The sequence below is a fragment of the Miniopterus natalensis genome, chromosome 1, assembly GCF_054644295.1.
Source record: "Miniopterus natalensis isolate mMinNat1 chromosome 1, mMinNat1.hap1, whole genome shotgun sequence".
In the NCBI taxonomy this organism is placed as follows: Eukaryota; Metazoa; Chordata; class Mammalia; order Chiroptera; family Miniopteridae; genus Miniopterus; species Miniopterus natalensis.
Genome location: NC_142081.1, coordinates 115,275,736 through 115,347,824, shown reverse-complemented (window position 1 = coordinate 115,347,824; position 72,089 = coordinate 115,275,736). Strand labels below are relative to the sequence as shown.

At 36.6% G+C, this 72,089-nt stretch overlaps 2 protein-coding genes across 3 annotated transcripts in view; both read left to right on the top strand.

Moving 5' to 3' along the window:
- The window catches only part of HSPA14 (heat shock protein family A (Hsp70) member 14), a 41,343-nt gene extending 16,312 nt beyond the window's left edge, over window positions 1-25,031 (top strand). The window contains exons 8-13 of one of the 2 annotated variants that reach the window (XM_016210049.2): window positions 776-931; window positions 3,561-3,663; window positions 20,360-20,572; window positions 21,212-21,385; window positions 23,302-23,372; window positions 24,575-25,031. In XM_016210049.2, coding sequence (XP_016065535.1) covers window positions 776-931; window positions 3,561-3,663; window positions 20,360-20,572; window positions 21,212-21,385; window positions 23,302-23,372; window positions 24,575-24,653 — 796 coding nt within the window. In that variant the 3' untranslated portion in view covers window positions 24,654-25,031. The remainder of the gene's footprint in view (window positions 1-775; window positions 932-3,560; window positions 3,664-20,359; window positions 20,573-21,211; window positions 21,386-23,301; window positions 23,373-24,574) is intronic. The other variant, XM_016210048.2, reaches the window with a different exon arrangement.
- A 10,645-nt stretch (window positions 25,032-35,676) lies between these two features.
- On the top strand, window positions 35,677-71,827 carry SUV39H2 (SUV39H2 histone lysine methyltransferase). Its single transcript, XM_016210051.2, has 5 exons — window positions 35,677-35,765; window positions 63,754-64,422; window positions 66,304-66,450; window positions 67,931-68,060; window positions 68,849-71,827. Exons 2-5 carry the CDS (start codon window positions 63,757-63,759, stop codon window positions 68,953-68,955), a joined length of 1,050 nt encoding a protein of 349 aa, XP_016065537.2. The 5' UTR covers window positions 35,677-35,765; window positions 63,754-63,756; the 3' UTR covers window positions 68,956-71,827.
- The last annotated feature ends 262 nt before the right edge of the window (window positions 71,828-72,089 follow it).

Below are 72,089 nucleotides of genomic sequence, written 5' to 3'. Positions count from 1 at the left end.
GGCATATCAAGAGCCAAATATACAAAGGTTATATTTTGGACATTACTGCTCTAAAAAAATGTAGCTGAAACAGTGTTTTCATCAGTTTGACTAAACTGGGTAAAAAAAGTCTTGAAAAAGTGGTTATTTCTCATTTATGAAATAAAGACTTATACCACTTTTTGTTGTAAAGGTGTTCAGACTCAAGGTAGAGGATTATTAATTTTACTCCCAATTCCAATTATGATACATGTTTAGAAACAAGGCCATTGATCACTGCCTATCAAGGAGTGTTAATAATTCAGCTTGGAGGAAGGGGAACTATAACTCTACATATTTTGTATGTGTCAAATTTCTTTGAAGAAGCACTTTTAGTTTATTTTTTTAATGCTGGACAGATAATTTTATACCACTGAACAATGATTGTGCTGCAGTTGTAAAGGGTGAGATATGAGACTTGACCTACTTACATTAATCTTCAACCTCCATTTGTCTCATCTGCAAAAAAAAAAATGACAGCTACTCTAATTTCTTCAAAGTATATTAAGGGTACAGAATGCAGCAATTCAGAGTATTAAGTATATTGGTTATTGATTTTTCTTGAAGAGATTCTTTCAGTTGCAGAGAATTTTCTTCAGAAATTATGGAGGGTTGGAAACCAGATGCTAAAATCTGGTATTAATATTGCTTTCATGAGATGCTTATTATCCTAATAGGGATTACCCAGGTTTTAGTTATAATAAATTCTAAATGACCTAGCAGTTTTTAAACTTCAGAGACTATATTTTTAATTTAGATCCTTCAAACATGATGTGAGAGGAAATGCCCGAGCCATGGTGAAATTGATGAACAGTGCTGACATTGCAAAACATTCTTTGTCAACCTTGGGAAGTGCCAATTGTTTCCTTGACTCCTTATATGAAGGTCAAGATTTTGACTGCAATGTGTCCAGGTAAAACTGAAGTTCAAAAAACCTTCAGAAAATCTCAAGTGCATTCATGTTTAGGTGTAATTTTCTCATTTTGGGTTTTTTGTTTGTTCATTTGAGATTTATTTGCCATCTATAAACGGAGAGCTTTTCTGTCTTTACTTCTGGAATCCAGTTTTTTTGTCAGAACAAGTAACTGTTCTCAAAGTAATTACGTCAGTTGTGATTGCTTGTTATGTGCAAATAGCAGTGTCTGAAAAAGTCGTTCTACATCTTTTAAAGAAAGGTGGGAGGAAACTTAAGTTTGAGGTTTTCAGATTTCTCTTACTAAATGGCAGCCCCACCTATATGGCCCCTACTTCTTTATTGCTTTAATTTTATGTGGGGCTTGAACATGTTTCAATGGTTAGCACTGTAACTTAATGGTTAACACTGTGTGGTAGCTGTATTCTAAGTATTAACTCATCGAATTCTCACAACCTAAAGAGGTAAGTATTATTGTCCTTATTTTACACAGAATGTTTCATTACTTGCCCAAGGTTACACACCTAGTAAGGGACGGACCTGGGATTTAAACCCAGCCAGTTTGACCCCAAAGTTCATTCTTTTTAATTATTACACTATGCTAAAGATTGATAATTATCTTGGTTTTGTGTGTTCTGTCATCCATCATCAACGTTTTAAATTTTAATAGATTTTATGACTTTCAGTAAACACAGGTATAATGTGCATTAAATTGTTTTTAATACCCATGCCTTTAACATAATCCAAAACATTGGTTACAAGTGATTGCACTTTTACCCACAAAGTCCAAAGGGAGGGTGTTGCCTTATCATTTTACATTGCATATTACTAACAATAGTAATAGCTACCACTAGTTAAACTACTTAAACCTCTCCAAATCCTAATAGGTGACTTGGAAACAGTAAAAACTTCCAGAATTACAGCATTGTATTATTTTTAGTATTCTACTGACTATATTTGGTTAAATTCTCTCTTCGTCTGGCCATTATAGTTTAGCTTCCTCACTCTTCCTAGGCTTTTCTGAAGACTTTGGATCTGCATTGCCAATACGATATCCACTAGCCACCTATTGGCCATTTAAATTTAAATTAATTACAAACAAGTAACAAAAAATTCCATTTCTCAGTAGTATTAGCCACAGTTCCAGTGCTCAATGCAGTTAACCCTCAATTTTGTGGACCTCAATTTAATGGATTTCGGATTTAATGGACAAAATTTCCTGTCCTTATAGTGTATGTGAAAATTAACACCCTGTTGATTTTAAAATGCTTTTAACAAAGATTTGCTTATAATTAACAGGTTATTTTTTTTGTTATTAATTCATTATTTTTAACAAATTTTAGCAAATAGGCCATATGTTGAAAAAAACACTAGTAATTTTGCCAACATAATTAAATATTACATATCTATAAGTATAGTTTACATATTTAAATTCAAGAGTCACCGCTCGGGCAAATGATTAGCACACAGCATCCCATGCTGTAATTGGTTCTGTTGGTGTGTGGCATAACTTTCTGCAGCAGTTTTAATGCATGTGGCTGATGTTCCATGTACATTAAGCCACGCCCCAGCCATGTGCATTTGTTTGCTGGCAGTGACATGAATGCACACATTTACTAGACCTATTCAGTATAATTTTAAAATTACTGTAGTACATATAGAAAACTTTTCTGTGAAATTAAACTTTTCATACATAATTTTAATTACACAAAGGTGTCCACATAAGTAAAAACAAGTAAATTAACTAATTTGTTAAATTTTTAACATATGTATTTGGAAAACCTACTTTATTATATAACGGACTTTCTGCTTTAACAGATACCCCCTCACCCAAATTAGTCCATTATATCAAGATTTTACTGTAGTCTCATATGGCTGGTTCTCAAAGACAATTCTGTTAAACAGTACTGCTCTAGATCTTTTAAGAGAGATGTCAAGCTATTGGCTTATTAATATCAATTAATAAGAATGAAATAGAATTTGTCATTTTTTGGTTAGGAAATATTGCCTTTATCATTAATATTGCAACCATATCTAGAGATAGCACAAAGAAATTTATAAATCAGTTGTTTGCATATAGAAGTTCAGTATAAAATTAGGGAGTACATTTTTCCTAAATAAAGATTGTTCTTAAAATTCCATGCTAGCATTCAAGTTTCTCCAACAGTGCCAAAGAGCTAAATTTAGGTACAATATAGTCTCAGATTATAAAGAAAAATAGTGATAAATAATTTTTAAAACTTCCTAACACATAAAAATAGCAAACACTTCCAAATGATGGTTTGATTTGGATCAAAAGATTTATTGTTGGGACTGCCACACATTAAGTTTTCATTTTCAGATTATTGAAAACCTGTAAGTAGGTCATGGGTAAGAATCTCCAAATGAATTTGATCTTAAATGTCTTCATACATTTGTAGATGAGTAACTTAGATGCCTGCCATCCCCCTAACCCCCACCCATGGTATTGCATTGCTAGGTGCTATATAATCCTGTTCTGATCATAAACCTATTCTTAAGAGAACTGTCACGTTAGGTTTTGGCATTATTCTTTGTAAGAAAAAGATGTCTTGTTTGATTGTATGAGCCTTTTTTTCTTTGTCTTTATCTTCTGTGTATGTGTGTACAGAGCAAGATTTGAACTTCTCTGTTCTCCACTTTTTAATAAGTGTATAGAAGCAATCAGAGCACTCTTAGAACAAAGTGGATTTACAGCAGATGATATCAACAAGGTAATACTTTTATATTTTTCTTACTTATTTTAGAAGTAATTCCAGACTTGGAATTTAAGAAATATCCCCTTGGTACTGAAAGAATATTTTTATGAATTTAAATATTTTCTCAGCTTGTGTTAATGAGTAAGGAAAATTGACTACATTTTGATTAACTACTCTAGTGATAATATATAACAGTTTCCTAGCAAAAAAGAATAATTTCTTTCCAGTGTATTTTTTAATATGTAAGCAATGACTGACAGGTATTTGAATGTTTGCCATGTGTCAAGCACTATTTCTAAGAGTTTTATATGGATTAACTCATTGAATACTCACCAATAACTTTGTGAAGTAGGTGCTGTTATTTGTTCCCATTTTATAAGTGAAGGCACCAAGATACAAAGAGAGAAGTAATTTCCTGGTGAGCATGTGGTTAGTGGTAGAGCCAGGATTTAACTCTGTATTCCTGAGTCTTCCCATAACCAGTACACCATACTGCTCCTCTCTACTGGCATAAGAAAATATTCTGAAACTTTCATTTTCACATTCAGATTTTTAATATTTTCCTTTTTCCCCAAGAATATTTATACACATTTAAAATGTATATAAGTTTTTTTTATTTTCATTATTAAAATAGTAAGTTTTCATATAAGAAAATTCAGAAAATACCAAAAGGCAAACTGTTGTATTTTAGAATATTTCTAATTTAATTTGTATGTACAATTTTGAATTTCATTCTCTTCATTTAATATTATAACCGATTTCTTTCCCCATATTTTTGTAGTCTTTGACTCAATTTTTTTTTTTTTTTGACTCAATTTTAAATAGATTCTTAATATCTTAGAAAAGAAAAGGCATGATGATTTTGTTGTTCTGTTGTGGACACCTAAATTGGGTCTCACTTTCCCTGAGATCAGTGATGCCCACCTTTGGACCTCGGCTTTTACCATATTTAGGATTATTCCTTAGGGTAGACTCTCATATAAAATTTTTGGGTCAAAGAGTTTAAATAGCTTAAGAATATTTTTACCTTCAGTTACTTTCCAAAAATGTTGAATTAACTAACATTCCTATCAACAATACCTAAGAATATACACTGAACCTTGCTGGCTTTCAGTTTTATCATTTAAAGAAAACTTTCCATTGAATAGTTGAAAAAAAGATAGATTTTTACTTAATATTTTATTGATTATTAAAGGATTGTTTTTAATGTTTATTTAATTTTCTATTTCCTTGTGTGTAAATATTTCATATTCTTTGCCTATTTAATTATTTAAATCTATATTTTTAACATTTATTTGTGCAGGTTCTTTATATAATCTGAATATTAAATGTCATTTGCTGCAGTCTAAGATACGAGTATATAAGGGTAGCAAGGTGGTGGTGGGAAATGAATGGGCTTCAAGACACAGTCACCTGAATCAGAAAGCTCACAGTTTTAATAGTTCCAGACTGGGCAAATCACTTATTTCCTGAGTCTTGTCACTTTTTATTAGGAGAGCTGTAACACTTACCGGTAAGTATTATAACTTATTCTACAGGGTTGTTATGAGGACTAAATGAAATGTTATGGGGCATGTTATAGGTGACCAATTAATGTAAGTTATCTTCCTTCATTTAGATATCACAAATGGTACAATTTTCATTTGCTCAAATAGAAGGTGAATGTATTTTTAGGATTAAAAATGTTGTTAAAGATTCATTCTCCAGATAGATATCTCTAAACTATAGGCTTTTGAGAACTTAAAAATATAGTTGTCTCTTTATTGCTTTGACAGTAATAACAAACAATCCCAAATCTCAGTGGTTTTCTACAGTAAATAGTTTTTTCTCACTTATGTTTCCTGTGGGCAGCTGAAGGTGGCTGTAGGTCTACTGATATGGTTCTTCTTATTCTGTGACTCAGGCTAAAGGACCAGCTAACTGGGACATGCAGTTCCCATGGTGAGGGAAGAGGAAGAAAGCTTGCAGAACATGCACAGATTTTAAAGCCTCTGCTTAGCTATGGTGTACTTGAGTGTATTCACATTAAATTGTCCAAAGCTAGACAAGTGGCTGGGCGTGACAGTAGGGCTGGGAAACCTACTCCACTAACAGAGAGGGGTTGCAAAGTTAGGGTAATGGCATTGGGCGGGGATATCTAATCCTCTTACAGAGGAGGAAGGAGTGATTGAGCTTAATTTGCATTAAAACATTTAATCCTCAGATTAGCACAAGGAGGTAGGTACTATAATCTACATTTTCAGATGAGGAAACTAAGAGGTTTCCAAAGAGGTTAAGTATTTTGCTTCAAGTCCTAATACTGGCATGTAAGTGATGGAGCTAAGGTTGAAACAGACAGTGTGCATCCTTAACCCATGCTCTTTCTCTGCTCTTATACCCATTGCCTTTTTTTTTCATTTTAGTATTTGGAAGTCTAGTCTTAGGAGTATTTGGTTTTTCCATAAGGAATCTCTGATCTTTTGCTTGAAAGAACATATCTGGTGTCTGGCCTTCTGAGAGCAGGGAGCTTCAGGGTTCCTCCTCTTTAATATGCAGACTTTCCCTTGTTCCCCTCATTTTCAGCACCATGACCCCTTTGTACCCAAAGCCCATAATTCTATGGTGCAAACCTCCATCCCTGAGTGGAAGAAGGTGCTGGTGGCTACCTGTCTATGTTAGGGGAGGAATCTTGGGGGTTTAGTAACTCTATACCAGGCTTTCCTGTTTTCACTTTCATGCTTCACCCTTGCATTCTGTGTGCTTGCTTCCAAGTACTCAACCGCTCTGGGATTCTATAAGTCAAACCACTTTGCTTTCTCTTTGGTTATCTCAGATTTCCTCTCCCTTAAAACAATTACCTCTCTCCTTTCTAGCTTCCAAAATTTGTTAAAATTTCAAACTCAGGATCTCTCTTCCATTTGTATCTTCTTAAATCTCTTTACTGTCAGTTTAATGTACTTGTGGAAGGGCACATAGATAAATCGATAGTCAATCCCTCTGTTTTAACCAAGCTCCCAAGCTCTACAACTGCTGTTTTAATAATGCATAGTATTTCATTGCATTGCTGTACTATAATTTATAAAACCAATTCTCGATGTTGCTTGTGTAAGTTATTTTGGTTTGTAAACAGCAGTCTTTGTGGCTTTGTGAACATCCTTGATTTCCTGAGAATTAAATTTGGGAGTTAGCCCAGCCAGGCGTGGCTCAGTGGTTGAGCATTGACCTAGGATCCCAGAGATCAAGGATCGATTCCAGATTAGGGCACATGCCCAGGTTGTGGGCTCTATCCCCAGTCGAGGGCATGCAGGAGGCAGCCGATCAATGACGACTCTCTCATCATTGATGTTTCTGTCTCTCTCTCTCCCTCTTCCTTCCTCTCTCTGAAATCAATAAAAAAAATTTTTTTTTTTTAAATTGGGGAGTTAATTCAATTTTAAGACTTTAAAACCTTTTTACTTTCTGAGTAGGTGTTAACTTTCATTATTAGCATTGCAGCTTTTAAAAATTCTCTTTATTCATACTGATTTGTCAGAGAACGTTAGAATTATTTTTCAAGTTCTTAAATAAAAATCTCTAGGAATGAGCAAATCAGTCCTTTATAGGGACAGAAGTATTGGTAGTGTTTATATGGAATATAATGTCAGAAAGACAGCATTTGAATCATCATATCTGATGCACTGATGCTCAGTTATTCCTACAGATGATGTGAAAAAAGTCAATTTCTTTTCATGCATAGAAAAATACCTGTATATCTCAAGCAGTACACCACAATTAAGCTGGCCAGCAGCCATGTAGTACAGCTTATTCACTGTACCATTCCGTTCTTCAAAAAAGAAATATGTTCCCTACTGTTTTTCTTGAAATACACATTCCTCTTGGTCTTTCATTCTTCTGCTAGATTGAGAGATGGGCTTAGAGAGTTTTAAAAGTTTCACTCTGAACTTGCTGTAAAAATAGCAAGAGCACAAGTATGATTATAAATGGCAAATACCCACTAGCTGGTGTGAGTGCCACAATAGGTCATGTTGGACCTGCACCTGCAGATAGGAACTGTCGTAGTCCAACAGGGGCAGCTGTTGCCCACCTGCCAATTACTACCTTCCAGGAATGCACACCAGAGCTTTTGACACCTTTGACTTTTTTTTTTTTTTTGTAAATATATCTTTATTGACTTCAGAGAGAGGAAAGGAGAGGGAGAGAGAGAGATAGAAACATCAGTGATGAGAGAGTCATTGATCAGCTGCAGCCTGCAACCCGGGCATGTGCCTTGACCGGGAATCGAACCCCGATCGCCTGGATCCTAGGTTGACGCTCAACCGCTGAGCCATGCCCGGCCGGGCAGCACCTTTGACTTTTTAAGAGACTCAAAATAGGGACTCTTAATAACATTTTTAAATGTTTAAATATTAATAACTAATACAGAACTTTAAAAAACATCATGTAGAGTTAAAACATATCTTGTCTGATGTAATTTACAAGTTGCTACTTTGCGTCCTCTGGTCCAGATGTTTTGTTTTTCCATGTTTGTTTTTAGTTTGGTTCCTGGGCTACAGGTGCTTATAAAATGAATTGAATACTTTTTCATCTTTTTAAGTATTCCAGATTAGTACATAATGCATGGATATTCTCTGTTCCTCAAGAATTCTAAAGAATTTACCTATAAACAGATTTTGTCTGAAACTAATTTTTCCCCCTTAAATATATCTTTATTGATTTCAGAGAGAGGAAGGGAGAGGGAGAGACAGAGATAGAAACATCAATGCTGAGAGAGTCATTGATCAGCTGCCTCCTGCACGCCCCCCATTGGTGATCAAGCCTAAAACCCAGGCACATGCCCTGACCAGGAATCGAACCTCAATCTCTGGGATCATAGGTTGATGCTCAACTGCTGAGCCATGCTGGCTGAGCTGAAACTAACTTCTGAAGTATTTTTATAATTTTCAGTTCTCTTTGTTGCTTCAGTTTTGAATTTGAGTACGTCATAGACCGATTTCATAATGCTTTCTTCAATTTTTAACATATAACTTTGCGTAATGTTATTATAATTTTTAATTTTATATATCTTTTGATACTAAAATGTGAAAGTATAAAGAAGTTATTTAAATTAAAATGGGCCAACTTTTCTCCTTCCCCCCACCCCTTCTCGTTTTTCTGTCTTTTCCTTCCCTAGGAAGGACAGATAATTGTTTTATTATTTTTTTCCCACTTCTGCCACTACCACCCCAAAAACACTTTCTTAGATTTTTTTTCAAGGTGTGATTTTCTCTTTTCTAATTAGTCATGTCTGCCTTTCTTTTTATTTTTTCCAGCCTTTCCAGGACACTTTTATTATTTTTCTAAATTCTTATAATGAGTGCTAACTCATTTATTTTATTTTATTTTTTTCATAATAAAAAATTAACTACAATTTTACTTAATAATAGCTTTGGTTTTACTCCACAAGCTTTGATAGATTTTATTTTCTTTATTTTCAGAATAATCTGTAATATTTTTTATTTTCCTCTTTGGTTTAGATTTGTGTTTTTAAATACCCAAATAGTTCAGGTGGTTAGATTTTTTAAAAAATAGTGGTTTATTTTATTAAATTACTGTGAAAATTGTAGTTGGCAAGCCCTTAAAATAGTTTTTTTTTTTAATTTAATTTAATTTTTATTCTTTTTACTTTACCTTTATTGTTGAGACCATTACAGATGTCTTCCTTTTAACTCTACTGACCCCCTCACCCCACATCCATCCCACCCCCAGGCCCTACCCACAGCAGTGTCCACATCCATGGGCCATGCCCATAAACATACAAGTTCCCTGATTAATCTCTCCCACCCACACCCCCCTCCCTGCCTTCCCTCTGACATCCCTCAGTTTGTTCCAAGCTTCTATGTTACTGGATCCACTTTGTTCATCAGTTTATTTTGTTTATTATATTCCACATATAAGCGAGATCATTTGGTATTTGTCCTTCTCCGACTGCCTCTTTTCAATTCGCATAATACACTCTAGTTCCCTCCATGCTGTGCCAAAGGCCAAAAGGTCCTTCCTCTTCACAGCCGCATAGTACTCCATGGTGTAAATGTGCTACAGCTTTTTTATCCACTCATCTACTGATGGGAACTTGGGCTGTTTCCAAATCTTAGCTAATGTGAATTGCACTGCTATGAACATAGGGGTGCATCAGTTCTTTGCGATTGGTGTTTGGGGTTCCTTAGGATATATTCCTAGAAGTGGTATCACTGGTCAAATGGCAGGTCAATTTTTAATCTTTTGAGGAAACTCCATACTGCTTTCCATAGTGGGTGCACCAATCTGCATTCCCACCAGCAGTATACTAGGGTTCCCTTTTCTCTATACCCTCGCCAGCACTTGTAGTTCGTTGACTTGTTGATGGTAGGCATTCTGACAGATGTGAAGTGATACCTCATTGTGGTTTTAATTTACATCTCTCTGATGATTATCGACATTAAGCATTTTTTCATGTCTCTTAGTCATTTGTATGTCCTCTTTGGAGAAGTGTCTATTTAGGTCGACTGCCCATTTTTTAATTGGATTGTTTGTCTTCTTTTTATTAAGTTGTATAAGTTCCTTATATATTTTGGATATTAACCCCTTATCCGATGTACCACTGGCAAATATGTTCTCCCATACATTGGGCTCCCTTTTCGTTTTGTTAATGGTTTCCTTTGCTGTGCTGAAGATTTTGTTTTGATGAAGTCCCATCTGTTTATTTTCTCCTTAGTTTCTCTTCCCCTAGGAGATGTATCAGCAAATGAGAGATGTCTAAGATTTTACTGCCTATGTTTTCCTCTAGGATTTTTATGGTTTCATGCCTTACATTTAAGTCTTTTATCCATTTTGAATTTAGTTTTGTGTATGGTGTAAGTTGGTGTTCCACTTTGATTTTTTTGCACGTATCTGTCCAATTTTTCCAACACCATTTGTTGAAGAGACTGTCTTTAGTCCATTGTATGTTCTTGCCTCCTTTGTCAAATATTAATTGAGCATAACGGCTTTGGTCGATTTCTGGGTTCTCTGTTCTGTTCCACTGATCAACATGTCTGTTCTTGTGCCAGTACCAGGCTGTTTTGATTACAGTGACTTTGTAGTATAACTTGATATCTGGTATTGTGAACCCTCCAACTTTGTTCTTTCTCAAGATTGACGTGGCTATTCAGGGTGTTCTTTGGTTCCAGATAAATTTTTGAAGTGTTTTTTCTAGATCTGTGAAAAATGCTGTTGGTATTATAATAGGGATTGCATTGAATTTATAGATTGCTTTGGGTAATATGGACATTTTAATGATGTTAACTCTTCTAATCCATGAACATGGTATATTTTCCCATTTGTTTATATCTTCCTCTATTTCTTTTTTCAGTGTCCTTTAGTTTTCTGAGTAAAGGTCTTTTACATCTTTGGTTAAGTTTATTACTAGTTATCTTATTTTTTTAGTTGCAATGGTAAATTGGATTGTTTTTTTAGTTTTTCTTTCTGAGAGTTCTTTATTGGAGTATAAAAATGCCATTGATTTCTGGGTGTTAATTTTATATCCTGCTACCTTGCTGAATTCATTTATTAAATCTAGTAGTTTTCAGGTGGAGTCTTTAGGATTTTCTATGTACAATATCATGTCATCTGCAAATAATGTCAGTTTTGTTTCCTCCTTTCCAATTTGGATGCCTTTTATGTTTTCTTCTTGTCTAATCGCTGTGGCTAGGACTTCCAGTATTAAGTTGAATAAGAGTGGTGAAAGTGGACGCCCCTGTCTTGTTCCTGTTCTTAGGGGAAATGGTTTTAGTTTTTGCCCATTGAGTATGATGTTGGCTGTAGGTTTGTCATATGTGGCCTTACTATGTTGAGGTATGATCCCTCTATTCCCACTGCGGAGAATTTTTATCAAAAATGGGTGTTGAATTTTATGGAATGCTTTTTCTGCGTCTATTGATATGATCATGTGATTTTTATCTTTCAGTTTGTTTATGTGATTTATCACGTTTATTGATTTGTGAATATTGTACCAGCCTTGCATCCCTGGAATAAATCCCACTTGGTCATGTTGCATGATCTTTTTAATATATTGCTGGACCCGATTTGCTAAAATTTGTTGAGGATTTTTGCATCTGTGTTAATTAGGGATATCAGCCTATAATGCCCTTTCTTTGTAATGTCTTTATCTGGTTTTGGAATTAGGCTAATGCTGGCCTTGTAAAAAGAGCTTGGAAGCGTTCCTTCCACTTGGATTTTTTGAAATAGTTTGAGGAGGGTCGGTGTTAATTGTTCTTTGAATGTTTGGTAAAACTCCCCTGTGAAGCTATCCAGGCCAGGGCTTTTGTGTGGTAGGAGCCCGTGGATTACTGCTTCAACTTCATCAGCAGTTATTGGCCTATTTAAACTCTCTGACTCTTCCTGATTGAGTTTTGAAAGGTTGTATTTTTCTAGGAATTCATCCATTTTATCCAGGCTGTCCAGCTTGGTGGCATATAGTTGTTCATAGTATTTTCTTACAATCCTTTGTATTTCTGTTGGGTCAGTTGTTATTTCACCTCTTTCGTCTCCGATTTTGTTTATTTGGGTCCTCTGTCTTTGTTTCTTGATGAGTCTGGCTAAAGGTTCATCAATCTTGATTATCTTTTCAAAGAACCAGCTCTTGGTTTCATTGATCTTTTGTATTGTTTTTTTAGTCTCTATGTCATTTATTTCTGCTCTAATCTTTATTATTTCTTTCCTTCTTCTTTCTCTGGGCTTTTCTTGTTGTTCCCTTTCTAAGTTTTTGAGTTGAAAGGTTAAAGAGTCTATTAGAAGTTTTTCCTCTTTTTTGAGGTAGGCTTGTAGAGCTCTAGACTTCCCTCTCAGGACTGCTTTCATTGGGTCCCATAGATTTGGAGTTGTCTTTTCATTTTCATTTGTTTCCAGGAAGGTTTTTATTTTTTTCTTAATCTCTTTGGTAACCCATTCATTGTTTAATAAAAACATGCTTTTCATTCTCCATGTGTTTAAATGTCTTAGTGTTTTTATTGTAGTTGATTTCTAGTTTTATGCCATCATGATCCGAGAAGATGCTTGATATCATTTCAGTCTTCTTGATCTTATAGAGACTTCTTTTGTGTCCTAACATGTAGTCTATCTTTGAGAATTTCCCGTGTGCACTTGAGAAGAATGTATATTCTGCAGCTTTGGGGTAGAATGTTCTCTAAATGTCAATTAAATCCATTGATCTTGTCTGTCATTTAGGGTCGCTGTTTCCTTGTTGATTTTTTGTCTGGAAGACCTATCCAGTAAAGTCAGTGGGGTGTTAAAGTCCCCGAATATGACTGTATTTGTGTCAGTCTCTCCCTTAAAGTCCTCTAGAAGTTTTTTAATAAATTTAGGTGCTTCTATATTGGGCGCATATATGTTTATCAGGGTTATATCTTCTTGCTGGATTGATCCCTTTAGTATTATGTAATGATCTTTCTTGTCTCTTGTTATGGTCTTCATTTTGAAGTCTATTTTGTCTGATATGAGTATCACTACCCCAGCTTTTTTTTCATTTCCATTTGAATGGAAAATATTTTTCCATCCCTTCACTCTCATCCTGTATGAGTCTTTTGTTCTGAGGTGGGTCTCTTCTAGACAGCATATAGTTGGGTAATGTTTTCTTGTCCATTCATCCACCCTATAATCTCTTTATTGGGGCATTTAACCCATTTACATTTAAGTTTATTATAGAAAGATACTTATCTACTGACATTTTGTTTCTTTATAGCTGTTTCTCATTCTCTTTATTTCTATGTCTAGTTATAGCAGTTCCTTTAACATTTCCTATAATGCTGGTTTTGTAGTGATAAATTCTTTTAACCTTTTTTTGTCTTGGAAGCTCTTTATTTCACCATCCAGCTTGATTGATAATCTTGCTGGATAGAGTAGTCTTGGTCTGAGATCCTTTTTTTTTGCATTACCTTGAATACTTCATGCCATTCCCTTCTGGCCTGTAGAGTTTCCAAGGAGAAGTCAGATGACAGCCTTATGGGAGCTCCTTTGTAGGTAGCAGTTTGCTCTTCTCTAGCTTCCTTTAATATTCTCTCTTTGTTTTGGATTTTTGACATTTTAATTATGACATGTCTGGTCGTGGGCCTCTTTGGATTCTTCTTGCTTGGAACTCTCTGTGCCTCCTGAACTTGTGTGACTTTTTCCTTGACCAGGTTAGGGAAGTTTTCTGCCATTATTTCGTCAAATAGGTTCTCTAACCCCTGCTTACTTTCAAACTCTTCTGGCACTCCTATATTACGAATATTGTTATGTTTTATGCTGTCCCACAGCTCCCTTAGACTGTCCTCCTGTTTTTTGTTTTCTGTTTTGGGGTCTGTGATTGAGTGATTTTTTTCTACCCTGTCTTCTAATTCACTGATCCGATCCTCAGCTTCTTCTAATCTGTTGTTTATTCCTTCTAATGTAGTCTTTATTTCTGCTATGTCATTCTTCATTTCTGACTGGTCATTTTTTATAGTTTCCAAATCTTTTTTCATGCTGTTGAACATCCTTACAATCAGTATTCTAAACTCTATATCTCAGAGGTTGCTTATCTCTGTTTCATTTGACTCTTTCTCTGGAGATTTCTTTTGTTCTTTCATTTAGGGCTTGTTTTTTGGTCTCCTCATTTTGGCTAAATGTTAGGTAGATCTGCTAGGATTCTCAATCTTTTTGGTGGGTCTCTGGTACAGGCCAACGTCATACGCAGTGTGTGACTGACCCTTAGTACCCTGTTTGGTGCTATCAACAACCCCAGGCTTGAGGTCTCCACTGCTGGGGCTGGATGCGTTTGAACAGGACCGAGATGCACACCGAACTCTGCTTTTCTAAGACCTAGGTCCCAAAACAGATCAGGCAAAAACTCAAAGCACCCTGAGGTCTGCCTCAGTCTGCAGATTTGTTAATCTGATCCTCTTAATGAGCCTCAGGCTATAGAAGCTCCACAGGGTGGGGCGGCTAGTTGTTATCAGTCTCTTAACAAGCCTCAGGCTGTAGAAACTCCTCTGGGCAGGATGAGAGGCTCTCCAGCAGGGTGGGGCAGTTGTTTCCCCCCTCAGGCAAAAGCCAAAAGTTTGCCTCCCAAGAAAGATGTCCCCCACTGTCTGGGGGAATGACTCTCCCCAGTCTCTCCCCACACAGCTCCAGTCCACTACACTCCCAATCTGCCGGAGCCCAAGGTGAGTGGCTGCACATGAAGTGTGCAATGGCTCTTTAAGAGGGTTCCTGCAGTTCCAGCTGCCTCTCCCTGGCAGACAGAAACCCAGCTGTTTTTCACAGCCAGATGTTATGTGGGCACCTTTCTCAGTTCTGGTGCTCTTGGCTGGGAAGCCCAGCCTGGGGTTTAGGCCCCAGAGTCCTCAGTGGGAACCCCCCACAGCTGAGATATCTCTCTGGACCTTCAGCTGCTCCCACACCCTCTCCCGTCCGCACTTTCTACCAGTCTCTGTGCTGTCTCCACTTTTCTTCTTTGGTTATGAGGGTGCTCTCCAGCTTGTCTTCAGTTGCTTTTCAGGATGGTGTTCAGGATGTTTTTTCTGTTTTAGTTGTAAATCTAGATTAGTCCCGGGAGGGTGTCAGTGTAGCTTCCTCTTGGTCTGCCACAATCTTGGATCTCCTCTTTTTATGTTTGAAATATGTATTTTCTGTTAAAATTTAAGTTTTCATAAAAAATCTCATACTACAGACTAGAGATGCTTAAAGAATTTATTTAAAACTTGCTGGTTATTGTCAGCATTAATAGTAACACATTCTTCATACTTTTTTTGAAAATGCCAAAAGCTAAGCGTTATTTTATAATACTTATAATGAAGGGTTATAAGTATTTATAGTGTTATTTTTTGGTTATTTTTTTTTTTTTTTTTTGGCGTACTACCACTTATTGCTTATTAATAAAGCTTTTTAATGTCAAATATAAGAAATTTGAAAAGACATTCTACATTTTTATACTCATGGTATTTATGTCAGATCGCAAGATTTTAGAGAAGACTTCTTTTTACTAAACTCCAAAACAGACCTTTTGGGGAACTTTGCCGAGGCAAACATGGCTTTTCTTTTTTTCTTTGACTCCCTCACCTGATGTTCCTCATACCCTGACCTGAGATTAATATATCCCTTGTCATTTTACACCTTGTTAAAGAGGCCTAGTTTGCATCAGTTGATCCTCTTCCCTGCCATACTGAGCTTTGAGAACATTCATAAAAGCATTACCAAAAGACTGAAATAAGAAGTGATTATTAATGATTTTCCTCCTTGAGCTACCTACTTATTCAATATTCAGAATACCTGTCGAGTTATGATTGTCAAATATATGGATTAATGAGGAAATTAAAGTATTTTTAAAGGAGCAGTTTTATTTTATTCAGCTTTATTGAGGTATAATTGACAAATAAATTTATAAGATATTCAAAATGTACATGAGATTTGATATACATATACGTTGTGAAAGGAGCCCCCATCAAGTTAATTAACACATCTATCCCCTCACATAATTTACCTGGGAGGGGGGAGATGAAAATACTTAAATTCTATTCTCTTAGTAAATCTCAATTGTACAATACAGTGTTGTCAACTGTAGTCACCATGTTACACATTAGATCCTCAGACCTTATTCATCTTATAACTGTAAGTTTGTACACTTGTACCAGCCTCTCCCTGTACCTCCACTCCTCAGCCCCATTCACTGTTCTTCTATCTGTGCCTATGAGTCTGACTTTTTTATTAGATTCCACGTATAAGAGATAAGGGTTGTCTTTCTCTGTCTGACTTATTTCACATAATACTGAATTGTATATGTATATATACCAAATTTTCTTAATCCATTCATCCAAGAGACACTTAGGATGTTTCCATACTGAATAATGCTGCAGTGAACATGAGAGTACAAACATCTTTTTGAGATAGTAATTTTGTTTCCTTTGGCTTTACCCAGAAGTGGGATTGCTGGATCATATGGTAATTCTATTTTTAAAGTCTTGAGGAATTTCCATACTGTTTTCCATAGTGACTATACCACTTTACATTCCCAGTAGTGTACAAGGGTTCCCTTTGCTCTATATCCTTGCCAACATTCATTATCTCATTTTTTTAATAATAGACATCTTAACAGGTATGAGGTTTTGATTTGCATTTGCCTTATGATTAGTGATGTGGAGCACTTTTTCATGTACCTGCAGGCCACTTATATGTCTTCCTGAAAATGTTTATTCAGGTCCATTGCCCATTTTTTAATTTGTTTTTGGGTTGTGTTTTTTACTATTGAGTTTATAGGTTTCTTGTGCATTTTGGATAATAACGCTTTTTTTGGATATGTGGTTTGCAAATATTTTCTCCCATTACCAGGTGGCTTTTTCATTTTGTTATGATTTCCTTTTCTCTGCAGAAGCTTTTTAGTTTGATGTACTCCCACTTGTTGATTTTTGCTTTGGGTGTGAAATCCAAACAATCATTGCCAAGACCAATGTCAAAGAATTACCCCTATGTTTTCTTCTAGGAGTTTTATGGTGTCTTAATTCAAATCTTTAATCCATCTTTCACTGGTTTTTGTGTATTGTGTAAGATAGTGGTACAATTTTATTCTTTTGCATGTGGTTGTCCAATTTTTTTAACACAATTTCTTAAAGAGACTTTTTTTCTCATTGTGTATTCCTGGCTCCTTTGTTGACAACTGACAATGTATACATGGATTTCTTTCTTGGTGCTCTATTTCTGTTGCATTGATTTATGTGTTTGTGTTTATGCCAATACCATACTGTTTTGTTTTGTTTTTAATATATCTTTATTGATTTCAGAGAGAGGAAAGGAGAGGGGGAGAGAGAGATAGAAACATCAATGATGAGTCATTGATCGGCTGCCTCCTGCATGCCCCCCACTGGAGATGGAGCCCTCAACCCGGGTATGTGCCCTGACCGGGAATCGAATTCCAGTTGCCTGGATCCTAGGTCGATGCTCAACCGCTGAGCCATGCCCGGCTGGGCCCATACTGTTTTGATTACTATGGTTTGTAGTAATATAGTTTGAAATCAGGAAGTGTGATGCCTCCAGCTTTGTTCTTTCTCAGGATTGCTTGGGTTATTTGGGATCTTTTGTGTTCCATATGAATTTTAAGGTTGTTTTTCTATTTCTGTGAATAATGGCCATTGGAATTTTGATAGAGATTGCATTGAACCTGTAGATCACTTTGGGTAGTATGGACATTTTAACAGTATAAATTCTTCTAATCTGTAAACATGGGATGTCTTTCCATTTATCTGTGTCTTAATTTTCTTTTATCAATGTCTTACAGTTTTTAGTGTACAGATCTTTCACCTCCTTGGTTAAATTTATTCCTAAGTGTTTTATTCTTTTAGATGCTATAGTAAATGAGATTGTCTTCTTAATTTCTCTTTCCATTAATTCATTATTAGTGAATAGAAATAATTTAAAGTAATTTTTTATAGGTATAAACTTACTATTGCCATTTTGTTCATTATTTTCTGCCTGGTTTTTTTAGTTCCTTTGTTTCTTTCATGCCCTCTTCTTTTGTGATTTCATGGTTTTTCTGTGTGTTTTGTGTGTGATAATGATGTGTGTTTTGATTCCTTTATCTTTTATGTACCTGCTATAAGTTTTTGGTTTGTGGTTACCACAAGCTTAAATAAAACACCTTAAAATTATAATAGCCTATTTTTAGCTGATAACTTCAAACATACCAAATCTCTATATTTTTCACTCCCCCTGCCACATTTTATGTTTTTGATGTCACAATTTATATCTTTTTTATATTGTATTTCCATTAACAAATTATTGTAGTTATTTGTAATGCCCTTGTCTTTTAACCTTTATACTAGAGTTGTAAATTATTTACTCACCACCATTACAATATTAAAGTACTCTGAATTTAACTATATGTTTACCTTTATCAGTTAGTTTTGTACTTATATTACTAATTAGCCTTTTTGTTTCAACTTGAAAAACTCCCTTTAACACTTTTTGTAAGGTGAGTCTAGTGGTGAGGAACTCCTCCAGCTTTTATTTTAATGTAGAACACATTCTCTCCAATTCTAAAGGACAACTGCTGGGTTAAGTATTCTTGACTGACAGTTTTTTTCTTGCATCACTTTGAATATTCTCTCATCTGGCTAGGAAGATTTCTGTTGACATACCTACTTACAGTCTTATGGGAGTTCCCTTATATGTAAGAAGTTGCTTTTCTCTTGGTGCTTTTAAGATTTTCTCTTCTTCTTTAACTTTTGATAGTGTCACAAAATGTGCCTTGGCGTGGGTCTGTTTAGATTCATCTTATTTTGGTACTTTTGGGAATTGCTGGATCTAGATGTCTGTTTCATTCCCCAGTTTATGGAAGTTTTCAGTCATTATTTCTTTGAAACAGCTTTGTGCCCTTTTCTGTCTTTCTCTCCTTTTTTAATTATCCTCACCCGAGGATGTTTTCACTGATTTTAGAGGGAGAGTGGGGGTGGGGGGGGAGAGAGAGAAATATTGATCAGTTGCCTCCCATATGGGCCCTGACCAGGCATTGAACTCACAACCTAGGTATGTGCCTTGACTGAGAATTGAACCAACCCACGACCTTTCAGTGTATGGGACGACACTCCAAATGAGCCACCTGGCCAGAGCTCTCCTCCTTTTGAGATCCCTGTAATGTATATATTTGTTATTTATTATTGTCCCATAAGTCCCTTAAAGCTATCTTAATTCTTTTTTATTCTTTTTTGCTCCTCTGAATGGATGAATTCCCCTACCCTGTCTTTGAGTTTACTGATCCTTTCTTTTGCTTGATCTGTGTACTGTTGAACCTCTCTGTTGAATTTTTCAGTTCAAGTATTAAAACCTTTAGCTCTATGATTTCTGTTTGATATTCCTTTATATTTTCTATCTGCTGAAATTCTCGTTTTGTGCATGCATTACTCTTTTGACTTTAGTGAACATCTTTATTACTGTTATTTTGAACTCTGTCAGGTAAATCACTTATCTTTGTTTCATTAAGATCAGTTTCTGGAGATATATCCTGTTATTTTGTTTGGAACATATTCTCCTGTGTCTTCATTTTTCTTGATTCTCTGTGTTGGTTTCTATGCATTACGGAGAACTGCCACCTCTTCCAGTCTTGACAGACTGGTTCTTGTGTAGAAGATGAACCTTGTCAGTCAGTCCGACCTGAACTGCTTCTTGCCTCTCAAACCTTTGTGTATGTCCAAGCTGCTATCTTTGTTCTCAGTGGCTCTTGGTAGTTGACCGTGTGCCAAGACCATACCAAAGATGAGTATTGCAGTTAGCACCTAGATACTGGCTGATTAGAAGCCAGGCCCTCAGGCAGCAGCTGTGAAAGTATGTAGTCAAATCCCTTCCTGGGAGAACCTCGGAAATGAATCTTTTTGCCTGCTCCCTCTGTAGCTGAACCCAAGTGGATAGCCATGGGGTATGAGATGCTCCTTACCTGATTTAAAAAGTGTTTGCTATAGTCCTATGGGACTTGTGAATGCAAGCCTATTGGCTATCAGAACCAGGTGATTTAGGGGACAAGCTCATAAAGGAACAATTTTATATAGAGTTTTTGAGAGACAGTGATTTATATATATGTTTATATGGTAAGTATAACATAAAATAATGCTAAAATATAGTTTCTTATATTTACCATTACATGTGATAAAGATGGGTCAGCCTGTAACACTCAATTTTAAGAAAGAAAACAAAATATTGTTCTATAAGTAAAAAACTGAAAATGATTTTTATTTTTTAGGTTGTCCTTTGCGGAGGGTCTTCTCGAATCCCAAGGCTACAGCAACTGATTAGAGATCTTTTTCCAACTGTTGAGCTTCTAAATTCTATCCCTCCTGATGAAGTTATCCCAATTGGTGCAGCTATAGAGGCAGGAATTCTTATTGGGAAAGAAAATCTTTTAGTGGAAGACTCTCTCAAGATAGAGTGTTCAGCCAAAGATATTTTAGTTAAGGTATGTTTAGCTTTTCTTTTCCGTAAAAGTGGTATAAATTTGATGCCATAAGTTTTCATGCATACCATTTTTTACAGTAAAACTTTGTATACTGGTAAAATTTTTTAATTAATATTAATTTTACTTTTAATGAGTTTTATATATTCTTTTTTTTTATTATTGATTTTAGAGAGAGAGGAAAGGAGAGAGAAAGAGAGAAAAAAAAACACATTGATGTGAAAGAGATACATTGATCAGTTGCCTCCCATATGAGCCCAATCAGGGATCAAACCTGCAACCTAAGTATGTGCCCTGACTGGGAATTGAACCCAAGACCTTCTGGTATACAGAATGACACTCCAACCAACTGAGCCACACTGGCCAGGGCTATATATTCTTTGAGTTAGTATTTATCTAACAAATTAATTTCTTAATTAACTAGTTTTATTATAAATTTCTAATACAGGTAGAGAGAGAGATGTTTCAATTTATTTTAAAAGTGGGTTGGGATTAGGATCATTTCTGTTTTCTTCTCTTGTCTATCTGTAGTTTGCAACAATTATCAGCAAGAAATATATATTACATTTTTAATAGGAATTATTTTTTATAATTGTAACAATAAATATCAACAGATATGCGTATTATTCTCCTACCTACTAGGGAGTTGATGAATCAGGAGCCAACAGTTTCACAGTACTGTTTCCATCAGGGACCCCTTTGCCAGCTCGAAGACAGCACACATTACAAGCCCCTGGAAGTATATCTTCAGTATGCCTTGAACTCTATGAGTCTGAGGGGAAACACTCTGCAAAAGAGGAAAACAAGTTTGCACAGGTAAATACATAAAATTGAATTAGTCACATGAACTGTTTAGCTTTTTTTCTGGATTAGATTCAGTTTAATATCAATTAATAGAAAATGTGTATAAGACATCTAACACATTTTCATGAATGGATTACTTCTGTGTATTCATTTCTGTAAGAAAGAAGAATTAGGCAATTTTAATTTGGAAGAGTGACAGAAAAATAAAAACAAAATACAGTTTGTATTTATACTCTTTCTTGCGTTCTTGACCCTCCTTGGTGATGAGGTATATGGCAGGGAAAATGACATTTTTTGTTTACTAAATGCCAGGTACTGTACAAGGCACTTTATCTCACAGCATTTTGACAGTATATTTGTAGACATTATTATGTGCATTTTATAGATGATTAAGAAACTGGCTTATGGTAGTAGATCCCTTGTTATTTTCTTGGTTGAGTTAATTTTTCCTCAGGTTGGTTTTATACCCGAGCCCATGCTGTTGCCATTGAACCATGTTGCCTCTGATACAGGATAAGTTTGCTTTTCAAAATACCACATGCATATTTCATACTATATCAACCTCGCATCCTTTTAAAAAGAGTGCGAGGAGCCATGTTACTTGCTTAGAGCATGCCCAAGAAATATAGTTATGTTAAAACACACACAAAGATGGCAGAACCATATTTACAGTAGGATATCATTTGTATTTCAATAAAAAGATTGAAAACATGGGTCCATGTGAGGGAAGAGGTGTTTGGGTAGATGTATGTATTTAGATATCCGTGCATGGATACAGAAAATATCTATAGGTGTTTGAACTGTATTCAGGAACCTTAACAGTTTGAAGATACCAAAAGGGTTTTTTACTTTTTAACACTTTATACTGAATTTTTATATAAACAGCACAGGACATAATAATGAATTACTTTTATGTAAAAATGAAACAAATGTAGGTAACAAAAGAGAACATATCTTTAGCTTTATGTCTATTTTCTGATTTTAACAAAAGAATGAAAACACACACATATATAACATGTCTGGGCTCCAGCTAAGGCTTAACATCTTAAAATATACTGGAGTAGGTAGGGCCACTTCAACTAGTAAAATTTTCAAAAGCTTTTCCAGATGTTTCTGCTGTGTACCAGATTTCTAATCTCAGGTGGCAGCCTTGGTATTCCCTTAGCTTCTCTGTCGTACATTTAGTATCTTTTCTCTTTATATACTACTATGGGACTCTGCAACTACTGTCAGTATATCTTATACATCATATATATGTATCCTATATACAGATGCCAGAAGGAGAAGAGTTAGTCACATATACTGAATTTGGAAAGAGAATCTTTTAGAGAACCCAACTGTTCTGACCTCCTCCTTTTACAAATGAGTAAAGCAAGATACTTAATGCCTTGCCTAAGGTCATAAAACTTGATAATGACGAAATCGGAAAAATTACTTCCAAACTTGGCTTATTGGTTTTCCTTTCTTTAGGAAACCGAGGAATTTTACAGTAAATTCATTAATATCTCTAACTTAGAAATGTAATCTTAGTTGTAAAGAAGAATTTGCCACAGGTTTCCTTTAAATAGGTTTTCCAAGTGTATTTAAAACATTTGAATTTTTTAAAGTATATATAGTATAAAAGTATATATATAGTATAAAAGTATATATAGTATAATATATAAAAGTATATATATTGCCAAAATGTAATTTACATGTTATTGTAGTTATCTTCTATGCCCTCCTGTAGGTGGCATTTCATTTCATAGTTAAGAAAGCTTAATCCTCTTCTCTGAATTTTGATTACTGGTAGGAGAATTGAAAACTACCCTATTGTAAAGGTTTTGTTTCAGTAATAAGTAGGATTTGTTCCATTGGAATAATTGATGCATCCATTTATTAATATGTCAAAGTACTGACTCATCTTTGTGTTATTTTTACATAAACAGGTTATACTCCAGGATTTAAATAAAAAAGAAAATGGATTACATGACATCTTAGCTGTTCTTACTATGAAAAGGTACAAAATTTACTTCTGATGTTAAGAAAATTCACTTTGAGACTTGACCTTTTTTGTTAGTTTATTGATTCTTCACCCATTGTCATTCCAGGAAAATCATTTAGTAAAAACTTATAAATATTTCATTAATGATTTATATTTTTTGTCCTGCAGAATTACTGTACTTTACAAAGAAAAATATATCTCAGATCATTTGCATTCTAACTTTTTTATGAACTCTTTAATTATTTTGAGTGAAACCAAAAAACTGGCTCATGCAAGTGAGATGTAATTTTTATTAATTTTAGATATAATTTTCTAAGATTTACATAATTTATATTATTAAAGGATAAGTTTATTTCAGTATTGTTACAAAAAATTTCTAGGAAATAAGTTACTAATTAAATCCAGCTATTACCATTTCCCTAACAACAGTTCATCCATAACATTATGTCTTGCAAGTAAGTCATTTTGAAATTAACATTCAAGACAATTCATTTCATAAACCATACTTAGCAAGAATATTGAATTTGTTAGAGTGCATTTGCCTTGGACTGGACTTGAAAATGGCATGATGCGTCTTGAGCTTGAATAGTCTTGAACTTGAGATCTTTATCGTTGTAGGTTTTCAAGGAATATAACTTTCATCTCTGTGGTCTAGGAGGAGAGTGTGTGTGTGTGTATGTGTGTGTGTGAGATGAGAGTACATTGGGACAGTGAAACAAGAAAGGGCTTAGCATAGAAGAAGGAACAGGAGAGCCCAAGCTGGACTGCTTTGGCTCTCTAAAAATGCTATAGGAAAGAAATGAGCCACGATGGGCTGCTTTAGCTCACTGGGAAAGTCAGAGAAAATGGGGCCTTGGAGACAGGCTCAGGGGGAAAACCCAGAACAGCTGCCACTGCCCATTGCTCTCCTGGTTGCATGTCTTGTGGGGTCCCTTGGAGTTTAGGAGATGTGTGCCTATTGGGGAAGAAAAAAGGGAGGGAAAGGCACAGGCATGCTCCTGGGAGGGAGCGTGAACTACGAGGAAATTTTTAAGAACTACCTAATTATAGCATATGATACTAAATAAATTTAAAGACACTGAAATTGTGTTTCTTCCTTATCTTAATACTCTTCTTTCAAAAATTAAAATGATCTCTTTTATGCAAAGTACTCAATTTCTTAAGAACTTTGTTTTTATAAAGTGAACTTATGAAGTATTATTTTTTTGTTCATTTAGGGATGGATCTTTACATGTGACGTGCACAGATCAAGAGACTGGAAAATGTGAAGCTATCACTATAGAGGTGGCATCTTAGTGTTTCAGAAAAACCATGAATTTTTTAGAACTAAACTATCAACATTATTTGGTTTTCTTTATAAGTGATGTTTATATTAAAATACTTTGGGATGAACTGTGTAATCTATGTTTCTATTAAACTACAATATATTGATAAATGTTGCAACCTTTTTTTGTTTTCCATTTAAGATGAATCAATGGTGGAAAATATACGGAACTTTTTTATGAAGCTATTTAGAATTGAATTGAGTGAACTGAGAATTTTACTGGGAATTTAACATTGTTCTTAAAATTGTTTTGTTTCCGTAACTTCTAATGTTAAGAAGTCTAATTTTTTTTAATCCTTACCCAAGGATATGTTTTTATTGATTTTTAGAGAAAGAAGAAGGGGGAAAGAGAGAGAAACATCAATGTAAGAGTGACACATCAATCAGTTGCCTCCCATACACATCCTGATCAGGACCGAACCCGCAACCTACATATGTGCCCTGACCGGGAATCGAACCCACAGCCTTTTGGTGTACAAGATGACGCTCGAACCAACTGAGCCAGGGCAAAAAGTCTTCTATTCTTAGATTATTAACTAAGAGAACAATTGAAAAGTCTTTGGTATTAAATGAAAAAAAAAAGTTCAGAACCATGTACAAAGATACCATTCTTGCTTAAAAGAAAAGAGTAAACTCATAAACTCACCAATTATGTATAGAAATTCATGTGCCCCACAGAAAAAGGTCTAGAAGGCAAAACAGCAAACTCTTTAAACAGTGGCTTATTTATTTATTTATTTAATTTTTGTTTATTTTTGTTTAAAATATTACAGATGTCCCTTTTTCTCCCCAATTACCCATTCCACTCCGTGCCATTCCCCTCCCCAGTCCCTCTTCCCACCATTGTCTGCGTCCTTGGGTTGTGCATATATGCATATAAATTCTTTAGTTACTCTCTCCCCTTCACCCACCCGCCCTCCTCCATCCCTCTGACATTCGTCAGTCTGATCTATGCTTCCATGTCATTGAATCTATTCTGTTTGTCAGTTTATTAAGATCTTTAGATTCCACATATAAGCAAGATCATATGATGTTTGTCTTTCTCTGCCTGGCTTATTTCACTTAGCATAATATTCTCCAGGTCCATCCATACTGCCCCAAAGGGTACGAGATCCTTCTTTATAGATGCATAGTATTCCATGGTGTAAAACGTCCCACAGCTTTTTTATCCACTCATCTACTGATGGGCACTTGGACTGTAAAAAGTGGCTTCTTTTGTGGAGGGAACTGTAAGGGAGGTACTTTTACTTTTTCTTTTTATAATTTTGTTTAGTTTGATTTTTCCCTCCTACAAATGAACGTGGTTTTCTTTTAAAATAAAAAGATTTATTTTTCAGTTTGAAGAGTGGTCTAGCCACAGTCTATTTATCAGAAAACATTCACTAGAGCATTGAGATCCTCAGTGGTATATTAATGAAAAAGCTTGTTCTCTAAATTAAACCCAACTAATCTGCCTGTATTGAGGGAAAGGGTGCAAGGTGAGTAGCACACATCAGACTCTAGATCTTATTACCAACAAAGGATTTCCATTTATTTCTCTTCTTGGTTCCCAGCAGACTTGAGAGGAGGAAATACCTTTACTCAGTGGTAAAATTCAAAAACTGCGCTGTTTTTGACCTGTTCAAACGTGGATGTGCTTTATTATTATAGTTAATTTTTATGGAGATGGGTGGCAGTAATCTATTTCTAAAGATACAGAAACCAAAAGTAAATTTTTTTCATGATCATTCTACATCAAATTATTGACAGAAGCACAAAGAATTTAGATAATGATTCTAAGTCCACAAAGAAGCAGCCTTTTGGTGAGGCATACCTTATTAATCAAGAAGGCTAACTGCTTAGTTATGTCTTAGGATCTTTTCCCAAGTTATAAAGACTGAAATAAAATAAACATATATATAAGTTATTAAGTGTTTTCAGAAGATAGGAAAAGACTGCTAAGTCTAAATGTTTTGGAAAAGTGTTAAGATTTTACTTTGAAGTTATTGTTAGCTCTTTTTACTAGATCAGGAGTTGGCAAACCATGGCCAGTGTGTCAGTTCTACCCCACACCTAGTTTTGTTCAGTGTAGAACATAGCCACGCTGAATTGTATATGTATTGTTTGTGGCTGTTTTCACACTGATGGCAGAGTGAGTAGTTGCAACAGAGACAGTGGCCCACAAAGCTTAAAGTACTTACTGTCTGACCCTTTACAGAAACAGTTTGCATCAGCTGAAGTAGATTATTGAAATTTGTAGAATAAAATATCTTAAGGGTTTATTCAAGAGTTTTCTTTTCTCCCATATCCATATAATAATTTACTTATTTGACTGCTTTCTCCACTAGGTTATTAAGCACTATGAGAGCAGAGACTCTTAGTGACCATAATAAACATATATATAAGTTATTAAGTGTTTTCAGAAAATAGGAAAAGACTGCTAAGTCTAAATGTTTTGGAAAAGTGTTAAGATTTTACTTTGAAGTTATTGTTAGCTCTTTTTACTAGATCAGGGGTTGGCAAACCATGGCCAACCAAATAGCCAGTAAGTACATCATCTGCATATTTTATGGTTTGTTTAGAAACAGAAAGGAAACAAATAACACTGCTTCTGACTTTATTGGTCAGATTTGTATGATTTTCTCCCCCCGCCAAACATATCAAATTTAAAATTGTGATAAAAAATGCTCTATTGCTGCCCTGGCCAGCATGACTCAGTTGGAGCATCGCCTCGTACACCAAAAGGTGGCAGGTTCGACTCTCAGGGCACATACCCAGGTTGTGGGTTCAATTCCTGGTCAGAGCAGGAGGTAACTAATTGAAGTTTCTCTCATATCAATGTTTCTCTCCCTCTCTCTAAAATCAATTTTTAAAAAAATTATTTAAAAAAATTTTAAGTGCACTATTGCCTAATGAAATATACTCAAATTTTCTTATATCCGCAGATGACAGGTTTTTTCCTTTTAAATTTGTGTAAGATTCACCAATTACATTTTCTAGTGTTTTTGTATTTTTTAAGGTGAAAATAACTGTAACATTCTTCTCATTCTTCTCATTCTAAAATTAATTATAAAAGTAAAACTAAAAAAGAAAAATATATAGCCCTGGCCAGTGTGGCTCAGTTAGTTAGGCATCTCCTGTGCACTGAAAGGTTGCCAGTTTGATTCCCAGTCAGGGCACCTGTCCAGGTTGCAGGCTCCCCAGTAGAGGGTATGCAGGACGCAGCCAGTTAATGTGCCATTCCATGTTTCACTTTCACGTCAGTGTTTCTCTCTCACCACCTCCCTTTCTCTCTCTCTCAAAATCAATTTAAAAATCTTAAAATATGTATATAAAATATCCTATATTCTACCACCCAGAGTAACAACTGTTAACATATTTTTGTTGAAGGTCTTCATAATCTTTTCATGCACATGCCAGTTATTTTTGCAGTGTCACAGGTATATATTTTAAACTTGAGCATTATTACCAGCAAAGGATTTTGTCAAATTGCAGTTACAATTTTGCCTGTTTACATGACTGACATTGTTTAAGAACAGAGCCAAATATAAAAATAGAAATGCCTATTAATACTGTGTAAGGCTTGGGAGGCTGCAAAATATTTCATCACAAACAAAGGTTTTTTATGAGAGTTTTTAAAGAATATCTGAGCATAAAACAAGTTCTATGTGAAAGTGTCAGGATTTCTAAAATAACAGTGAGTGACCGCGTAACAAAGTACTATTGTTTATTTGCTTTAATTCATTATCTCACTTTTTAATTGTGATCTCCCCATAACTGCATGGGTAGAGTATTATGTATGGCATGCTATTTTTGTGTTCTAGAGGTGGAAATAGGTTCAGAGAAGTTACATAATTTACCCAAGGTCTCAAAGTAAATAGTGAATTTTGAAATAACATTCAGATGGTTTTTTAAACTTCATTTTTTTCTAGATTGCTTACTGTTGTAAGCATGTTATGTGTATTTCAATTAAATTCACATTTCCAGTGGACATTCTAGTATTATTCTCTGCCTCTTGAAGAAGAACATTTATTTAAATGGAAGATGAGATACTTCATGGACCTCATGTCTTCAGTGGTTTTATGAAGAAAAAAAAAAGTGGAGTAGAGGCATACCTTATTTTTCCCTTGAGGACACTAGCATGTGTCTCTCAGTGGCTTTTAAATTCCCCCTCCATTTATAGCCACGGTTTACCAAGATCCTCAAACTGTTTAGTCTCAGGACTCCTTTACACTCTTAAAAATTACTGAGAAACCCAATAATGTTGTTTATTTTGGTGATAAATATATTATTTTACCATATTAAAATAACTATTCACTTTTAAATAAAACATTTATGAAAAATGTTTTATGAAAAATAACTTTTTAAAAACAAAAAAGTGGTATTGTTTTATATTTTGTCAAATCTCTGTAATATGTGGCTTACAAAGATAGCTCTATTCTGGTATCTGCTTCAGTCTGTTTGCAATATCCAAGTTGTAAAACCTCTGGAAAACTTTACAGTATACTCATGAGAGGAGAGTAAAGAAGGCAGATAACATATTGGTATTATTATTAAAATAATTTTGAACTTAGGAACCCACTGAAGAGTTTCAGGTCCCTGTGCCCTACTTTGAGAGCTACTGCTCTAGATAGTAGACATGATACCTGTTGAAGGGACAAAGCCTAATCTATCCCCTGGAATTAATGGGATTCTAGACTAGAAAAATGAAGGAAACATTTGACTTACAAAAGAGTTTTAATACATTCGTTCTGTAAATTTTTACTGAAACTGATGAATACCCACCCAAAAAACAGACAAGATAACTGCAGATTTTGATAAGTGCATTTAAGGGAGCATAGAAGAAAGAACGGAAGAAAAGAAGTGCCTACTTTAGATAGAGCGACCAGGAGAAACCTCTGAAGAAGTGGCCTTTAAGCTAAGAACCAAATGATAGGAAGGTAATCAGGTGAAGAGCAGGAGGAGCATGTCCTCTGAACATGGAAGTAATTTAGCGTTGCCTTAAGTTATTTATTTCCTTGCTTACCTATCTCTTCCTCCCAGGTCTCTTCTTTATGTCCAGTTATATTCCCAGCACCTCATACAATGCCTGGCACATAGGAGATGCACAATAAATGATTTCTGAATGAAAAATACTCCTAGAGGATAGTGAACAAAGGGGAGAGTAGCAAGAAGTAAAGTTAGGGAGGCAGAATTCCAATCACATAAGGCCACATGGACTAGCCAAAGGTTTGGGTTGTTTTCTAGATCCATTGGAAAGTATTTAAAGCAGGAGAAGGAAACGTCCCACTTTATGTTTTAAGGTCACTTTTGTGGCTGTGTGGAAAGGGAGTTGGAGGGTAGCATAGTGGAAGTGAAACCAGGTAGGCTTTTACAGGACTCCAGTTGAGAAATGATGGCCCGTACTACTAAGGTAATACCAGTAACGATGGGGAAAAGGGCCTGAATCAAGGTATATTTTGGACGTACCACTGACACGACTTGCTAATGGAATTAATTTGGAGAATGAGGAGAGGGTGAAAAAAATGACACCTAGATTTCCTTCTTAACACATTGTTTGTGGGTAGTTTTTATCGAGCGCTCTACTACCAGTCAACATAAAACGTATAAATACGTTTCCCGCATACAATGTGTTAAACACCAGTAGATGGTGGTGCCAGTGTATTGACATGAGCAAGTTTGTGGGGAGGACTAGGTCTGGGGACAAAACTCAGGGGTATTTTTATGAGTATGTACAATTTGAGGTGTTTGTGCAACACCTCAGTAGATATGTCAGCTAGGCACTGTGGATATTAAAGTCTAGAATTCAGGACAGATTAGGGCTGGAGACAAAAAGCATAAAGATGATGAAGATGATATTTATCCCTGGCTAGTGTGGTTCGGTTGGTTGAAGTGTTGTCCTTTACACCAACTGTTTGATTCCAAGTCAGGACACATACCCAGGTTTCGGCTTCAATTCCTGCTTGGGGCATGTGCTGGAGGCAATCAATCAATATTTCACTCTCACATCGATGTTTCCCTCTCTCTGAAATCAATTTTTTAAAATAAAGATATATTTAAATCCACAGGAACTGGGTTTGTCATTTAGAATGAGAGCATAAGAGAAAAGTCTCAGGGCCAAGCCCTGAGGAACCCCAGCATTGAGGTAGTATAGAGGAAAGGGAGCCAGAAAGGGGAGTGAAGAGTGGCCAATAAGGTAGAAGGAGAACCAGGAAAGAAAATTCTTAAGAATGGATGCTAATGGAGGTGCTATAAGAAAGACAGATGAGAGAAGCCTTGGGAAAGAGGTGAGGCTCTATCCAAACCCTCTCCCCTTATCAATCACCTTGATAATAAGGAATAAAAAAAGTTCCTATCCAACCCTATCACATGGAGGCCCTTTGTGATATGGTCTCTGTCCATTTCTCAAGGCTCATTGCTCATTTCCTCCTATTCTAATTCATAACTTTGAACATTTCCTGTCCCCTGTCTCCAGGACTTTGGTTATTTCTGTTCTCCATGCCTAGAAAATGCCTATATTTTCCCCATCTTTGCTAGGATTACTGGTTAAATTTGTAAATAAGTCAAAAGTTTTGACTTAAAAAATTCTCCCTAGATAATTTATATTTATCTTCCCATACATTTTTTCTTACACAGTTGAAACTGAATATTTTACAGATTTTTGTCTTTTCTTTTGCTTAACATTAACCCCCATGATACTAAAGGCTTCATAAAGATCTTTTTAAATGGCTAGACTCTATTTCAAAATGGAAACAAACATTAATTCCTTTAATGTTCTGTGTTTATGATTTTCAAAGTTTATACAGATGCTTTGAAATATTTTTGTAACTTTTAATGTAAATTTATTTTTAAAATTCTTCTAGATGGCAAACTGCTTTGTTCCAAAGTTTTTGCAGTTTGCTCATCCGAGGTTCTGCTTTAGATTGTTTAGGTCAGCAATTTTCAACCTGTGTGCCACAGCATACTGGTACTGAAAATTTTTTTTTTTTATTGATTTCAGAGCCAGGAAGGTGGCTGCGTCCTGCGCGCCCCCTACTGGGGATCCAGGTGGCAACGGGGCTTGTGACCTGAGCCGGAATCCAATCTGACCTCCTGGTTCATGGGCAACGCTCAACCACTCCAGCCAGGCTGAAAGAATATTTAAAATATGCAATACCTGACAATTTAGTCAGGGGCACTGATATCTTTTCCCTTAGATTATCAAATTTTAAAAATGACAACAAACACAATAGCCCTCTGGTGTGAATGGATCAAAATTATACCTATTATTTTTGTCAGATGGGCAAAAAATATATTTTTTGGTGTTCCATGGAATTTTAGTAATTAGTTTATGTGTGCTGTGAGATGAAAAAGGTCGAAAATCACTGGTTAGAACAATCAGTGGATGCAGTATGAAGAATGGATGTGGCTGGGGAGGGGCGGAGACCCATTAGAAGCTCCTAGAGTTGTCCTGCTCCAGGATGTGAGCGTCAGTGCAGCCTTGCTACAAAGGTGTGGCCCCAATCCAGACGCAGCATCAGGTACCCTACGGGAACTCATCAGAGATGCAGAACCTCAGGTCCCCAGGCCAGACCTACCATTTGAATCTGGGTTTTAACAAGATCCCCAGATGATTATTATGCCCACTCAAGTGTGAGAATCAATGACCTAGACGGTGGCTTCAAAGCGCTGCACACTAGAATCATTGGAGAGCTGTAAAAATTCCCATGTCCAGGTCACACCCCATTCGATTAAATCAGTCTCTAGGAGTGGGACCAGAAAGCAAAACCCCTCCAAACGGGATCTCAGCGTTCAGCCAGTTTCACAGCCTGTGATCTGACTAGCATGGGAGGAAAGTTAACAATGGCTATTTGCGCACAGGTCGCTGAGGGACAGGCGTGGGAGGGGAATGCACTAGATAGTTCTGCTGTTTGTTTTGATTTTTGCACAAGGCACACGTAGTGCCCGTGTAAAATAATAAGAAGAAGACATATCGGAAGGACTGATACACGTGTCCCTTCATTAGGCGACACATCGCCCAGGCAGGGGCACACGGCTGCTAACAGCCTAACACCGCCAGCCCCAGCCCGTGGGGTCCCCGCCGGCCCGCGGGGTCCATCCCAGCCCACCGTGTCCGCCCCGCCCACGCGGCCCGCCCCTCTGTGGCCCCTGCGCCATCCGGCGCGCAGGCACGCGACGTGGGGCGCAGGCGCGGTCGTCCCTGCGGCCGGGGTCGGCCTCCGGTGACGTCAGCACGCCTCGCGGGTTCCAGCCCCTCAGCCCGGCCCCCAACTACCGCGCGAGCCGGGCAGAGGCGGGGTGCCGGCCGGTGGCGCTAGCCCGTCCGACCGCGCCAGTTTGAATGAAAGCTCCTCAAGATGGCGGTGGCCGGGGCCGAGGCGCGAGGAGGTGAGGGCTAGAGACCGGCGCCCCTCACTATCCCCCTTCTCCGGACAAACCCCCCAGGCCCGGGAGCGTGTCGGGACTCGCGGGCCAGGCCGAGCGCGGCGCCGCCTCCCGCCCTGGTGACACCTGGGTCCCCAGAGCGCGCCGCGGGCTTCTCCCTTCCCCCGGCCCCTGACCCTTCTCGCGCCTCGGCCAGTTCGCTCTGTGGAGTCTCCCCCTACGCCCTGGTCTGCGCGTCCGCCGTGGGAATCGGCCCGGTCCCGCCCCGCCGAGGTCCCTTGGGTCCCGCGGCCCCTCCCCGCCGGGTGGCCCTGTGGAGGTATTCGGGCGGCCGCCGCCGCAACTCCGGCTAATCTTCCAGGGGCTCGAGTTCCCGTGGGTGCGCGTGTGGCTGGACTCCTTTGTGGTGGTTTGAGCGGGACGTTTAGTGTTCGGGCTGGCTTTTAACTGGGAAGGGGGAGAACCCGGTGGTGTAAATGTGACCTCAGTATCGGAGGAAAGAAAGAAATTGGGGCTGAAGTATGACCGCTAAGAAAGGAAATAAGCGAGGATACACCCCAATTCGGCCGCACTAGGAGGTTAAATTCCTCGTCGGAGATTATCCCAGTAAGTGGGTATTTGAGGATGTATCCTCTAGCCCGGAGTCATTTTTATATCCACCAGGAACTTGTGTTATTTGCACGGACGCCAAAGAATTAAGTACTGAACGTGTATGTGTTCTTGTGCGCGCTTGAAAGACTGGAACTTTCATTGCATTCTAGAATTTAAAGGTGTTTTCTAGGATATTCCTCTCCACATAGATTATGAAATCCTTATCCCCCAAATTTTCCTCCACTAGAGATGACAGTGAACTACTGAGAGGTTTTTGTGGTGGTAATAAGATGTTTAATCTTGCAAATTAATTTTTTTCCTGCATTATATATAATCAGAATTGTTACCAAGAGTGTTTTATGTTCCTTTTTCTTTTTTTCTTTTTACTCAATAGCATTTCCATCGAAAGTTGTGTCTTGAATCTTCTTTTTACTGCAACTAAATAAAAATAGTAGCAACAACAGACAAATCACCTGGGATAAATATCCTAGAGAATCCTCTTTTGCATGTGATCAGCATAATGATGTTAACTTTACACAAAACATCCTGAAGTTTTTTTAATAGAAAGGATTTAAGGGTTCATTTCTGTTCTACTACTCTTCTACCCCCAAACCACCACTCCAGTGTAAGCAACCCCTTCTCCCAAGTTGTTTTTTGGAAAATGTCTTTCACTTTCTTGATGTAGAATTATGAGTCCTTTGTGGGAAGATGGGGTGGAGGTGGAAATCCTTCTTCAGGGTTTCTGATCGTGAAGTTCCTGTGTGAGTGGAGGCTGAGAAATGGATATAGTAAGAGCAGCTGTGGTCTCTCTAAATTACCTCAAAACACAAAAGGTTATCACAACTACCTTGGAGAGCTACCAAGTAAAGCTTGAGTTTACCTATAGGTTTTGTTTGGTGACCCCAGTTTAACCAATTCTCACATTTTTTCATTGAATCTGAAACCCAGAACAGTAAAAATCTCACTAAAGTCATGTAGCTAAGTGGCCTAGCAAAGGTTGGGGCAGAGGGCCCTTGATCTTTAGTGCTTACAGTAATACTAGCCATGAAACCAAGTTTATTACTGATGTCTAAACATCATTTTGTGTTAACATATTTTACTTGCATTATGGGAGCAGGAATTTTAGGGTAAAATCTACTGCAGCACAATTAGGTACCGGCTACTGTAAGATTGATTATGAGTGTGTCTGATTTTCTTCAAGCTTGGTATATGGGTCATGTAATTGAATACTCTGTTTTGTAATTCTTGGCTTTAAGAATTACTTGTTAAAAAACAATACAGGAAATGGGTATGACAAAAATCAGTGTACTTTCCATTATTTTATTATAAGTTTCTGGTTTATTTGCCTTCATAATAATAAAATTTCAGCATGGGCAAAATAAGTGCAGTTAAAATTTCATGCAGCATTGCAAACTGGGGAAAGTAGGACATACGATGTATGAGCATGTAACTATAGAACTATAATTCAGTTAGATTTCACTTATTATCAAACTAAGAGAAAGGGGGAAAGTTACTTTTTAAATTTTTACCAAATTATAAGATTGTTTTAAAATATATTTAAGATATATTTCTAACAATAAGTATGTCCTAGAGATCTACATTTTATTAAAACAGCAATTCTATGTAGACTATAATGGAAAAGTAAAAAACATTACCCCTTTTGACCTTTGCATCTATATATAATCTTAAGAAAGCTTACAGACATGAAACAGTTTGTTCAGGTGGCTCAGTAGAAATTAATTGACATCAGTTAAACATAGTAGGGCATGAGAAAGTCCAAGAAGACCAATTTACCAAAATTGTTCTTTAATGCTTAACTTCCTGTTGAAGACACTAAAATGGTTTCTTATCATATGAATTTTTAGTCCTGTAAAATTGCCAGTAGAAGGGTGGGGATATAGAAGTCTTAAGTTTTTCCTTTTCCTTTTTTGCTTTAATTCAGTAGCTATTTCATTAGTAAAGAGTTCTATTTTCTTATTGTAGCTTGGTGTGTGCCTTGCCTAGTTTCACTTGATACTCTTCAGGAATTATGTAGAAAAGAAAAGCTCACATGTAAATCGATTGGAATCACCAAAAGGAATCTAAACAATTATGAGGTGGAATACTTGTGTGACTACAAGGTAGTAAAGGTAAGGCAAATATCTAGTCCCTTAAAAGAGACTTAATCAGACTTCAGTATTGCATATTTGTGTAAGATAAAAAGAACCTTAAAAATAAGCAAAGCTCTTCTTAATGTTTAAAATTCTAAGCCATAATAATTTATATGTCCTGTTTATATTTCCAAATAACATTGAGAGGGTTTTGAAGCATAAAGCATGCTTGCATTAGAATAATTTAAGGTGCTTATGTCATTCTACATCCAACTCTTGATTCTCTCCATGTGGGTTACCAGAGCAAATATTTTATCTCAGAATGGCTTCTCCTAGGACTAATTTTGTTCCTGAATCATATTTTCCTACTATCACCCGAAATGAACTTAGAAATTCAAACCAATTTTAGTGTTACTGAATCTCCTCAAGAAGCAGCACCACTTGTATTTCCTGCAAATATGTCAAGCTCCAGATATTACTGAGGTTATGTGGTATAATAGAATGGCCTGGAATTTAAAGTCATTTCTAGCCTTTGTTTAGTGTCGTAAGGCTCCAGCAAAGTCACCTAAGTTCTCTGGGACTTAATTTCTATTCCTTTTTAAAATGACATGGTTGTTCATCTAAGAAGCTTTTTCAATCTAAATCTTAGCAATAAATTTTTGAGTAATCATCTCTATAGCCTATTCCCTCTCCAAGAACTCTGTTTTGGTCATTAGTCTGTCAGTTCTACCAGATAATCAGGAATCTTATTTAATTCTTTGTTTTTCTTCATCAGATTCCATAACTACTCTTTCTTTAAAATATCCATCTTTTGGTGTCACTGCCTTCCTCACTCGGTGGGATTTTATGACCAAGCGTTTCACCAAAACGCTTTGTAACAAACTTCAACCCCCAAACAGCCCAATAATTTGCCTTCACAGTTTATAAACTGGCCTGAACAATTCAGCAGAGAATATCATATAATCACACATATTGGCTCCATTAAAGCTTAGTTGTTTTTTTTAAATCTTTTGCTCTTTTTTAAAATTAAGAAAAATGTTTTTATTGATTTTAGAGACAGAGGAAAGGAGAAGGAGAGAGAGAGAAACATCTATCAGCTGCCTCCTGCACACCCCCTACTGTAGATGAAGCCTGCAGTCCCGGCATGTGCCCTGACTAGGAATCGAACCAGTGACCATCTGGTGCATGGGGCAATGCTCAGCTAACTGAGCCACACTGGCCATGGCTGCAGCTTATTTCTATTCTCACACCACTCATTTCTACTTGATAAGCTTTTTATTTTTTGCTTTCTTTTCCCATTCTTATCAGCAGTTTTCCCAACTTTTATTATTACTCTGAACTTCTTACTCTACCCCTCACCCTCTCATATTCAGCTGCAGACCTCTTGTATCTCAGTGAAAAATAGGATCCCTCAAATACAAACTCTCAAATTACCTTCACATCAGTTATTTGTATCTTTGCTTATTTGTAGTTTCAGAGGTATCACCGTTTGTCTTTTTTGTTATCCATCCCCTTTAGGACTTTGCTTAATCTGTGATGTCTTTTTTGTATCAACCTCTCTTTCCACTTATTTATCTCAATTGATAAACCTCTCCCTGTGACTGTTTTTGTAACTGGCAATTTGCATATCTTAATCCCTTCCCTTTTTTCACCCACCACCGCAACTCCCCTTGCACCTACCAACCATCTTTTTTTTCTTTTAAGATTCTTTATTGGTTTTTAGAGAAAGAAGAAGGGGGAAGGAGAGAGAAACATTGATGTGAGAGTGATACATCTAGTGGCTGCTTCCTGCACACCCCTACCAGGGATCGTGCCTGTAACCCGGAATTGTGCCCTCACCAGGAATTGAACCTGCAACCTTTTGGGACATAGGATGATGCCTAACCCACTGAGCCACACCAGCTAGGGCTAGCAATCATCAGTTTGTTCTCTATCTATGAGTTTGTTTCTGTTTTGTTTGCTTGTTTATTTTATTTTTTAGATTCCACATATAAATGAAATTATGTGGTAGTTTTCTTTCTCTGTCTTATTTCATTCAGCATAATGCCCTCCAGGTCCAGTCATGTTGTTGCAAATGGCAACATTACCTTCTTTGTTATGGCTAAGTAATATTCCATTGTATATATGTACCACATCTTTATCCATTTCTCTATTGATGGACACTTAGTTTGCTTCCTTATTTTAACTGTTATAAATAATGCTTCAGAGAACACAGGGGTACATATAGCTTTTTGAATTAGTGTTTTGGATTTTTTCAGCAAAATACCCAGAAGTGAAATTGCTGGGTTATGTGGTAGTTCTATTTTTAATTTTTTGAGGAACCTCCATACTGTTTCCCATAGTGGCTGCACCAATTTATAATCCCACTAACAATGTACGAGGGTTCCCTTTTCTCCATGTCCTCCCAAACACTTGTTATTTGTGGGTTTATTGATGATAGCCATTCTGACAAATGTGAGGTGATAGCTCATTGTGATTTTAATTGGCATTTCCCTAATGATTAGTGATGTTGGGTGTCTTTCATATTGTCTTTTTGGAGAAATGTCTATTCAGGTCCTCTTCCCATTTATTAATTGGATTTTTGTGTGTGTTAAGTTTTATGAGTTCTATATATTTTGGATATTAACCCCTACTGGATGTATCATTGGCAAATATATTCTTCCATTCAGTGATTGTCTTTTCATTTTGTTGATGGTTTCCATCACTGCAGCAACTATTTAGTTTGACGTAGTCCTGTTTGTTTATTTTTTTCTTTTGTTTCCCTTGCCTAAAGAGACATCCAAAAAAATATCACTAAGAGCGATGTCGAAGAGTTTGCTGCCTATGTTTCTTCCAAGAATTTTATGGTTTCGAGTCTTACATTTAAGTCTTTAATCCATCTTGCAGATGGTATATGAAAGTGATCCAGTTTTATTGTTTTGCATGTGTCTATCAAGTTTTTCCAGTACCACTTATCAAAGAGACTGTCTTTCTCCCATTGTATATTCTTGCCTTCTTTGTCACAGATTAATTGACCATATAGGGTTTATTTCTGGGCTCTTTATTCTGTTCCCTTGATTTTTGTGTCTGTTTTTATGTCAGTACCATGCTGTTTTGATTATTGTAGCCTTGTAGTATAGTTTGATACCAGGTAGTGTGATACTTCCAACTTTGGTCTTTTTTCTCAAGGTAGCTTTGGATATTTGGCATCTTTTCTGGTTCCAAATAAATTTTAGGATTATTTGTTCTAGCTCTGTGAAAAATGCCATCAGGATTTTTATAAGGATTGCATTGACTATGTAAACTGGACATTTTAACAATGTTAATAACCCTATACATGAGCACTGTATATACTTCAATTTATTTGTATCTTTTTCAATGTCTTCTTCTAGTGTCTTACAATTTTCCAAGTATAAGTCTTTTACCTCCTTGGTTAAATTTACTCCTAAGTATTTTATTCCTTTTCATGCAATGGTAAATGGAATTGTTTTTTTTTAATTTCTCTTTCAGTAGTTCATTATTGGTTTACAAAACTACAACCTACTTCTGAGTATTAATTTTGTATCATGTTACTTTATTGAATCATTTATTAGTTCTTATAGTTTTTTGGTGGATTCTTTTTTTTTTTTTTTTTTTTTTAATTGATTTAAGAGAGAGGGAGGGAGAGGGGAAGAGAAAATTGAAGCATCAATGATGAGAGAGAATCATTGATCAGCTGCCGCCTGCACGGCCCCAACTGGGGATCAAGCCCACAACCCAGGAAATCAAACCGTGATCTCCTAGATCCTAGGTCGATGCTCAACAGCTGAGCCACACCTGGCCGGGCTTGGTGGATTCTTTATGGTTCTCTATGTAGTATGTCATCTGCAAATAATGACATAAAGCTGAATTTTACCAAACATTCAAAAAGATTTAATACCTAGTCTTCTCAAACTATTTTACAAAATTGAAGAGGAGGGAAGCCTCCCTACCTCATTTTATGAGGCCAATATTACCCTGATACCAAAATCAAACTAAGACATTACAAAAAAAGAAAATTATAGGCCAATATCCCTGTTGAACATGGATGCAAAAATCCTCAAGAAACAAGAAAAATCTCAAAGAAACAATCTGCTACAGTTTAATTCTTACTTTCCAGTTCAGATGCATTTTATTTCTTGTGTGATTGCTGTGGCTCGGACCTCCAATAGTATGTTGAATGAACATTCTTGTCTTGTTCCTGATCTTTTTTTTTTTTTTTTTTAAAGAATAGTTTATTGATTTTAAGAGAGAGAGAAACATCAATGTGAGAGCCCCTACCAGGGATTGAGCTCGCAGACTGGGCATGTGCCCTTGACTGGGAGTCGAACCAGCAATCTCCTGGTGCACAGGACAACGCCCAACCAACTGAGCCACACCAGCCAGGGCATGCCTTGTTCCAGGTTTTAGAAAGCTTTCACCTCTTTACCATTGAGTATGATCTTAGCTGTGGGTTGTCACAATTGGCCTTTTTACCGTTAAATATGTTCCCTCTTTGCTGAGTGTTTTTATCATAAATGGATATTGGATTTTGTTAAATGCTTTTTCTGTATCTTTTGATATGATCATGTGATGTTTATACTTCATTTTTTTATATGATATATTGTGTCGATTTGCAGATACTGAACCAGGCTTGCATCCTGGGAATAAGTCCCTCTTGATTATAGTATAGATTTTTTTAATGTATTGGTCAATTTAGTTTGCTAATTTTTTATTTAGGATATTTTGCAACTATATTCAACAGGGATTTTGGCTTATCATTTTCTTTTTTTGTAATGTCTTAGGTTGGTTTTGGCATCAAGGTAATACTGGCCTAGTAAAATGAGTTAGGGAGCCTTCCCATCTCTTACATTTTTTGTGATAGTCTGAGAAGGGTAAGTATTAAATTTTTGAATGTTTGGTAAAATTCACCTGTGAAGCCATCTGGTCCAGGACATTTGTTTGTTGGGAATGTTTTTCTAACTGATTGAATTTCATTAGTAGTTATCAGCCTGTACAGGTTTTCTGTTTCTTCCCGATTCAGCCTTGAAAGATTGTGTTTCTTTTTTCTTTTTTTCTTTTTTTTTTTTTTATCCTCACCCAAGAATATATATGTATTTTTAATTGATTTTACAAAATAATTTAGGAAGAGAGAGAAAGAAATCGATGTTAGAAAGAAGCATCGGTGGGTTGCCTCCCATATGTGCCCCAACTAAGGATCAAACCCACAACCTAGGTTTGTGCCCTGACCAGGAATGAAACCTGCAACCTTTTTGATGTACAAGGACAATGTTCCAACCAACTGAATCACCTGGGGTGGAAAATTCTATTTTTCTAGGAATTTATCTGTTTCTTCCAGTTTGTCCAGTTTGTTGGCATAAACTTGTTGGTAGTATTTTTAAAAATCTTTTGTTTTTCTGTGGTGTCAGTTGGCACTTCTCTTTCATTTCTGGTTTTCTTTATTTGGGTCCTCTATTTTTTTCTTGATGAGTCTGGTTAAAGTTTTATCAATCTTGTTTGTCTTTTCAAAGAACCAGCTATTGGTTTCATTCATACTGTATTTTGTATTTTTGTATTTTGGACCCTCTTTATTTCCACTCTAATCTTTATTATTTCCTTCTTTCTACTCAATTTGGGCTTTGTTTGTTCTTCTTTTTCTAGTTCCTTCAGGTGTAAAGTTAAATTGTATATTTGATATTTTTCTTGTTTCTTGAGGTAGGCCTGTATTGCTATGAATTTCCCTCTTACAACTACTTTGGCTGTGTCCCATAGATTTTGGGTCTTTGTGTATTTATTTCCATTTGTCTCAAAGTATCTTTTGATTTCTTCCTTGATCTCATTGTTAACCCATTTATTGTTTGATAGCGTGTTATTTAGCCTCCAAGTGCTTATGTTTCTTCAGTGTTCTTGTAATTGATTTCTAGTTTCATACCATTGGATTGGGAAACATGCTTGATACGATTTTAATCTTTTTAAATTGATCAAGACTTGTTTTGTCTAGCATATACTCTTTTCTGGATAATGTACCATATGTGCTTGAAAAGAATGTGTATTCTGCTGCTTTGGAGTGAAATGCTCTAAAAATATTTAAACCCTTCTAGCCTAATATGTCATTTAAGGCTACTGTTTTCTTATTGATTTTTCTGTCTGCATGATCTACCCATTGATACCAAGGGGTGTTAAAGTTCCCTAACTCTGACTGTAATACTGTCAGTCTCTTCCTTATATCTGTCAGTATTTGCTTTATATGTTTAGCTGCTCCTATATTGTGTGCATAGGTGTTTGCAAGTATGATATCCTCTTTTTGGTTTGATCCCTTTATCATTATGAAATACCCTTCTTTGTTGTTTGTTCTGTCCCTTGTTTTAAATTCTGTTTTGTCTGTTACAAGTATTGCTACCCAGCTTTTTTGTTTCATTTCTGTTTGTATGACATATCTTTTTTCATCCTTTTACTTTCACTCTGTGTATTTTGATCTGAAGTGGTTGTCTCGTCGACAGATGTGTGTGTGTCTTATTTTTTTATCCAGTCACCCTTTGTCTTTTGATTAGAGCATTTAAGCCTTTTACATTTAAGTTAATTATTGATAAGCATGTACTTGTCATTTTATTGTTTTTTGGTTGCTTTTGTAGTTCTCTTTTCCTTTGTTATTCTCTTGCTCTCTTGTATGTTGTTGCCTTTTTATAGTGTGTTTGGGTGCCTTTCTCTTTATTTCTTGTATGTCTCATGTAGATTTCCGGTTTGTGGTTACCATATGCTTCATCTGTACCAAGGGTGGGGAACGTCCGGCCTGCAGGCCGTATCTTCTGTCTGGCCCTGCCAAGGCAACCACAGGCAGGACTCAAAATTCAATAAATCTGGGAGATTTTTTCATGGCTAATTTTTAAGTTGATAATTTTGTATGGCCTGCAAATGATGTTATAAATACTCAAATGGCCCTTGGCATTAAAAAGGTTCCCCACCCCTGATCTATACCATGCTAAGTTTATAGCAGTCTGTTTTAATTTGATGGTCATTTAAGTTCAAACACATTCTAAAATAATTGCAATTTTTACTCACACCCTCCACGTTTAAGTTTTTGTCACTATTTTTTAGTTCTTTTGTGTGTATCCCTTAACTTTTTGTATTTACACATGATCTTTCTCCTTTTATCTTTTAACCTTAGCATTAGCTTTATAGTTTATTGAGTCACTACTTTAACTAAGTGTTTGCCTTTGTCACGTAGAATGTTTTCCTTTTCTGTATTTTCTTGTTCATTTTTTAAAAGATTTTTAGTTGATTTTTAGAGAGAGAGAAAGGGAGAGAGAGAGAAACATCAATGTGAGAGCCACACACATCGACTGGCTGCCTTCTGCACACCCCACACCAAGGATCGAGCCTGCAACCCCTCGGTGCCCAGGACAACACCCAACCAACTGAGCCACACTAGCCGGGGCATCTTGTTCATATTTTTAATATTTCCTTTTCTACTGCATTAACATTTAATATTTCCTTTTAACGTTTTCTATAATACTGATTTAGTAGTGATGAACTCCTTTAGCTTTTTCTTGTCTGGGAAATTCTGTCTCTTCTTCAATTCTAAATGATAGCCTTGCTGGGTAGAGTAATCTGTATTGTAGAGCTTTGCTTTTCATCACTTTTAATATTTTATGCCTTTCCCTTCTGGCCCGCAAAGTTGAAAATCAGCTGATATTCTGATGGGAGCCTCTTTGTACTTAACAAACTGCTTTTCTCTAGCTACTTTTAAGATTCTCTCTTTGTCTTTAACCTTTGGCATTTTAATTATGATGTGTCTTGGTGTGGGCCTCTTTGGATTCATCTTGCTTGGGACTGTGTGCTAGCTGGATTTGTATGTCTATTTTCTTTACCACGTTAGGAAAGTTTTCAGTCCTTTCTTCAAATAGGTTTTTAATCCATTACTCTCTCCTCCTTTTAGTACCCATATGTTGTAAATGTTGGTGTGCTTGATGTTGTCCCAGAGATCCCGTAAACTATCCACTTTTTTTATTTTTGCTGTTCTGATTGGGTGTTTTTTGATACCTTGTTTTTCAGTTCACTGCCTCAGTCCTCTTTTTCATCTAATCTGTTGATTCCCTCTAATGTATTCTTTATTTCAGTTCTAGTATTCTTCATTTCTGACTGGTTCTTTTTAATGGTTTTTATCTCTTTGATGTGCTTATTACTGAGTTCATCTATTCTTCTCCTAAGTTACTGAGCATCGTTATCAGTAGTGTTTTGAACTGTATATCTAGTAGATTGCTTGTCTCCATTTTGGTGAGTTCTCTTTTGGGGCATTGTCCTTTCATTTGGGACGTTTCTTTTTCTCCTCATTTTGGCTGACTCCCTGTGTTTGTTTCGTATTAAGTAGATCTGTGTCTCCCAGTCTTGGCAAGGTGGCCTTATGTAGTAGGTGTCCTGTGATGCTCAGTGACGCAGTCTCCTTGTTCACCTGAGCCAAGAACTCCAGGAGTGTCCCTAGTGTGTGTTGTGTGTGCCCTCGTATTATAGTTGAGCCTCGATTGTTGTTGGAACATTAGTGGGTGGGATTGACCTTAAGCCTGACTGGATGTGAGGGCTGGCTGTGACTACCGCAGACAAGCTATTGTGTGGATGTGGGACCAGCTTGTTCTGCATTTTTACCCGTCTTGACCCCACAGAGTGGGAGTTGCTTTAGTGGGGCTCTGGTGCCAGCTGATTCTGCCTCTCTGGTTTTTCATTTTTGGAGCTGGTTGGATTGTGCTTTGGTGTGATCTGAAGCTGACCACCAGGTATGTTGGTTTTGGAGGCTCTGAGGGGCTGCAGTGCAGGCCACGTCCAGCCGACGTTTGTACCCAGTTTGGGGCTGCCTGGGTGTGATGTGCGGTTGGTAGCCACCTATGCTGGGCTTGAAGGCCCCTAGGAGAGGCTATGCTGTGAATAGAGGCCAGCTGTCACTAGTACTGGTCTTACAATTCTTTGGTGGGCACCACAGTGTGAGCTGAGGCCAGCCACCTCTTGTGCCAGGTTTGTGACTGCTTATTTGAAGCTGTGTTCCAGGCCAACCCTGGCTTCAGCTTATGCCAGGCTTTGTGCCACCTAATGGGAGTCACAACGCAAGTTGAAGCTGGTCACTTCTTGTGCCAGGCTTGGGGCCACTTAGCAAGAGATACAGGTCATGCCAAGGCCTGCCCCTGCTTTTAGGGGTTTGTGCACCTTTGATAGATTTTAGGAAAATGCAGCACAAGCCAAGGCAGGCCACTTTTGTGGAAAGGCCACTGGAAGTGGCTCAGCTTGGGTGGGATGGGATCTCAGGGAATCACCAGGGCAGGGTGAACAGTTATAGCCATGTTAATGGAGAGCTCAAATTTGGTGCTCACCTGCATCTGCCAGGTGGGTGGGACGGAAGCTCAACAAAGGAGCAGTTGTGCCTGCCAGCACTTCCATCTCCAAAGAGAGCAGCTCCAACCCCTGCCTCTCCAGCCCTCAACCTGAAGCTAGTCAATCCACTTCCTCCACGTATGTCCCCGGCATCTCTGAATTGCCACTCCTGCACTGGAGCCCAGAGCAAGGAAGTTTGTGAGCAAGTGAATCTGTGTGTGGGCCCCTCAAGAGGAATACTTTCGTCTCCCATAGCCCTCCATCTCATTTGGATGCAATCCCTGCTGGTTTTCACAGCCAGGTATTATAGGGACTTCACTTCCAGGCACTCGTGCCCTGGCCTGGGGAATCTGATTTGGGGCTGCTACCCTTTGCTCCTCCCTCAAAGATATCTCTATGGCCAAGATATTTCTCCCAAGTCTTAATTGTCACACTGTAAGTATGAGACCAGCTTGTTCTGCATCTTCAGTTTTATCATGGCTGCTGCTTTATATCCTTAGTTATATGACTTCTGTTCAGCTAGTCTTCAGGTGGTTCTCAATGATGGTTGTTTTATAATTTAGTTGTAATTTTGATGTGGTCATAGGAGGAGGGGAGCACAGCATTTAACTACTACACCATCTTGACCGGCAATTCAAATTATTTAATCTATAAGGCATGCGCACGCGTGCCTGTATGTGTGTGAGTGATATTCAGGGCAGGTTAAAGATCTTATGACCCTGTCTTTTTCTTCTGTTTTCCCACTTAGTTCATAAAGGACACTCTCTAATACCATATTCTTCAAACTCATTGCAGTTGTTTCGGAAACACAATTCTGGTTGCATTATGGCCTTGCTTTAGACCTTTTAATGGCTTCCTGTTATCTGCCACTTTAAGCTGAGACGCTTTGGACTGAGGTTCTTTATCATCTGGCCAGCTTCATGTCTTATCACATATTCTACTTTCTAGCCACATTGAAATACTTGTAAATTCTTTCATAAAGTTAAGATAGGTTGGCCACCTACTATAAGCTGGGCACTCTTCTAAGCACTGGGAACATAGCTTAAAAACAGGCATAGCTTATATTGTAATTCCTTAAACACATCATGCACCATTGTGCATACCTTTTTTCATTTCTCATCCAGTTCCCTCTTTGGAATACTATTGTTTCCCTTCTCTCCTTGGCAAAATCCTACTTGACCTGCAGGTTCAGCTGAAAGGTTACTACCTACTATAGAGCCTGCTTCCCTTTCACACCTCCAGTAATTAATTGCTTTATGTTTAGGACTTATAAAGTACTGTTCTTACCATTTTTCTAGAACTTGTCACATTTTATAGCTTTGTTTCATAACTTCTCTGCTAAATTGTCAGCCATTTAAGAACCAGGACTATGTCTTACTGTAGTTCCTAGTACATAATGGGTATTTAGTTCATGGTTAATGAATTGAATTGGCTTTTGCTTCAGTGATTTCTCTAGTCCTCACAATCACTATTAGACTAGGCCATAGCTTCATACTTATATTACAGTTGCAGTCTATTGACTGATATCTTCTGTTCTTTCCATAGTCTCACTCAATAAACATTTGATTTTCTTCTGTGTGTCAGGTACTACATTAGGCACTGGGAAAGTAAACATTAATAAGAAACTGTTCCTCAGCTTAAGGAACTCATAACCTAGTGAGAAAGATTGACAAGTAAGTCACCCGTTGCAATATAGTATAGTAAGTGCTGTGGTAGACATTATTACAAGATCTGTAGGAGGTACACTTGAGCCAATCACAGGAAGCTTCCCAGCAGAGGTGATATCCAGCAGGGAGTGAACAGGCAAGTATTATAATTCATTATGGCTTGAGTATAGAGAATATAGTGGGATATGGGAGTAGGAGAGAATGAAAGATGAGTGAAGGAGCTTTCAGCCATTCTACAGCAATGGGAATTATTTGAAAGGTTCTAAAAAGAGTGACACAATCAGATACATAATTCAGAGAGTTTTCTCTGCAGTGAGGAAAGTGGATGGGCAGAAAGGGGAATGACACACGTACCACTTACACATTCTGATTACTGTTGCAGTAATCCACGCAAGAAATGATGATGCTTGAACTAAAGTAATAACAATGGAAATGAAGAGAAGTAGGTGATTTTTTTTTTTTAATTATCAAGGGTGAGAAATTTACAGCTCTGTGGTTTAGTGGTAAGGGGGTTGGGTGGAGACCTGGCAGTGAGGGTTCCACATCTAGCAAAACATGGGTTTCAGACTTTCAGTAGTGTAAGTAATAATACTTTTCACCAATAACCAGGAATATAAGAGGATTAGGATAGGAGGACTAGGTTGGGTTTGGAGAAGGAGAAGGTTGAGAATATTTAAGTGTGAAATGACCAATAGATTCTTGGAAATGTGGTTCTAATCAAGAGTGAAAACTGGAAACATAGGTCTTGAAGTAATTTTTTAAAAGATAGTAATTAAAGTCCTATAGATAGATACAGTTACCCATTCATTAACCCAACATATATTTATTGGCCATCTATTACATTGTATGGTAGGCACTAGGGATCTCAGCAATGAGTGACACAGAGATGTGATTCCTGATATCATGGAGTGTCTCTTTTAGTGAAGGTATACACAGTTTAAATATCATTGTACAGAGTACTTAATTTTAGTTGAGGTAAGTGCTAACGTAACAGAAGGATCTAACACCCTGCAGAGACTTGGCAGGTGTCTATGAGGAACTGATGTATACACTTAGTTCCAAAGAATGAAAAGTAGAGAAGGGTCTTGAGGCAGAAGAGAACCTGACTTCTTCAAGGAATAGCAAGTGTGAGCGTAACATAGTTAGCAAGAGGGATTGAAATGAGGCTGGGAGGATAGGCTGCACCCAGAAATGTAGCTCCTTATAGAGAATTTTAGACTTTATCTTAAGAGCAATAGGGAAACATTTAGTAGTTTTGAGCAGGGGGTGACATGATAGGATGGAAGTGTTGAAAATACTACTCTGGCAGTTGTGCCGTGAATGGATTGATAGTAGTAAGAGGCTATTGCAGTAATCCGAGCAAAGAAAATGTGAGAAGAGAAAAACAAGGATTGAGAAATAGTAAGGGAAAAGTCACAGGAAGAACTGTCAAAGACTGAGAAAACTGTTAAGAAAGGTAGGAAGAACACCAGAAGAGTAAATCATGGAAGCCTGCGAAACAGATAATGTCAGCAAAATATGGTAGGGACTATTGAGTCAAAGAACTGTTAAGTACCCATTGGATTGAGTAATGGAAGTAACACTGATGCCTTTAGAGCAGTTTCTATGGCATGGGTAGAAGAAAATGAAATAGAATGAATTACAGAATAAACTGGAAGTGATGATATCAGAGCAATGGTGGCATGAGAGATACCCTTGGCCTCTCCCCCTGAAATTTCAGCAAATTAACCAACTATTATTCAACAAAGAATTCCCTACTTGATGAAGAGGTATGCCTGAGAGACCCGCACACTGAAACATCTAAAGGTGGGCAACTGGGGATAAGCGGGGAGATGAGAAGGGAGGAAAGCTCAGATGGCCCTCAGATGCAGCCCTACAGGCAGGAGCTCATGGTGCAGCCAGGGGAGGGGAAGAAGCCAGCAGCAACAGGCGTTTCCACAGTCCATGGGGAAACAGAGAGCTGCTGCAGGAGCCAGTTCAGCAGAGCAAGCAGAGAGGACAGTGACTGAGCCAGCAGAAAACTGACAGAGTGTGGGGTTCTGCCATGCTGATATTCACTGTCGGGTGGGAGTGTTTCTGACAAAGAAACGGAACCACAGAACCCTGCCACCCCTTGGACTCCCAAAACTCTCTTCTCATTGCCCTCAGTCAGGTCAAGGAACATTTTATCTGTAAACAGAGCTATTGCAGTGGAACTGCTGTTTTATTTTGTGACTGATCCCCGGGTTTGGTGCTTGGGGCTGGACCCCCATGGAGGTCCAGGGTCCAGGGTTGCCACCCCCAAGCAGCGCAGCTGTACTAGCTTATGGAAGCCTTGGAGGTCATGTCTAGAAGATCACAGAGGTAAAAAAAAATCTTGTGATTCAGCACCATCTACTGAAAAGTAGTAGAAAGACCTCTTCAGAGAACGCTGTTACAAAAGGCATACTTATGCTTGGACAAAGGAGATTAGCAAGTACCATGAATAATCATGGTAACGAGGATGATCAGAAAGAAAATGAAAAATCTCCAGAAAGTGAGCTGGAACACATGGAAAAATGTGATATAAATGACAGTGATTTCAATATCGCAGTTCTGAAAATATTCAACAAGATGTAAGAAAATACAGGCACTTCATTGTGCTCAGAAAACAAATCAGTGAACAAAACAAGTAATTTACAAAAGAGATTGAAACTAGAAAAAAAAACAGAAATCCTGGAAATGAAGCATGCATTTAAGGAGATTAAAAATGTGCTACTAAGCATAGAAAACAGAGCCAACCAAATGGAGGAAAAAATTGTTGATATCAAAGATACGAATCTAGAAATGATGCATAGGGAAGAAGAGAGATTTCTGAGCATAAAGAAAAAAGAAAGAGCTCTATGAGAACTATCTGACTCCATCAGAAAAAGCAATATTAGAATAATAGGCATTCTGGAAGAAGAGAGGGACAAGGGAACAGAGTCTATTCAAACGAATAGTGGATGAGAACTTCTCAAACCTATGGAAAAAACTAAATCATTGAATCCAAGAAACAAACAGAACCCCTAGTTACTTCAATGAGGCCCTCTACAGGACACATTTATTAACACTGTCAGAAATTAATGACAAAGAAAAAACTCTCAAAGCAACCAGGGAAAAGCAAGAAGTGGCTTACAAGGGGAAACCCATCAGAATTTCATCCAACTTCTCATTAGAAACTGTACAGGCCAGAAGAGAGTGGAACCATATATTCAGACGTCTGAAAGACAAATTACCAGCCATGAGTAATATATCCAGCAAAATTATCCTTTAAATATGAAGAAGAAATAAAGACGTTCCTTGACATACAGAAGCTGAGATATTTTATCACCAGAAGAACCACTGCAGTAAGTTATTCTACCTGAAACAAAGAACATAAATTCACAACACCACAAATAAGATCAACAACAAACTTACAGCATAAACAGAGGTAATTTGTTTCAGAGACAAAAACATAAAAAGGGAGAGGGTAAAGGTCTGAATTTGCAAAGGAGGATGGAGATCAGATGCATTCAAGGAAAACGGACTACAGTATATATGAAACTTTCTTTTTCATAAACCTAATGGTAACCACACACAAAAAGACCAAAACTGAGACACATAGCTTAAAAAAGAGGACACAGAGGAAAGAAGTATGAAACACCACCAAACAAAAACAGACAGAAGTACAAAGGGATAGAACCAGTGGAGGCACAGAGCTATCAGAAAACAAAAGATAAAATGGCTATAGAAAATCCTCAAACATCAGTAATTTCCCTAAATGTAAATGGTCTTAATTCACCAATAAAAAGGCACAGAGTAGCAGAGTGGATCAAAAAACAAAACCTAACCATATGCTGCCTTCAGGAGAAACATCTAAGCTGCAAAGACAAAGTTAGACTCAAAGTGAAAGGATGAAAAATGATTTTCCAAGCAAACAACATCCACAGAAAGGCAGGTGTAGACAAAGTTATATCTGACAAAATAGATTGCAAGAGAGCAAAGATAACAAGAGTTAAAGGTGGATACTTTATAATGATACGGGGGACACTACATCAAGAAAACAACACTTCTTAATATACATGCATCCAATCAGAGAGCACCAAAATATATAAAGCAGCTACTCACAGAACTAAAGGGAGAGACAGATCAAAATACAATCATAGTTAGGGACCTTAATACTCCTTTAACAGCTCTAGACAGGTCAACCAAAGAGAGAATGAATAAAGAAATATCAGCCTTAAATGAAGCAGTAGACCAAATAGACATAATTGATATTTACAGAGCCTTTCATCCCAGAACATCAGATTATACTTTCTTCTCCAGTGTGCATGGAACATTCTCAAGGATGGAACATATGTTGGGTCACAAAACTAGCCTCAACAAATTCAAGAAGATAGAAATTATACCAAGCATATCCTCTGACCACAGTGCTTTGAAATTAGAAATCAACTGCAAAAAGGAAGTAAAGAAACCCGCAAATACGTGGAAGTTAAACAACATACTACTAAAAAATGTCCAGATCAAGAAAAAAATAAAAGGTGAGATCAAGAGATATTTACAGACAAATGAGAATGATAACACAACATATCAAAACTTCTGGGATGCAGCAAAAGCAGTAATAAGAGTAAATTATATATCACTACAGGCCTATCTCTAGAAACAAGAAATCCCAAGTAAACCACCTAACATCACATCTGAACTAGAAAAAGAATAAAAGCAACCCAAAGTCAGCAGAAGAAAGGAATCATAAAAATTAGAACAGAATTGAATAAAATAGATAACAAAATGACTATACAACAAATTAATTATACAAAGAGCTTGTTGTTTGAAAAGATCAATAAAATTGACAAACTTCTAGACTCAGGAAAAAAGGGAAAAGACCCATATAAACAAAATCAGAAGTGAGAGAGGTCACCGCAAACATCACAGATATACAAAGGGTCAATACTAGAATACTATGAAAAACTTCATGCCACCAAATTCAGTAACCTAGAAGAAATGGATAAGTTCCTAGAATTATATAACTTTCCTAGACTAAATCAGGAAGAATTGGAAAGTCTAAATAGTTCAATCAGCACTGAGGAAATTGAAACAACCATCAAAAACCTACCAAAAAATAAAAGTCCAGAACCAGATGGCTTTGCCAGTGAATTCTGCCAAATCTTCAAAGAAGATTTGATACCTCTTCTCAAACTCTTCCAAAAAATTGAAGAAAAGGCAATACTTTCTAACATATTTTATGTGGGCAGTATAACCCTGATACCAAAACCTCGCAAGGATAACACAAAAAAAAGAAAATACAGATCAGTATCCCTGATGAATACAGATGCAAAGATCCCAAACAAAATACTAGCAAATCGAATACAACAATACATTAAAAAAAATAATACATCATGATCAAGTGGGGTTCATTCCAGGGGCACAAGGATGGTTCAACATATGCAAATCAATCAGTGTAATAGACCACATTAACAGAACAAAGGACAAAAGTCATATGATCTTATCAGTAGATGCAGAAAAAGCATTCGATAAGATACACTATCTGTTTATGATTAAAACACTCAATAAAATAGGAGTAGAATGAAATTACCTTAACATAATAAAGGCCATATATGATAAACCCTCAGCTAAACCATACTCAATGGTGAAAAATTGAAAGCTTTTCCTCTAAGATCAGGAACAAGACAAGGATGTCCACTCTCACCACTCTTATTCAACATAGTTCTGGAAGTCCTAGCCAGAGGAATAAGGCAAGAGAAAGAAATAAAAGGCATCCAAATAGGGAAGGAACAAGTAAAACTCACTTTTTGCGGAAAACATGATTCTGTATATGAAAACCCTAAAGACTCCACCAAAAAACTATTAGAAACAATAAACAAATACAGTAAAGTTGCAGGATACAAAATCAATATACAAAAATACATTGCTTTCCTGTATACTAACAACAAAACTTCAGAAAAGAAACAGTAAAAACAATTTCTTTTGCAATTGCAACCAAAAGAATAAAATACCTAGGAATAAACTTAACAAAGAAGGTGAAAGACCTATATACTGAAAATTACAAAGCATTATTAAAAGAGATCGAAAAAGACACAACAAAATGGAAAAATGTCCATATTCATGGATTGGAAGAATCAACATAGTTAAAATGGCCATATTACCCAAAGCAATATGCAGATTTAATGCAATCCCCATCAAAATACCAATGTCATTTTTAAAGAAATAGAATGAGAAATCATCAGATTTGTATGGGACCACAAAAGACCCCAAATAGCCAAAGCAGTCCTGGCAAAAAAAAAGCTGGAAGTATGACATTACCTGACTTCAAATTATACTACAGAGCTACAACAATCAAAACAGCATCTAATTGGCACAGAAACAGACACACGGATCAGTGGAACATAACAGAGAGCCCTGATATAAAACCACATTTATATGGGCAGATCATTTTTTTTTAATATGTCTTTACTGATTTCAGAGGAAGGAAGGGAGAGGGAGCAAAAGATAGAAACATCAATGATGAGAGAGAGTCATTGATCAGCTGCTTCCTGCCCACCCCCAACTGGGGATCAAGCCCACAATCCAGGCATGTGCCCTGACCAGGAATTGAACTGTGGTCTCCTAGATCTAGGTTGGTGCTCAATTATTGAGACATGCTGACCGATAATTTTCAACAAAGGAGCCAGAAACACACATGGAGTAAAGATAGTCTCTTCAGAAATGGTGCTGGAAAACTGGAAAGCCACGTGCAAAAGAATGAAACTGGATTATAGTCCCCATGTACAAAAATTAACTCAAAAATGGATCAAAGACCTAACTGTAAGACCCAAAACAATAAGTTACATAGACGAAAACATAGGTACCAAATTTATGAACCTTGGTGGTAGAGAACATTTTATGAGCTTGATCCCAAAGGCAAGGGAAGTAAAGGCAGAAATAAACGAATGGGACTATATATCAAACTAAAAACCTTCTACACAGCAAAAGAAACTGTCAATAAAACAAAGAGGCAGCTAACCAGCTAGGAGATGATATTTGCTCCAATAGAGGTTTAATTTCCAAAATATATAAAGAACTCATAAAACTCAACACCAAAAAAAAAAAAAAACAATCAAAAAGTGGACAGAGGACCTGGACCTCTCACAAGAAGACACACGAACAGCCAATAGATGTATGAAAAGATGTTTAACCTCACTAGCAATTAGGGAAATACAAATCAAAACTACAATGAGATACCCCTCACACCTGTTGGAGGGGCTATGATCAACAAGACAAGCAAAACAAGTGTTGGAGAGATTGTGAAGTAAATGGAACCCTGACTCACTGTTGGTGGGAATGTAGGCTGGTACAACCACTATGGAAAGCAATCTGGCAATACCTCAAAAAATTAAGAATAGAGCTACCACGTATCCCAGCAATCCTCCTGGTTATATACCAAAAAAACTCAAAAACGTATTCACAAAGATATATGCACCCCATGTTCATTGCAGCAGCATTCACGGTGGCCAAGACATGGGAACAACCAAAGTATCCTGTGATAGAGGACTGGACAAAGAAGATGTGGTACATGTACATAACGGAATACTACTCAATCATAAGAAAGGATGAAATGCTGCCACTTGCAACAACATGTATGGACCTTGAGACTATTATGCTAAGTGAAATAAGTCAGAAAAAGCTAAGAACCATGTGATTTCACTCATGTGGGATATAAAACTGAAACTCATGGACACAAACAGCAGTGTGGTGGTTGCCAGAGGGAAGGGGGTAGGGTGTGAAGGGGGTCTTAATATATGGTGATGGAAGAAGATACTACTTTGGGTGGTGGGCACACAGAACAGTATACAGATCTCATAACATAGAAACCCACACCTGAAACCTGTATGTTCATATTAACCATTGTCACCCCAATATATTTAATAATAAAAGACAGAAAAATAAACTGTAGGTGAGAAAGTGCCAAACAGTATGGACAGTCTTTCAAGAATTCCAACTTTGAAGAAAGAACGGAAGGGCGATGTAAGGTCTAAGGGTGTTTATAAATTTAATTTTTTTATTTAAAAACATCTGAGTAGGTAATATATGCATGTGATTTTAAAAATTGAAAGTTATAAAAGGCCTTATACTGAAAAGAAATCTACCCGTGTAACCTTGGTCTCTAGTCTCTCAACTGTTAGTAATTTATCTTATCTTTTAGAGATCACTTACATATTTAAGCATTTATATCTTAAAGGAGGTTTAGTTTAATTTTGCTTTTTAAAAATGAGGGAGGTTTAAATGCTAGTGAAAACTGTAGAGAGGGAGAAGCTGAAGACACAGGAGAGAAGGGATGATTGATGGAGGAAGTGCATCTCTTCTGTTATATCTGCATCCACCTTCTTTAGTTACGTGCCCATGGAAGTGTGCAAATTAGGGGAATTATGCTTGCTGGTTTCTATTTTCTCTGTGCATTAGGCACAAAGTTCATGTGCTGCTGAAAATAACAGGAAAGTAGTGAGTTGGGACCTTGAGCAAAGTGGAGGAGGTCTAAAGTAGCCAACTTAGGAAATGGAAAGAATGCTAACTGGGGAACAACTGGGTGGTTACTATTTTGATTTCATATTGGGGTCCAGTTGAACTTACAGGATATAAATTGAGGTAGTCAGTTTCAGTGCTATGTGATTTTTTTCCATGCCATTTTCTTGCCATGTCACTACTTCATACAGAAAAATTTCTGACAAAACTCTGGGTACTTTTTATTAACATACTTAGCTCATTAGTGAAGAACCAGAACCCCCATGTACATTGGTGGGGCTTTTCCCTTAGTAAGCAAATATTAAGAAGGAAATTGCTTTCTTAAAGTGTCCAGGTAATTCTGTGTCTCTAGAACCACCACGATAAACATGGTATATATACTAACAGAATATTCCACATCTAACAATAGATTAATATACCTAAAAGGCTGATTGCACTTAGAATGGTTTGTTAAGAATTGGAATAACATAGAAATTGTTGGACTGAAATTTCAGTTTTAGGGATTAGAAAACAGGGCTCCAAGAAAGGACTTTTCCAAGGTCACATTGTTCATTTGTGTCAGTCTGGGCCTCTAACCAGCTCTCGTAATTCCTGCTCTCTCTCAGTTACTGGCATGAAAATCCAGTGGCTTTCTGTCAGCCATCATAATTGTGAAATTGTGCTCCCATGCAACACTGGTGTTTTCATAATAAGATTCAGGCTATTCTTCCACTAATATTGAATATGGTGATTATTTCAGAACTTACAAAAACAGTTAGCTAATGGGAAGATAGATTTTATTGTTGTTTTCTGTCCTCATATATATATTTAAAGTTTTTGTGCTTGCTACCACTATTGGCTATAGACAGTGGATTTCAGAACAAATATTGAAAATCCATAAATTAACTATCTCCAGGTTAAGTTTAACATCTTGTATTTTAAGGGTTCGTATAATGACTATTGTAATTTTTGTCTTGCATACATGTTGGTAGTCATTTTTGTTAGACATTCAGAAATATTTAGTCAAAGCCTAAGATGTGGTAGGTAATGGTGCTTGGTTCTGGGACTACAAAGAAAAAAATTCCATTTCTTCTCACAAATGGCTTATAGTTTAGATTAGAAATGGGAACACAGGAGGTTGGCAGTGATCAGTCCTCCTTGAGCAAAAGAAGCAGGAAATAATTCACTGAAGAGATGACATTTGAGCTGTGTTTTATAGATGAGTAGGTTTTTTGCCACATAAAAGATGAGATTGAAATAAGCAAATGTTCATTAGGCAAATGGAGGAGGCCATTCTAATTACAGAAAACTTTGTGATCAAAGCAACAGAAGGTTATGAAAAGGCCTGTTATGTTCAAGTACTTAACAGCAGTTCAGTGAGGCCAGAGGGTGATGTGTGAGGGGGGGCCATAATGGAAGATTGAGGCAGAGAGGCATCAGGCACCAAATCAAGAACGGTCTTCTTTGTTTATAATAGGAAGTATAAGTTTAATTCTTTAGGCAGTGGAGAAGCCATTGAAATGTTTAAGCAAGGATTCCAAGGTGGCGGCAAATTGAGTGGAAACTACATTGACACTCTCCCAGGACCAAACTGGAATTACAACTAAAGTATAGAACAGCCATCCTGAATAATCAACTGCAACTGAAGACTAGCTGGAGAGCACCCTCATAATCAAGAACCTAAAGCAGAGACTGCATAGAGACTGGTAGGAAGTGTGGAGGTGCAAGAGGGCTGGCTGGGCTCCCACAGACAGCAGCTGAAGTTCTGGAGGGATATTTCAGCTATGGGGGATTCCCACTTAGAACTCTGGAGTCTAAACCCTAAGCTGGGCTTCCCAGCCCAGACCACCAGCACTGAGAAAGGTGCCTAGTTAAAATCTGACTGTGAAAAGCAGCAGGGTTTCTGTCTGCCAGGGTGAGATGGGTGGAAATGCAGGCACCTTCTTACAGAGCCAACACACAGTTTTGTGTGCAACCACTCACCTTGGACTGCAGCAGAGAGAGGGTAGAGTTGACTAGAGCTGTGTGAGGAGAGTCCAGGTTTGCTGGCTTGGGAGAGTAGAGCTCAGAGGGCAGCCAACTGGACCCCGGTGCTACAGAGAACATTTTTCACAGGCAGACATTTATCTTCTAAGCAGCTTGGGGGGGGAGGGGCAGTTGCCCCAGCCTGCTGGAAAATCTCTGCCAACCCAGTGGAGTTTCTATAGCCCAAGGCTCCTTAAGAGATTGTTAAGAGTCAGCTGCCCCACCCTGTGGAGTTTCTACAGCCTGAGGCTCCGCTCATTAAGAGACTGAATAAGGGCCTCTGGGTGCTTTGAGTCTGCCTGATTGGCTTCTGGATCCAGGGCTTGGAAAATCAGACCTTGGTGCACATCTTGGTCCTATCCAGACACACCCAGCCCCAGCAGAGGAAACTACAAGCTGTGGAGTGTAGAAAACTTCAAACAGGGTACTCAAGGTCAGTCACAACGTCTGACATTGGCCTGCACCAGAAATCATCCAAAAGACTGAGAGTCCTAGCAGACCTAATACATAGAAACAAATGCAAACAGGCAGACAAAATGGAGAGACAAAAACAAGCCCCAAATGAAAGAACAAAAGAATTCTCCAGAACAAGAGCTAAATCAAATGGAGAAAAGCAACCTATCAGATACAGAGTTGAGAATACTTATTGTAAGGATGCTCAACAGCATGAGAAAAGAAATGGAAACTATTAAGGAAAATAAGAGTGACATAGTGGAAATTTAAAAAACATTGGAAGGAATAAACAGCAGATTAGTAGAAGCTGAGGATCAGATCAGTGAATTAGAAGACAGAGTAGAAAAAGTCACTCAATCAGAGAACCAAAAAGAAAAAACAATTTAAAAACAGGACAACAGGTTAAGGAAGCTGTGGGACAACATGAAACATAACAATATTTGCATCAGAGGTGTGCCAGAAGATGTAGAAAGTAAGCAGTGGTTAGAGAACCTGTTTGAAGAAATAATGGTAGAAAACTTCCCTAACCTGGTAAAGGAAAAAGTCACACAAGTTCAGGAGCCACAGAGAGTCCCAAGCAAGAAGAATCCAAAGAGGCCCACACCCAGACACATCATAATTAAAATGCCAAAAATTCAAGACAAAGAGAGAATCTTAAAAGCAGCAAGAGAAAACAAGCTGTTACCTACAAAGGTAACATAAGGCTGTCAGCTGATTTCTCATCAGAAACTCTACAGGCCAGAAGGGAATGGCATGAAGTTTTCAAGCTAATGCAAAACAAGGATCTGAAACCAAGACTATTCTATTCAGCAAGGCTGTCATTCAAAATAGATGGCGAAATAAATAGCTTCCCAGACAAAAAGACAAAAAAAAAAAAGGCTAAAGGAATTTATCACTACCAAACCTGCACTGCAAGAAATGTTAAAAGGATTGCTATAATAAGAAGTTGAAGTAGAGAGAATGAGAAACAGGCACAAAGAAATAAAATGGCAATAGTTAAGTACCTATCAGTAATAACCTTAAATATAAATGGATTAAATGCTCTAATAAAAGGATGTAGAGTAGCTGAATGGATAAGAAAACAGGACCCAAATATATGCTGTCTACAAGAGACCCACCTCAGAACAGAAGACTCACACAATTGGAAAAAAACAAAAAACTTCTGGAGGGCTTTAAAGGAGAGATCAACAGCAATACAGTCACAGTAGGGGACTTTAACACCCCACTGACTACTGGATAGATCTTCCAGACAAAAAAATCAACAAGGAAATAGTGACCCTAAATGACACACTAGATCAGATGGATTTAATTGACATTTACAGAACATTTCACCCCAAAGCTGTAGAATATGCATTCTCCTCAAGTGCACATGGGACATCTCAAAGATAGATGACATGTTAGGACACAAAACAAGTCTCTACAAGTTCAAGAAGATTGAAATCATATCAAGCATCTTCTCAGACATTTACAGCATGGAATACTATGTGGCTGTAAAAACGAAGGATCTCTTACCCTTTGAGACAGCATGGTGGCACCTGGAGAGTATTATGCTAAGTGAAATAAGCCAGTCCGAGGAAGACAAGTATCACATGATCTTACTCATATGTGGAACCTACTAAAATAAATTGATGAACAAAATAGATCCATAGACACAGAAGCATGGAACAGACTGACGAAACTCAGAGGGAAAGCAGAGTGGATGTGTGGGTGTGGAGAGATTAACCTAAGAATGTATATGTATATGTGCGTAACCCATGGACACAGACAATATTGTGGTGAAGTGCTTGGGGGAAGGGTACAGGGTGGAGGGGATCAATGGGGGGAAAGGGGGACATTTGTAATACTTTTGACAATTAAGGTTAAAAATTTTAAAAGTTTAAGCAAGAAAATAACAGAATGAGTGGTACAATGGAGTTCTGTTATTATTTTAAGAAACTCTGCACTTTAGTAAAGAAGGATAGATTGCAGTGTTGTCAGTCTGGAGTCAGAGAAACCAGTTAGGAGATTAATATAATAATCCAGGCAAGAATTAAAGGCCCAAAGTAACCATAAGTAATAGAGATGATCAGGAACAAGTATCTAAATACATTTGATGATGGATTGGATTGAGGAGAAGAAGGAATCTAGATTGACCTCCTGGTTTGTGACTTGTGTAAATAGGCAGACGGGTAAGATTCCTGTTAATGGGGAATACAGAACAAAAAGAATCTGTTTAGGAGGCACAATGGTGAGTTCCATGTGGATAGATTGATTTAGGAACCTCTTGGACATCCAGTAGGCTGTAGGATATATGGGTTGCATGTAAAATTTTGGGAGTTATCAGCATATAATTAAAACCATTGAAGAGATGAGGTTGCCCAGAAAGGGCATTTAGAGTAGGAATTCTTAGAAATCCAAATATCCTGAAATTACCCTAAATATTACACATGACTTTTGTTAAGGAAAGTCCGTAGATTTCTTTAGATTGTCAAAAGGGGTAAACATTTGTTTAGTGTGAAAGGGCGCTAAGGACAGAACATTCTTTTTAAGTGATGGGGAGGGATAGTGGTCTCGGCAAAGAAGGCAGAAAAGGGATAAGAATGTAGAGAGCATCGTGATATCAAAGCCCAAGGAGAATGTTCAGGACAAATGGGACTGAAGAGTCATTCGCTTGGCAATTAGAAGATTGGTAACATTCACCCAGCTGGTGTGGCTCAGTCATTGAGCGTTGACCCATGAACCAGGAGGTTACGGTTTGATTCCTGGTCAGGGCACATGTCTGGGTTGGGGGCTCAATCCCCAGTAGGGGTGTCTAGGAGGCAGCTAATCAATGATTCTCTCTCATCATTGATGTTTCTCTCCTTTCTCTTCCTCCCTCTTTAAAATCAATAAAAACATATTTGTTAAAAAGATTGGTAAAATTATTCCTGATAAACAATATGGAATTAAATGTGTTTGTATTTAATGAAGCACCCCACAAAAACACCATGGTTTCTAAGAAGTGTAAAGAACATCAGCCTGTAATGAAAGTTCAAATGCCTTAGTCAAGTGTCCAAGGCTATGTTAAATTTTCTCTTGCCTTGCCATTATAGTTTTATCTCTCACTTTAATATCTGAACTTTAAAACTAGCCAAATCCATCTCTTCATGTTTTCTGGATACTTCATGCAAATCTTAACTCCAGGCTTTTGCTTGTGTTTTTCAGCCTGCCTGCCCTGTTCCCTACCCAACATATCCTATCAGTCTTTCACAGTGAAGTTTATTCTACTTCCTCTGTGCCCTCGTCTGATTACTTATATTAATTTCCCTCTTTTATTCTGGTGGTATTTATTGCCTTTTTTTTGGCAGTTAAAATTGTACTGTTTTGCATTGTTACTTATTTTACATATCATTGCCTTCTTTTCCCAATGAGATTTTATTCCTGAAGCTAGTAATACTTCACATTTCATCACACCCTCTAGTGACTGAGTTTTTACATACCTATTATAGATACTTAAATATTTGAATGAATTTAACCTACAGCAAACATAGTGAGGGAAAATGTCTTTAAGAAAAAATTCATATGATGCAATTCAAATTATACAATTTGATCAATTTATGGATCATTATTATGACTTTGATTTCTGTGGGTAATCAAGAGTTGATTGTATAGCAGAATGAATAAGATACTGATATATGAGTCTTATAAACTTTTCGGCTTTTATTTGGAATTTTAAGGTATTGAGTTAATTGGATTTGTTAAATCAAACTTTTTTTCTGTTTAAAGTTATTTTTCAAAATGGAAAATTCTTTTTTGGATTTTAAAAGAAAATACTCATCTAAGATAAAAGGCAAGTCTACAAAGTAGAAATTGCACAGTACTAATATTTCTATATTGTTGTCAGACACTCATTTTATAAGCATCTTTACCATTCGTAAATTAAGTAGGTATACCAATGTGATTAAATACAAAGCTTAGTCACTAAAAATGCAAGTTATTCATTATTTTGGAAGCAAACTTCAGTGGAATCATGTTTTTAGTTTTGCTGATTAATAAATTTAGCTTTATTATCAGACTTGAAGCCAGTGTTTCTGTTTCTTTCATTGTTTGCTGGCAACTTTTGGCACAACCCAGGGCTATAGTAGAAAAAACTATAGCAGGAAAAGAAAACGAGTCAAGGTTGCATTGCTTTAATCTGGAATTAGAAAAATTGAAAACTTACAAAATTAAGGAAATAGATGTTAGATACTGCCAAGTGGGTCTCATTGTTGAGCAGGTATCTGCTAATAACAATCCCAAATTTTATTAGTTACCTAACAGGAGGGAGAATCCATGTTATATCTTAGTGAGTCAGATTGACTAACAAATGTATGTCTTGGCCTTTTTTGGAGGGGGGGGGATCAGTATAAATTTCTATGGAAGTATATAATTTTTGTGCATATCCTCACACCATAATTTAACCACTTCTTTAAAACAGAAAACATTTTGCCGTTTTTATAAAGAAGCAAAGTTCTTTTAATTCAAAAGCATTACTGTTTATTGAATAGAAATATAATAAAATGTTGAGATGAAAACACTGGGGAGAAAATAGCTCACCAATAGCTAGGTGACTTACTCTTTCAAAGCTTCCTCAGTGCTCCTCACCCCAATTCGTGCCTCCTTAATATGTCTAATAACACATTTCCTAGACCTTCCAGGTCATTTGGCATTATTAAATTATGAATTATAAAACAGCTGTCATGGACATCCTTACTTTATTATTAAAAGTTTCAGGGGGAAAATAAATGTAGCCCAATTAAGTTTTTATCAACATCTATGAATTACAATAACTAAAAACTATAGAAGGCAGTTTAATCACTTTTATATTTTAGAAGGCATTTTACCCAAGGACACATGGATGTATGTTGGTTATTACAGAGAATAAAGAAAAAAATTGAGAGACTTTAGAATTTTTTTATTATACACACTTGACTTTAAGGGAAGAAAACATAGTCAAGTAGCTGGGGTAGGAAGGCAAGGTCCAGGTGCCATGGTGGTCAAAATATTTGATAGTTGGTGGCTTGAATGCCTGCTACCTAATCCAATCATGATTGAGTCTAAATAAGGTAAGAATTCTCTGGAACTGTGTTTTCCAGTAGAAATATAATATGGCCTACATATGTATAATTATAAATTTTCTAGTAACCTCATTGAACAAAATAAAACACGAAATTGCCTTCAATAATATATTTAATCCAATAAATCCAAAATATTTCAATATGCAATCAATATTTTTTAAAAGTTAAGAAATGCTTTACATTTTTTGTGTGCTAAGTCTGAAATTCAGTGTGTATTACACTTAAAGCACATCTCAATTTGGACTTAGCCACATTTCAGGTTCTTGATAGCTGCATGTGGCTAATGACTGTACTGGACAGTGTTTCTCTGGAACATCTAGGCTTTGTGTGCCCATGACATTGAGAAATAGAACTTACCTTGTATCTAGTGTAAAATAAGCTACAGACCTTAGACCAGGGGTGGGGAACGTCCGGCTTATGGGCCATATCATTTGGTCTGGTCCTGCCAAGGCAACTGCAGGCGGAACTTGAAATTCAATAAATCTAGGAGCTTTTTTCATAGCTAATTTTTAAGTTGGTAATTCTGTATGGCCTGTGAATGATGCTATAAATATCCAAATGGCCCTTGGCAGAAAAAAAGTTTCCCCACCCCTGCCTTAGAGGCTACCTACATCTGTGCTGGCCAAGTAAGCCTGTAATCTAGGCTAGTTTGAGGACTAGCCATTTGCATAATCAGGATGAATACTTTTTATTTAGTTTAATCATCGTTTGGTAAAACATTCATGCATTTCTGTACTTTTTCTGTAGGTGTGATTCTTTTGCCTATGGTCAAGCATATTCTGCCACATCTAAATTCTATAAATATTTTATGTAATACAAAGAAAAAGTTTTATTTTTATGATCACTTGCTAGAAGAAAATCAGATCTAGAAATCTGTGACTTTTTATGTATTCTGAACTTTATTAAGAAAACTGATAATGGATACCTTACTCTTTACAATGTTATTTTAAATAATTGGGACTGTCATAATCTGATTTGCATTTTCTTTTGTATTTTAAGGATATGGAATATTATCTTGTAAAGTGGAAAGGATGGCCAGATTCTACAAATACTTGGGAACCTTTACAAAATCTCAAGTGCCCATTACTACTTCAGCAATTCTCTAATGACAAGCATAATTATTTATCTCGGGTAAAGAAAGGCAAAGCAATAACTCTAAACAGTAACAAAGCTTTGAAACCTGCCATTGCTGAATACATTGTAAAGAAGGCTAAACAAAGGATAGCTCTGCAGAGATGGCAAGATGAACTCAACAGAAGAAAAAATCATAAAGGAATGATTTTTGTTGAAAATACTGTTGACTTAGAGGGCCCACCTTCAGACTTCTACTACATTAATGAATACAAACCCACTCCTGGAATCAGCTTAGTAAATGAAGCTACCTTTGGTTGTTCATGCACAGATTGCTTCTTTGAGAAATGTTGTCCTGCTGAAGCTGGAGTTCTTTTGGCTTATAATAAAAACCAACAAATTAAAATCCCACCTGGTACCCCTATTTATGAATGCAACTCAAGATGTCAGTGTGGACCCGATTGTCCCAATAGGATTGTACAAAAAGGCACACAGTATTCACTTTGCATCTTTCGAACTAGCAATGGCTGTGGCTGGGGTGTAAAAACCCTTGTGAAGATTAAAAGAATGAGTTTTGTAATGGAATATGTTGGAGAGGTACGTTCGTTCAACTTATCACATAGTAAATAATGTCTGTGGAAGGTTTACACTTTTGGAAAGTTACCTTTTTACCTCAGTAACAAATATTTGGTAAATTTTTATATCATTTACAAATAAAGGGTACACTAGCATAGTTAGGAATATAAACTTGAATAATATATATATATGAAATACAGTCATCTGTCAGTGAACACCCATTTATAGTCAATGGAAGTGGCACTTGTAAATTTTTTTTTTAAATACATCTTTATTTCAGAAAGAGAAAGGGGAGAGGGAGAGAGAGATAGAAACATCAATGATGAGAGAGTCATTGATCGGCTGCCTCCTGCACGCCCCCGACTGGGGATGGAGCCTGCAACCCAGGCATGTGCCCCAACTGGGAATTGAACCGTGATCTCCTGGATCCTAGGTCGATGCTCAACCACTGAGCCACACCCGGCAGGGTGGCATTTATAAATTTTAAAATATGACAACTATTTTTACACAAAATTTCTAAGAAGAAAATCAGATCTAAACACAGTGTGCTGACTCTGAAGCTTTTAAATTATAATTTAGTTCATTCATTTGACCAAATATTGGTTATGTATTTGCCAAAACTCAATTTTGTCTCAACTTGAAAGATACTGTAGAGTAGGCCAGTGCTTTATGAGCAGGTGTTGTAGGATAAACATAAAAGCATTTATTTTGTCCATAAGAAAATCCAAACTCTTTTTATCTGTAACTCAGCTACAGACTATTTTCTACATTACCAAATACTAAACAAATTTATTTTTATCCATATAATGTGTATATATATATAAAAGTAGTATTTCTCATGTGCCACTTACTATTCTAAGCACCTTATGTATTAATACACTAATTTTCTCAACTCTAAGATAATGGTATCATCTCCATTGTTATAGGCTAGGAAACTAAGTACCTTCCTCAAGGTCACATAGTAGTCAAGAAGAGCCAGGATTCAAAACCAAGACTCCAGAGTCAGTGCACTTCACCACTGCTACACTTCCTCAAACTGAAGGGTGGGTTACACAGTGACTAGAGAAATACAAGTATGATTGCATATCTGGGGCTTTCAAATCTGACATTTTAGAAGTTGTTTGGAATTGGATCACCTAATTTTGAGATTAAATGGATCCCTATATTGATCCTTATATGTTTAGACAATGGCAGATGATTATAAATCACTGTTTAGGATACTAGATCTTGTATAATTCAGTTATCTTTTTGATAACTGCTTAATGAATGCAGCAGTTAATTTTGGTTGACACCATAAATCACTGTAGACATGTTTTATTTCTTAAGCTGAGCATGTGGTAAAGCTGTGTTAAGAGCAGAACTGCAGGTGATGCATTTTGAGCTGCCGAATTTCATGGAAACGACCTATTCTTATAAAACGAAACTTTCCATACAGTTGAATGCAAATTTAACATACCATCTCTTCTGTATTTATAATAAATTTCTGTTTGTTACTGCACATAGATTAGTTCTAGGAAAACATCTCTTTGGAGCACATATACTTGTAACTTAGTGCTTTGCATTCTGTTATGTCCAATGGAGAGCAATAGTTGTGTAGCTTTTTGAACATCTCAATAGATTAGAATAAAAGTAGTACATGGTTTCAACTTGTTAATTGCTGAGTTGTCCTAATTCCTATTTAAATAGTTATAATTCTTTTGCACCATCATTTCTCCTCCCTTTATTTTCCCACCTCATTCTGTCTAGCTCTTCTGGAGTCATTTGCGTGAATGTATGTTTTGATGACACTTTAATTTCTTTTTAAACATTTGTAGACACTAATCTGTTAATTAATTGATTTATGGATGGAGTTTCTTCATTTCAGCAGTAGCTATATAATATACTATAGTTTTTAATTTTTAGGTAATCACAAGTGAAGAAGCTGAAAGACGTGGGCAGTTATATGACAACAAAGGAATCACATATCTCTTTGATCTGGACTATGAATCTGATGAATTCACAGTGGATGCAGCGCGATACGGAAATGTGTCTCATTTTGTGAATCACAGTGTAAGAAATACTGAAAGTATAGACAGGACTAATTAACTTAGTACTGTGTTTAATGGTTTTCCATAGTTGAGGAAATAATTACCTTTGAACCACAAGCCTTTTAAATATTTCCAAAGTATTTTAGTACAAGGGCTTCTTCTGTTAAGTCATGGTAACTATTGCTGTATTAGGAAAATTCAAAATGCAAATACCATGCATTTTGCAAGTCTTTACATATGTTACTTCATTTAAACTTTCCAACAACTTTATAAGATAGGTATTATCCTCATTGAGGAGGAAATAATGAGGAGAGGAGTTAAGAGGTAGAAAGTTTAAGGAACACATACAACTATATAGGTTTCTTATAGAAGTTAACACATTTATATTTTAGGATATACAACTAAAGATAGTTGTGTTCTCTTAAAATGTAAACAGGTTAACATTTTTATACGATTTATGAATTTGTGGAGTATTGAAGTATTTAGGACTAGTTTTCTAAATTATAAGTTAGTATTCTTAATTTGTGTTGGAACTTAGAATACAGCTGGAGCCTTAACTCCAGAATCTTATACTCTAAAAACTATTTCCAAAAATAAGCGAAGTTAAAATTATTGAGCATCTACTAGTATTAGTAGTGCTAGTATACTAGTATACTAAGACTACTAGTATTAGTCTTGTGAGATTGACATCTCCATTTTATAGACTACAAGGAAATGGATCTCAGACAGTAAGTTATATAGCTGACCATATAAGAAAGTAGACCGTGTTAAACTGTTGATGGATTTTACACCAAGAAACCAATTTATAATTAGTAGTGAAGTGCCAGAGGCCTTCTGACTCCCTTGTTAGATTTCTGATTTACTTAAACTTTTACTTTAATTTTGTTCTTAATAAATCTGAGGTACTCTCAAAATAGGTATATTATGTTCAAGGACAATTAAAGACTTATTTTGGTTTCTTAGTATTATTCAGTGGATCTTTATTCTTACATATTCCAGAATTTAGTGTAGAGTTCTCAATATATCAAACAATTCCAAACAAGAGTTTTAGCAATGAAACCTCATGCAGTATGAAATTTGAGTTCTGCAATGCTGACTTGATTTTTTAAATGCAGTTCTAATTCTTTAAATATGCCTTACTGAGATATTAACAGGCAAACTAATAATGTTATCTGGGATTTGCCAGTAACATTCTCCAAAAAAAATTAAAAAGTCAGGAATAGATGAAACAGGATTGGCAAAAATGTTAATAATTGTTGAACCTGAGTGGTGGATACATGTGGACTTATATTATTTTCTCTAGTTTTATGTATGTCTGAAATTTTGTATAAGTTTGAAAACAGTATTTTTAAATGTTCATATCTCAGAGACCTCTATATAATCAACTTAATTTCCAATAGATCTTAAAAACAAATACTCTGGGCAATTGAAAATTTTATATGGATGTAGAAGAGCTCATTCACATCATTTTTACTTAAATGGGTTCTAACATTCTTTTTTAGTGTGACCCAAATCTTCAGGTGTTCAATGTTTTCATTGATAACCTCGATACTCGTCTTCCCCGAATAGCATTATTTTCCACGAGAACCATAAATGCTGGAGAAGAGCTCACTTTTGATTATCAAATGAAAGGTACGGTTTTCAAGTACAGTTTTGTTGGTGCTCAGTTGTTTTACTATGAAGGATTTGTTCAAGAGTAGGAAAAGGCTTTAGATCATCTGAACCAAACTAATATTAAAAATGCAAAAAAATAAGGTTATAAGTTTCTCTTTTATTCAAGGTCTCAAAGCTAATCTGACGGCTAAACAGGAATCCAGGTCTGCCTGACCTTGAACTGAGTAATGTTAATTCTTCTACATCACGTTGCCAACTGCTTTTTTCAGAATTTCCATTTATGGAAGCTTATTATAACATCTTTTCTCAATACTATTTGTATTTAAAAAATTGTAAGCCTACATTTCTGAATCTTTACTAAGAGATGGGATATTCAATAGATTGAAAATGTGATGTAAATCACACATGAACTTATTCCATTCCTACTGGAATTTGGCTTTTAAAAAAAACATTTAGTTCTATTTACTTTATTTTGTGATAATATAAGTGTTTTCTTTCCATTGTTTTTCTAAGCATGATGCCTTTTCCATATTGTTGATTTCACTTTATGGCTCTTAAATAATGTATGAAATGAATAATTGTATATTGGATTTTCCCAGTAAGTTTCATCATTACAGAAATCCATTCTCATAAATGTGGGCTAATTACATACATTACCTCTTATTAGCCTACACCATCCTTTCAAGACAATTCATAATGATTTGTCTCTGAATTTTCACATTTATTTAAAGCTGATAGAAAATTTGAAACTCATTCTGAATTGTCTTAACTATCTTTCTCCTGTATTTCTTTTTCTACATATTCAGGTTCTGCAGATATATCTTCAGATTCTATTGACTACAGCCCAGCCAAAAAGAGAGTCAGAACTGTGTGCAAATGTGGAGCTGTGACTTGCAGAGGTTACCTCAACTGAATTTTCAGGAAATAGAGCTGAGGATAAATGTAGTTTTGGTTTTTTCTAATGTTCACATTTTAAAAAATAAATATTTGGGACTCTTTTCATATTATCAAGATTATACACTACATTAATTTACAATTCCTGTTTCAAACTATTGGCCAAAATGCATTACTTATGCTTTTGAAGAGAGGAACACAGGGTCACATAGACTAATTTAAAGTATACCTAATTAGTGGTTAGCTACCAAACAAGAAAGGAAAACTATTACAGGTCAGCATATACGTACTTAAGAAGTCTATGTGAATAGAGAAATGCCTCCATCAGTGTTTTAAGTGTTAAACTGAGAATGTCACAGTCGCTGAGATCAAACATTCAACTTGCTGTATACTTTGAATTTAGAGAAACAGTTAATTCAGTTTGGCCAAATATACAAAGTTCTATTTTTGTTACTATGCTGTCATTCCTGTTTACCTATTTATTACTATAAATACTGTACTTGTATTGGAGACAAATAAGTGATACTGAATTAAACCCTATTTTCTACTTCTTTCATTAAAACATTGAGAGCTTAATGATACTGAAATTTAAGGTCTAAAATTAAATGTGAAAAAAGTTAATTACAGCTTGATTTCATATTTTGAAGCAATTTAGACCATTACTGAAGGCTCTATGTTTGAACCAGTAATTCTTAAAGGTTTTTTAATCCTGTGGAAGGAAAATCTCCAAAAAGTTCTAAAATTCTAGAATGGGTGGGCATTATGCCTCTTAGAAATGATACAGCGGTGGGACCAGAAAGGTTTTTTTGAAGTACAAGGCAGGGGAAATGGAGTGCTTTAAGGGTACCTTTCAAAAGTATGAATTTGGAGATTCATGTTGTATTCTTCTGGTCTAAACAGTAAAACAAGATACGAGAGCAGCTGTACGTAGTACAACATTACCATTACATTTTCAGATTTTCACGCTGTTTGAACATTTCCGTTTCACTAAATTTAACTATTTTTATATTTCCTACAAGCTCTTCTTTAAAAATAATCTATATTTTGAACTGATACCTATTTTATATATGGATTTTTAAAATGTGATAAAGCTAAACTTGGCCTGGCCAAAGTGTGTGCCTGAATTATGAGACCATTTATTACTTGAACTCTGAAGACTGAAATGGAATATATTCATTGTTGGTTTTCTTTGTTTTCCTGCATAGTAAAACCTCAATCAGAAAAAATGTGTTTTCATCTCTTTCTGATTCTGGGTTTTCTAATCATGGTGTCCAGTGATTTACCATAAAGGTAAATGCAGCAAATTAATCTGGCTTTCAGCATTCCTAAGCTCATTGCCCTAAGCTTTAATGACCTAAAATAAGCTTGGGTAAAACTGAACTGACATCACAAATGCAGCATTTCAAATATCTTCATAATCCTTAACCTCTTTTTTGGGAGAAGCTACACTTCATTATTATATTGGCATTACATGACTTTGTTCTTTCATAGTATAGGGTAAATTGTTTACGTTTTTAGTGGCTCAGAGTATATCTCCTAACCAAAATTTGCAGAAGGTGTCAAGACAAAAATACAGCCCTGTCTGGTTTGGTCAGTAATTAGAGCGTCAGCCTCTGGACTGAAGGGTCCTGTGTTCGATTCCAGCCAGGGGCACATACCTCGGTTACAGGCTTGATCCTGGTCCTGGTTGGGGCGTGCGTAGGAGGCAACCAGTCGATGTGTCTCTCTCACATCGACGTTTCTCTCCCCCTGCCCCCACTCTCTATTAAAAAGCAATGGAGCCCGGCCGGGCATGGCTCAGCGGTTGAGCGTCGACCTAGGATCCAGGCGATCAGGGTTCGATTCCCGGTCAGGGTACATGCCCGGGTTGCGGGCTTGATCAGTGACTCTCTCATCATTGATGTTTCTCTCTCTCTCTCCCTCTCCTTTCCTCTCTCTGAAATCAATAAAGATATATTAAAAAAAAAAAAAAGCAATGGAAAAAATATCCTCAGGTAAGGATAAAAAGAAAAGTAGTGCCATTTTGTATGTTTCTTTATGAAAAAAGTAATCACATGGTATCAGTGGTGAGAGAGCATCATTGATTTTACAGGTTGCTTCTAGTGGCCAAGTATTCTTTGAATTATAATTGGTAAGTTTAAAGATGTAATTTTCACATTCTTTTTAAAAAGTCTGTGTTTTATTGCCTAGTTACTTAATCTTGTCTACTTTTTGTGTTAAAAATATAAAACTAGGGCAAAGGGAAAATGGCTATTTTCAGTCAACTTGTTTTGTTATTAATACTAAATTAATGGGCCTTTGAGATTTTAACTACCTGTGTTACCCTTATGTTATTAAAAAGCTGAACTTAAGCTGTAGAAGGATAGAAACTATTTAAATGAAGCTGTTAGGAGCTTTAACTATTTTAAATTAACACTTAGCTTCTTTACATTAGTTTCCTAAGTTGTCAGAATTTTTTCTCTCAATATAAAGCAAATATTGAATGGTAATATTTAGATCAAGTTTAAACTGTACAGTTGTATTAATACCATTGTTTTCAGTATCTACATATGAGGGTTGTGATACACAGTTGGTAATCTCAGGGTTTTTTTTCCATATATGCAAAATCTAAACAGCACTTATTCTGATAGCTCAACAGGGGTTTTTTAGCAAATAAATATAGTTTGGCATTTGATTTTCTATTTATCATGGGTTAGTTTTGTTTCTGAATATTTTACTGTCTTTTCCAGTAAGGCTACAAAAAGGGTAGAAAAATACTGATGTATTCCTCAGTACCAGCTGTTGAGATTAACAGAGGTTTATATACCATTCCTTTCAATGTTACATTCCTTTTTTAAAAGTTTATTGTCATGGTTCATGCATTTGGATATTAAAGTATAATTTTACACTTAGCATAATGTGGATGGATATTTCTAAAATTTTTTTAAGCGTTATTAGTCACCAGCTATTTAAACCAATTTCACTAAGTACTACCTAGAACTGCAAATTTTAGAATTAGAACGAATATTCCTTGAGCAAGTCTTAGGCCTTTATATGTACTCATGTGCTTCTCATAAATCTATGAGGTTGGTGCTGTCATCCCTACAGTACACCAAAGGAACTAGGTTTAGACTCATGAGGTAATATTAACATGCCCAAGATCACCCAGCTAAG

Excerpts from the sequence above, each read along its gene's own strand:
- SUV39H2 (XM_016210051.2), top strand. The coding sequence starts at position 63,757 with ATGGAATATTATCTTGTAAAGTGGAAAGGATGGCCAGATTCTACAAAT. Across the intron at positions 66,451-67,930 it reads CTCATTTTGTGAATCACAGT|TGTGACCCAAATCTTCAGGT; the intron begins GTAAGAAATACT and ends ATTCTTTTTTAG. Across the intron at positions 68,061-68,848 it reads TTTTGATTATCAAATGAAAG|GTTCTGCAGATATATCTTCA; the intron begins GTACGGTTTTCA and ends CTACATATTCAG.